The sequence below is a fragment of the Zalophus californianus genome, chromosome 3, assembly GCF_009762305.2.
Source record: "Zalophus californianus isolate mZalCal1 chromosome 3, mZalCal1.pri.v2, whole genome shotgun sequence".
Classification (NCBI taxonomy): Eukaryota; Metazoa; Chordata; class Mammalia; order Carnivora; family Otariidae; genus Zalophus; species Zalophus californianus.
Genome location: NC_045597.1, coordinates 35,384,850 through 35,456,938, shown reverse-complemented (window position 1 = coordinate 35,456,938; position 72,089 = coordinate 35,384,850).

Below are 72,089 nucleotides of genomic sequence, written 5' to 3'. Positions count from 1 at the left end.
GGTTGTCATAACTGCAGGGGGGGGGGGACAGGGAGTGGTATTGATATCTAGTGGATAGAGGCCTGGAATACTGCTAAACATCCTCCTTTCCCCCCACTCTCTGTCCCCCAACTCTGTCTGTCTCTTTCTGTCTCTCTCTCTCTCTCTCTCTCTCCTTCTTCCTCTCATTCTCTCCCCTCCCTCACCTTTATGGTAAAGTTCATCTTAGGAGACGCCTCATGTCATCATGCAAATATACTTACCACATTGCTCCTCCAAATATTTCCTGCATGTCTGAATTGAGAATATAGCAGCATTTCTTTAAGCACCTTGATGACAGAGGTCTTATGAGTTCAGACCATGGTTCCAAACACAAAGTCAAGACAACTCTAAAGACTGACAAAGGCAATGCCACACAAGAATACAGAAGAAGCAACTAATTTGATCCATGTAATTCCAAACTAAAGACTATGCTAAATTTATGGTCACCTTTTCTACTGGCTCTTCCAACAAGTTGTTTGAGATTTTCCCTGACATCTGATAATACCTTTACTTAGAAAGAAACATTTTAAATACTATTTTATTTATTGCCTTAAGAAGACTTTTATATAAGCTTGTATTATTGATTATGCTATTGCATTTTAGACAAACATATCCAAGGGGAAATATTTCAAGACAAAAGGTAGATTAAATAATAGAGGAATAATATAAGAGTAGACACTTCTGGCTATTTCTAAATGATGTGATTAAGATCTCTAAATTCAGATAAACTGAAACTGCTTTTTTAATACAACTGTTTATAAGTATTCATATGATATGAATTAATAACGTTATTTTTAATATGCATCAATTATACACAGTCTTCATTTATCAGAAGGAATTTTCTTAAAAAAAAACAACAAAGAAAAGAAAACCTTTCTGACTTTATTATGCAAAAGCCATCAGACATTGTCAAACTAAGACAATCATCTTGATTATTTTTAGTTGTTGGGAGAATAAGTAAAATCCACCCAGACTTGAAAGTAGCTCTTGGGAGGCAAGCAATTTGGTTTTGTAATGAGGTGTGCTTTCTCAGAAGGTGATTACAATGGAGTCTGAGGGGATGGGGATGAAAGCCTTCATATATTATCTTTTATTTCTTAAAGTCTTTTATATCAGAAAGTTCTAGAAATGTGGTCAAGTAGTCTTTGGGGGCTGAAGTATCCTCCAGTGAGCTGCTTTGATACCAACAGGGCTACATGTGTAGGGCACGAACAGCCCCGCTTTTGCTCCTTCAGGCACTTTGCACCACATGGACTTCAAAGCTGGTGATACCAGTTGAGGTTGAATGGTCCGGTGAAGATCAGAGCTCAGTTTTGCTCTGCTGTTCTTCTGTTATTTCCAGTGCCCAATGAAAAGACAGATTACACCAGGTCCTGCATATAGAAATGTATTTGTATGTTTTTATAATGACCGAAGAATCTTCCAGCCATACTCACACTACAGTTGTTTTTGTTGTTTTTTTTTTTTTTCCCAAAACATACATCCAAAGATCCTTTTAAATAAATGTTCCTTTTCATTTATGGGCATTATTTTTCAGTGAGAGAGTTACTAAACAAGATTTGGGGGAAATTTGTGATAAATCAATAGAAAAAGACAATTCAAATTTCATTTCTTGAAAAATAAAAACATGAAGTTTGGAATTGCACTAGTATTCTGGGAAATAAGATTCTGTTTTGGTGTATAATTTACTAGGCTTTTGTGACCACATTTTACTTTTGTTGCCTTTGCAATTACCTTGCCTACTTTTGCTGGAGAAAAGAAACAGTGCTGCTGTCAATTTGAAAGTTAACTGGGATTCAAAACAGGTTTTCATGGATGAAATTAAACCAAATGAATTATATTGTAAAGTGTGTTTTATAAAATGTTATGATCAGCCGATTGAGGGCAGGGAAAATGAAAAAGTAGACTTCTTTCTATAGGGGAGAAAAGAATTCATAAAGAAGATACATATAAGAGAGATTGTTGTTTGCAGTTATCATAAATAAATATACGATGTTGGAACAGGAATTTGTCTAATTAACAGATACAGAATATTTATAAGACAATGCAAAAGAGATATCAGGAGAAAGAGACTAGTTATGAATGAGAAAGATGGTCAATGCTTATCTTCTCAAAATCAAAGGAATGAAGTAAGTCAAGAGTACAATTGGAGCTTAATCAGGTGTATTCAGGGACTGGGTTGTGACTGCTCAGGGAAGGTGCCCCTCTAGTAGAGCAGGGGTTGTGTCCTCTTTCCAGGTTAATAATACAGTAATGAAAATGTTACCTGCAAACTAAGTCAATAGTAATAACCAAGGCCAGACTGATAGGTTATTTAATACCTTCACTGTAGGTGAAGCTCGATGGAACAGTTTAGCTAGGTTTGTGCAGAAAGGGAGTTAAGTTTTATAGGGATAGGAGATTTGGTCAGTGAATAAAAGGAATAACACTGACACTACAAGTTCCAAACTTTTTGGGCATTACCCAGTTGTGCCATTTGCTGAAGGAGTTGCAAATAAGTCCATGTAATAAATTAAATATTCCTATTTGTATTGTCTCACATGTTCTACCTGATAATTGGTGCAGCTTAGGAGGAACAACCATGCTAAGAAATCTAAGAATGTATTTCCTGGTGTTTCTGTTTGTTTGCTTTTGGGTTTTTTTGTTTGTTTGTTTGCTTTTGTATTAATTTAGGCTATTAACAAACAGGCTATTTTGCTACCATTTTATTCATGCTTCTTCCTGCCAACTAGGTCAGTCAATGACATGGAAATAAATATTATTTTACTTATATATTCTTTAAGAATTGGACTAGGTAATGAATAAGGACAAGAGGTAAATTTTAGAAGTTTAAAAAAGTAACTAAAAATATCACTTACCATTTCCAAATTTTTATCAGTTCTGAATTATATACTTTACTTAGAAAAAAACATTTTAAATACTAACTATTGCCTTAATAAGGTCTTTATATGTTTATTTAGCAATTATGCTATTGCATTTTTTAAAAAAAACATACACAATAGGAAAATATACCTCATGCATAAATAGAAAAAAATATAAATTTTCTCTAATTTGTATTTGTGCACACTCCCTCAGAGGAATCTAGTGTAGTTTTATTGACTAGTTTATAACCTGAATATATTTTAGTTATTCACTTTTAAACTTTGGTCTGTTTATACTGTACACAAATATTACAAATAATATTTGCAGAAGATATGGAAGAACAAATAAGTATTTCTTTGAAGGTTTATTTATTTATTTTAGAGAGGGGGGTAGGGGCATAGGGAGAGGGAGAGTATCTCAAGCACTGAACACAGAGTCTGATGTGGGGCTCAATCTCACGACCCTGACACCATGACCTGAGCTAAAATCAAGAGTCAGATGCTTAACCAACTGAGCCACCCAAGTGCTCCAGAGCAAATAAATATTTTATAATCATAGTCAATCAATATAATTTATGATATTAACAATCTCAAAAAAAAAAACCCACACATGATCATCTCAGTAAATGTAGAAGAGTATTTTACAAATTCCAACAAATGATCCTCAAAACAAAACAAAACAAAAAACCTCCCATCAAACTAGAAACGAAAAGAAAATTCTGCAGAGTGCCCAGCAAGGAGCTAGGAAGGCGTTGGTTTTTCACTTGTAGCTGACCCTGAGGCATGCACAAGCTGGAAGGAAGGCTGAGGCAGGGTGTAAACTGCCAGAATGTGGAAGTCGTGCTTCAACATGCACAGAGTCCCTCAGGCAGAAGGTGGGAGATGTATTGGCTTAAAACATTTAAGGTAGTGTCTGTCCATCATCTACCAAGCAGTAACTTCAATAGCCGCAGATCACAAAGAATACAGATTTTAGAGATTTAGTCAAGAAAGTCACTAAAATATACAGAAATAAAGGCAACAACAGTGTTCGGTTCAGCAGCACATTTACTAAAATTAGAAATAAAGGCAACAACAGACAGTAATAAAAACAAGTCTTGAGGTGCAGAGTCTGACTCCACTATTGCCCAAGTATATTATTAAAAATGTCCAATGTCCAGTTTTCGACAAATATGATGACACAAAGAAACATCAAAGTATGGCTCATACTCAGGAAAACAGAACAGAAATTGTCCCTGAGGAAGCCCAGATGATGGATTTACTAGACAAAGATTTAGCTATTAAAAATATGTTTAAAAATGGAAGGAAACCATATCTGAAGAATTAAAGGAAGGTATGAGAATAATACCTCACCAAATAGAGAATAAAAAGATAGAAATTATAATAAGGGACCAAAGAGAACTCCTGGAATTAAAAAAGTATAATAACTAAAATGAAAAAATCACTAGAAGGGGCTAACAGCATATGTGAGGTGGGAGATAAAAGAATCATTGAACTTGAAAAAGGGCCAATTAGATTTTACCAGTCTGAGGAACAGAAACAAAGAATCAAAAAAAAAAAAAAAAATGAACCAAGACCTGGCAGACATCATCAGAATACCAACATATGCTTAATGGGAGTCCCAGAAGAGGAGAGAAAGGACAGAAAGAGTATTTGTAGAAATAATGGCTTCAAATTTCCCAAACACAATGAAAAACAAGACACACATCCAAGAAGCTCAGCAAACTAGGAATAGGATAAACTCAAAGAAACTGAGACTTTTGCCATAGTTCTCAAGTGAGAACAAAGCTTCTTCTCCAGGAATAGAGCTTTTTGGGTGGTTGCACATTTTTGCAAGCTTCAGGCAGTGTATCCTATGTAGGAGAAAGTGCAGTGGACTCACATAGATAGATGGTCCCTGATTCTAGTGACTGATAAACTCCCCGCAAAACAAAGAAACATCAGCAAAGGAGACTGTAGTGGAACAGTGAAGCTGATAGAAAAACAAGAGAAGTTCTGTGGAAGTTGAAGAAAAGACTGTCCACAAGGGGGTAACGCTCAAAGGCTTTAAGTGCAGGGAAAGCTGTGTAACCCATCCAACTTTGTATTATGGAGAAACATGGCCCTGTTTTACAGATGTGTTTGTACAGAGTTTTACAATGGCTTATACAAAGTGCTAGAAATAACGGAATGTGTCTTCTCTGGCAAGGATTTGCCTAGATGTGATCTCCTGATGGTTTAATTTCCTTGAAATACATGGCCTAACTAGCTTTTAAAAACCTGGAAACTAAGCTAGCTGGTATCAGATAGTCATGGCATCACCTAGAATCAGAGTAAACACTTAAAAATCAGAAACATAAGACCGAACAAAAAGGCTCATCAAATGTAAAATTGCTTTACAATTATTCATAATTTGTACATTAAAAACTTATGTTAAGTATCACAAGATTTACTGTCAGAATTCTTTAACTCTACCTAGAATAAGTTAACTTTACCCTAAAATAGGTTGTTAAATTGAGCACAATTTATTGTCTGTGGAACGTGCTAAAATTTTTTCAGTCCATGACAGTTATGTGTACACTTTCCTCCCTCTATAAACACGTTAAACATAACCCAAAGTGTATTGCCAAATATAAAATTTCTATCTTTCTCTATAGCTCTCCTGGGAGTAATGATATGTCTTCATTTCATTGACTCCTGTAGTGAACAGCAAGACCGTGCATTGTGGATATGTCTGAATGAAAAGTTTGATAATGTAAGACTATTCTGTTTAGATGGGGAAAAAATACCTACTATTTTTTTTAGTTTTGCCATCTATACAAAGAGAACACCAATTCTGAATTTAGAACAACTAAACATTTGCAGATATCAGACAGGAAAACAAACGGTTGGAAGGCAAATGTCTGTGCCATGTTTTGGTAGCTCAAATGTCCTATGCTGGCAACTTGCTGCAGGAGCACTATATACCCACTCCACAGAGGACACTAGAACATATACAAGAAAATCCTACAGGAAAATGCACAAAATAGAAAAATCTAATACATAAGCTGCTCTTTCATTTCACTTGGTTTAATTTTTCTCTCTGGTTAAAAAAAAAAAAAGATTATTTGAGGAGTTTAAGATACACAGGTTAGCTGACCAAACACAGTATTACCTTATTCATAACAATATCCCTACATGTTAATGTTGTTAAAATACATGAAACATCTTACAATTTCCGAGAAATGGAAAGTCACTATAGAATTTAAGAGCTTATTTTCTTAAACATTCTGGTGTCTTTCTATATTTGAAATAGTTTTGGGTAAAAATGATTAGGCTTTTATTTATTTTTTTAAAGATTTTATTTATTTATTTGAGAGAGAGAGAATGAGCATTGGGAGGGGCAGAAGGCTGATCAGGAAGCCTGGCGCAGGGCTCGATCCCAGGACCCTGAGATCATGACCTGAATTGAAGGCAGACGGTTAACCAACTGAGCCACCCAGGTGCCCCAGGCTCAGCTGTAAAATCTAATATCTGATCATTAATCTATTGCATACCTGTAAATGAAAGAACTATTTGCTGACTCCTGTTTTCCCTGAATCAAACCTGTTTTAGAGATGTATTAGCTCATGAAGTCTACTCAATTGCCATTAAAAAACTTGTAGATTAGTGCTAGGAGACTTTAGTCACTTTCCCTGAAAGACAGAACACACTTTTCAAATTGCTCATTTCGGTCCATTCTTCTATGTAGTGAACTAAACATCCTCCTATCTTTGTACTACCAAAAATCCTCTGGTTCTCTCTAGCCTGGAATATCCTATTGCCTCCAAATTCCTTAGTCTCACGCGCCCTCTCCAGCTCCATCTCTGGCTAGTTGACTACCACCACCATTTCTTACCATGCATACTGAGGTCACTGTTCCCTGGTGTGTGGTGGCTTTTCACACTGTCCTTGCTCTTCACCATGCTTTCTGATGTCCAGGATGCCCCTCCCTGTCCCTTACTCCGACTTCATCAAACACTTGGAAATCTCTCAAGTAGAGTTAGCTGCACTCTTCTGAGTTATCTAGGACCTTCTAAATGACTGCAGACACAGCAGACAGGAAGAAAGGTCCAAAACTCGAGGCAACCCTGGAATGCTGTGCTAGACATCAGGAGACAAAGGCTGATACCTAAGACCTCACAGGTCCAGATGTCAGAAAATGTCTTAGTGCTGATGACTGGCTTCAATGCTCCCTGATTCTTTCACTCCCTTTCCCCCAAAGGTAAGAGTTTCCATGCTGTCTCTTGGATATTCGGTGTTTCCCCACACAGAGCCCCAACCCAGACTTCCTTAGCCTTGTAGTCTTTTATGCACTGGACTTATGATTCTTCTGGAATCAACATTTATTTAAAGTTCTAAGTTCCTCAGTCTTGCTTCGGGATAGTTGATTGCTAGCTAGTGAATACAAGGGAGTCCCTACCAATATATTACTGGATATTCCTGGGTTACAAGAGACAAACACCAACACAACCCATGGCACAAAGTATTACCAGATGTGATTTTAGCTTCAGGGTCCTTCACTTGATTGAGCTCCTTCCAACACCCTGGGAAGAATCCCTAGGAGTGTGTCATATGCTTTTAGAAGTTTGCAAAAGTATGATATTTTAATGTGATTCCTGGAAGTCGTAGGATGTTTCACCTAATCAAATATGACCACTCTGATTACTCCTCCGCCACACTTCTCATATAGGATGGTTTTGATGCTGCTGCAAATGTTTTTTGGGATCTAGGTAAGAGGAAATTGTGTTGGAGATACATTAGTTTTAGTTTATGGGGTGTATTTGTGGAGTTCACCGTCAAGCTATTATTGGCTATACCAGCATAGAAAAAACTTTCAAGAATACATACACCTTCCGGCTGTGAGTCTGACCCATTGTTCTGACAGGGTAAAAGGTAGTATTGAGACGAGACATATGAGTGAGTCTTATGAAAAGAAACACTGGAAAAAATGTAGGGACATTTAAGTTAGCTACTGCACAAGGAAAATTAAAATGCCCTGAAAACCTATAGTCTTTCCCAACTTTGACAATAATCCTAAAATTTACATGACGTTACTTATAAGGAATTATGAACCTGAAAGTTTTTCTAAACTCCAAAGAAAAAAAATGTACATTTTGATCAACCATAAAGAAGAAATACTGATATATTTCTATTCTCTGTACAGTAAATAGCTTAAAAATATTGCCAAATGAGTAAGTAGACAAACAAAAAAATTGTAATATTATGTTAGGCAGATAATTATTTTTTTTTATTTTTATGATTGTTGTAGTATTTATTTTTTTAATTTGTAATATTTGCTATTTTGTTTCTTATTCTAAATAGTTTAATTCTTAATTTTACATTCTTTTTCTTAAAGCATGCTCTGCAAATAGTATAAGCTTCAGCAGCCACAAAATGTGGGATTGCCCTTAAATATTAGTATTATTATTATAATTATTATTATTATTTCAATGTTTCACTAGAGAATTCTTATATTTGATAAGGACTTTCTACAAACAATGTTTTACTCAAAACAGTAATTAGTGCAAGGAATTTCAGGTTCAGGAATACATTAATAAATGATTTATTTTCCTAATGAAAACAAACAGGAAAGAGAAAGTCTTATGTTTTTCTAGTGAATTAACCAATCTTCTTTGAGTCTTTCACCATCTGAATGACCTCTTCCACTTATGTAATAACCCTAACTCTGGAACCGCTTTTGGCTTGAAAAAGGCAGCCCTTTACCTAATAAATTTAGGTAGAAGAGATTGCCCCTGGGGATAAAGTCGGGGAGTTTATTAAGCCTATGGGAGATTCTCAAATTAAAAAGATTTCAAACTAAATTTTAAATCAAGATTTTAAATTAAAAGTCTCATTATAGTCAGGGTGTGCTAGGTTACATTACAATAACAATCAAACTTTGATACCTTGACAGCTAAACAAAAACATGTGTTCTTTAAAGAGCTGAAAATGTAATCAGTTTGCTTTATATAAGTCAAAGTGTCACAGATTTCAAAATGGCCATGTCAAATTGTCATATCCAAATGAAAATAAAAGTTATCTGTGACTTATTTTATAAAGCTAATTATAGCTACTCCACCCTCAAGAAGGTGGAGCATAATTTCTCACTCCCTAATTGTAGGTTGTACATAATGACTTCTTCCAAACAGAACAGTATGGAAAGTGGGAGCATGAGGAAAGGGAGTGACTTTATAGGGGAGAAAACTTGACAAATGCAATCTCAACCAAACGATCAAGGTGAACATCACTAGTGCTACATTGTGTTGATAGTATGTCCCCTTAATATGAAGTGATGAAAACAGCACTTCCTTTCAACAACACATAACCAGAGTCTAATCATGAGAAAAATATCAGACAAATCTTCACTGAGGGACATTCTACAAAATACCTGACCAGCACGTCTCAAAACTGTCAAGGTCATCAAACACAAGCATAGTCTAAGAAACTCGCAAAACCAGGACGAGTCTAAGGAGAAGAGGATTAAATTTATTTTGGCATCCATGCTAAGATCCTAGAATAGGAAAATGACATTAAGTTAAAATCTAAAGAAAACTAAGTAAAGTATGGACCTTTGCTAATAATAATGTATTGGTTCATTAATTGTAACAAATGTACCATGCTAATATAAGATGTTAATAACAGAAAAAACAATGTAAGACACATGGGAACTATCTGTTATTACCTGTGCAATTTTACTGTAAATCTAAAATCGTTCTTAGAGTTTATTTATTAAAAAAAAAAACATACAGACAAAATGTAAAGAAAATCATTCTCTAATCATGATTTGCCAATCTTCAAAAACTATTAATATAATGTCTGTCAAGTTATTTCTTTGTTCAGCTGAATTCTTTAGAAGAATTGTAAAAGAGTTACATTAAAAAACGTACTCAGTAGCTCAGAAAATGTTAGGTCTACGTGTGAAAATTAAACTCTGCCTATAATACACACTGTAAGAAAAGTCAGAGCTAACAATCCTATAATAAGTAACAGACAATTATAGATGGATGGATAGATAGATAAATGGATGGATGCTGAATAGACAGAATTTAGATCAACAGAGAGGACAAATGAAAAATACAATGAGGCTTAAAATAATAAACACATCATTCCATTTCTTTAAAACCATAGTTTGTATAAAAAGTCAACAACTATTATCAGATTTTCAAGAGAGAAACTTTAAAGTATATTCTACAATGAGTGATATGCTTAAGGAAAAAGCCTGGAGAGAAATCAACTACTAACCAAACAACTTAACAAACACCAAAATTTCCATAAGGGGAAAAAGGAACAAAGTTTTAATAAATTTGCGAGGATATTATAGTAGATTTTAAAAGTTTCATTATTTCACCACCCTATTTTTGTTACAGTATTTTGCCCAAACTTGTATTATAAACCCCGACTAACCTACAAGAAATCTCAGAATACAAAGATCAAAAAATAAAGCTCTACAGTTTACTTTATTGAAGGTCCCAATTATGCCTCAAATAAAGACATTGTAATTTTCTTACTAGAAGTGAAAAATAAAAGATCTTCTTTGGATTGATAATAAATTAGGTTAATTAAAGCTATATTTGAAGTTATAGCTATAATATGACACAAGCTTTAAAATAAAATTAAAAAGTATATATCTAATGTATTTTTGTTTCTTTTCAATGTATTGAAGCTTTGGCTTCAATCCAAAAATATCACCCTTGTTAAACACTCTAATCTGGGAATGAGTATTTTTAGTTTCACAGGATTTTCCCCATGAGGAGTTAGGTTTAATTTTTAAAACTGTCAAAATATCCTTCAAAATAACATTTTGCAGTAATTTGGGGATTTAAATAAATAATTGACAAAAATATGAAAATGCATTGTGTGTCTATGTGTGTGTGTTCCCTAGATTAACTTCAAAAGAGTTCTGATTATTTTATTCAAGTACCTCATAAATGAAGAGAGGGAATTTCTTCCCAAGATAGATTTTTAAAATAAATCTGTCGATTTTGCCATTTCTATTATTAACCACTTTTTATGTGCTACTCACATAGATGGATTGGTCTTGAAACATTCAGCCAAATTGATATATTGAGGTTCTAAAAATGTATAGAAGTTTCACATTCTGATAATTTCTAGATTCCTGGTCATTTGTAAATTGATTGTGGTAAATTAAGCTGGCCACAGTTTTAGATATATTCTACTTGACTGCATTTGTATTGAACCAAGCAAAGAAATATTGATGAATCTTTAGAAAGTCATGAAAAGACAAAAATGAAAAGACTATAATGATAGATTTATAGGCAGACTCTTACTGATAAATCATAGATGATGAAGATAGTTATTTTGTTAGAATTTAAGAAATGCATTAAGTGAAATAAATAGAATCATTTCAAAAAGAAAATACTATTAAACAATGACAACACTGAAGCTATCTTTATTTTTTTTTTAAGTGGAGTTTACTTAACAGGAAACAACATAATTGTTCAATCAAGAACAGGTAAACTGTACACTGTCTCTCACACAGAGACTTCATTTATTCTAAGCCAAAGGGACATGCTTGATGCAGTAAGAAGCCATCACCAATAAGGAACATCACTGGTGTCCCAGAAACCTCCCAGCTTCAAATATGCCATTTGATTGCATGCATTCTTGAAATGATTAGTAACACTTGGTTCTGGGTAGGATCTCTGATTTGGTTAAATCTGATTTGTCAATCCAATTCAGTGTATTAGCTCAAGTTGAAAAAGAAACAAACAAACCAAAAGAGACAAAAAAAAAAAAAAATGATTGAAGCCAGGAGAGATAAAAAGATTTTAAAAATTACAGAAAATATTGTAAGGGACATCTGGAAAATGGTTTCATACAATGATGCAAAAGGGAGGAGCTAGAATACAGTAATTAAGTACTTGAAGAAATAACAGTTGATCATATTTCAAAATTGACAAAATACATCAAGCTACAGATACAAGAAGTTCTACGAGAAACTCTTTCTGGAGAAATAAAAGAACTAAAATCTAACCACGTTGAAATCAAAAAGGCTATTAATGAGGTGCAATCAAAAATGGAGGCTCTAACTGCTAGGATAAATGAGGCAGAAGAGAGAATTAGTGATATAGAAGACTAAATGATGGAAAATAAACAAGCTGAGAAAAAGAGAGATAAACAACTACTGGATCACAGGAGCAGAATTCGAGAGATAAGTGATATTGTAAGACGAAACAATATTAGAATAATTGGGATCCCAGAAGAAGAAGAGAGAGAGAGACGGGCAGAAGGTATATTGGAGCAAATTAGAGCAGAGAACTTCCCTAATTTGTGGAAGGAAACAGGCATCAAAATCCAGGAGGCACAGAGAACCCCGCTCAAAATCAAAAAAGATAGGTCAACACCCTGACATCTAATAGTAAAACTTACGAGCCTCAGAGACAAAGAGAAAATCCTGAAAGCAGCTTGGGACAAGAGATCTGTAACCTACAATGGTAGAAACATTAGATTGGCAACAGACCTATCCACAGAGACCTGGCAGGCCAGAAAGGACGGGCATGATATCTTCAGAGCACTAAACGAGAAAAATATGCAGCCAGGAATACTATATCCCACTAGGCTGTCATTGAAAATGGAAGGAGAGATAAAAAGCTTCCAGGACAAAAAAAAAATTAAAGGAATTTGCAAATACGAAACCAGCCCTAGAAGAAACAGTGAAAGGGGTCCTCTAAGCAAAGAGAGAGCCTAAAGGTAACATAGACCAGAAAGGAACAGAGACAATATACAGTAAGAGTCACCTTACAGGTAATATAATGGCACTAAACTCATATCTTTCAATAGTTACCTGAATGTAAATGGGCTAAATGCCCCAATCAAAAGACACAGGCTATCAGATTGGATAAAAAAACAAGACCCATTGATATCCCATCTGCAAGAGACTCATTTTAGACCCAAAGACACCTCCAGAGTGAAAGTGAGGGGGTGGAAAAAATTTACCATGCTAATGGACGCCAAAAGAAAACTGGGGTGGCAATCCCTATATCAGACAAATTAGATTTGAAACCAGAAACCATAATAAGAGATGGAGAAGGACACTATATCATACTTAAAGGGTCTATTCAACAAGAAGATCTAACAGTTGTAAATATCTAAGCCCCTAACACGGGAGCAGCCAATTATATAAGCCAATTAATAACAAAAGCAAAGAAACACATCGACAACAATACAATAATAGTAGGGGACTTCAACACCCCCCCCTCACTGAAAAGGACAGATCATCTAAGCAAAAGATCAACAAGGAAATAAAGACTTTAAATGACACTCTGGACCAAATGGACTTCACAGATATATTCAGAACATTCTGTCCCAAAGCAACAGAATACACATTCTTCTCTAGGGCCCATGGAACATTCTCCAGAATAGATCACAACCAAGGTCACAAATCAGGTCTCAACCGGTACCAAAAGATTGGGATCATCCACTGCATATTTTCGGGCCACAATGCTTTGAAACTAGAACTCAATCACAAGAGGAAAGCCAGAAAGAACTCAAATACATGGACGCTAAAGAGCATCCTACTAAAAAATGAATGGGTCAACCAGGAAATTAAAGAAGAATTAAAAAAAAATCATGGAAACAAACAAAAATGAAACACAACTGTTCAAAATCTTTGGGATACAGCAAAGGCAGTCCTGAGAGGAGAGCATATAGCAATACAAGCCTTTCTCAAGAAACAAGAAAGGTCTCAAATACACAGCCTAACCCTACACCTAAAGGAGCTGGAGAAAGAACAGCAAATAAAGCCTAAACCCAGCAGGAGAAGAGAAATAATAAAGATCAGAGCAGAAATCAATGAAATAGAAAACAAAGCACAGTAGAACAGGTCAACGAAACTAGGACCTGGTTCTTTGAAAGAATTAATAAGATTGATAAACCCCTGGCCAGACTTATCAAAAAAAAAAAAAAAAGAAAAGAAAGGATCCAAATAAATAAAATCATGAATGAAAGAGGAGAGATCACAACCAACACCAAAGAAATACAAACAATTATAAGAACATATTATGAGCAACTATATGCCAGCAAATTAGATAATCTGGAAGGAATGGATGCATTCCTAGAGATGTATCAACTACCAAAACTGAACCTGGAAGAAACAGAAAACCTGAACAGACCTATAACCACTAAGGAAATTGAAGCAGTCATCAAAAATCTCCCAGCAAACAAGAGCCCAGGTCCAGATGGCTTCCCAAGGGAATTCCACCAAACATTTAAAGAAGAATTAATACCTATTCTCCTGAAACTGTTCCAAAAAATAGAAATGGAAGGAAAACTTCCAAACTCATTTTATGAGGCCAGCATTATCTTGATCCCAAAATCAGACAAAGACCCCATCAAAAAAGAGAATTACAGACCAATATCCCTGATGAACATGGATACAAAACTTCTCACCACAATACTAGCCAATAGGATCCAACAGTACATTAAAAGGATTATTCACCACGACCAAGTGGGATTTTTTTCCTGGGCTGCAAGGTTGGTTCACCATCCGCAAATCAATCAAAGTGATACAAAACATTAATAAAAGAAAGAACAAGAACCATATGATCCTCTCAGTAGATGCAGAAAAAATATTTGAAAAAGTACAGCATCCTTTCTTGATCAAAACTCTTCAGAGTATAGGGATAGAGGGTACATACCTCAATATCATAAAAGTCATCTATGAAAAACCCACAGCGAATATCATTCTCAATGGGGAAAAGCTGAGAGCTTTCCCTCTAAGGTCAGGAACATAGCAGGGATGTCCACGATCACCACTGCTACTCAACATAGTACTAGAAGTCCTAGCCACAGCAATCGGACAACAAAAAGAAATCAAAGGCATCCGAATTGGCAAAGAAGTCAAACTCTCACTCTTTGCAGATGATATGATATTTTATGTGGAAAACCCAAAAGACTTCACCCCCAAATCCTAGAAACTCATACCGGAATTCAGTAAAGTGGCAGGATATAAAATCAATGCACAGAAATCAGTGGCATTCGTATACACCAACAACAAGACAGAAGAAAGAGAAATTAAGGAGTCGATCCCATTTACAATTGCACCCAAAACCATAAGATACCTAGGAATAAATCTAACCAAAGAGGCAAAGAATCTGTACTCAGAAAACTATAAAATACTCATGAAAGAAATTGAGGAAGACAGAAAGAAATGGAAAAACGTTCCATGCTCTTGGATTAGAAGAACAAATATTGTGAAGATGTCAATGCTACCTAGAGCAATCTACACATTCAATGCAATCCCCATCAAAATACCATCCACTTTTTTCAAAGAAATGGAACAAATCATCCTAAAATTTGTATGGAACCAGAAAAGACCCCAGATAGCCACAGGAATGTTGAAAAAGAAAAGCAAAGCTGGCGGCATCACAATTCCAGACTTCCAGCTCTATTACAAAGCTGTCATCATCAAGACAGTATGGTACTGGCACAAAAACAGACACATAGATCAATGGAACAGAATAGAGAGCCCAGAAATGGACCCTCAACTCTATGGGCAACTAATCTTCGACAAAGCAGGAAAGAATGTCTAATGGAAGAAAGACAATCTCTTCAACAAATGGTGTTGGGAAAATTGGACAGCCACATGCAGAAGAATGAAACTAGACCACTTCCTTACACCACACACAAAAATAGACTCAAAATGGTTGAAAGACCTCAATGTGAGACAGGAGTTCACCAAAATCCTAAAGGAGAACACAGGCAGCAACCTCTTAGACCTCAGCCGCAGCAACTTCTTCCTAGAAACATCGCCAAAGGCAAGGGAAGCAAGGGCAAAAATGAGCTATTTGGGCCTCATCAAGATAAAAAGCTTTTGCACAGCAAAGGAAACAGTCAACAAAACCAAAAGACAACTGACAGAATGGGTGAAGATATTTGCAAATGACATATCAGATAAAGGGCTAGTATCCAAAATCTATAAAGAACTTATGAAACTCAACACCCAAAGAACCAATAATACAACCAAGAAATGGGCAGAAGACACGAACAGACATTTTTCCAAAGAAGACATCCAAATGGCCAACAGACATATGAAAAAGTGCTCAACATCCCTCAGCATCAGGGAAATCCAAATCAAAACTTCAATGAGATACCACCTCACACCAGTCGGCATGGCTAAAATTAACAAGTCAGGAAACAACAGATGTTGGCAGGGATGTGGAGAAAGGGGAACCCTCCTACACCGTTGATGGGAATGCAAGCTGGTGTAGCCACTCTGGAAAACAGTATGGAGGTTTCTCAAAAAGTTGAAAATATACTGTAATTTTCTACTGACATATATAAATAAAATAATATAACATAACGCAAATTAAAAATGTTTATAGTAAGCAAGAAGAGAAAGGTAGATGGTAGATTTAAGCCCAAATATGTTAGAAATTATATTATATTTAAATGATCTAACTACTATAGTAAAAAGATAAATGTTGCCATATTATTTTTTTTTAAATGTAGCTCTTTGGGCTGAAGGTGAACACTTCAATATCAGGACACAGAAATGTTGAAGTTAAAATATTGAAAAAAATAAATAACAGGCTATTAACTAAAACAACAAAAAAAGCTTTTATAGTTATTCTAGTATCAGACAAAGCTTTAAGGAGCAAAATATAGATATAAAAAGATAGGCGCAATCCACCAAAAAGAGACAACTCTAAATTTGTATTCATCTAATATCATAATCACAAAATATATGAATACACACAAACACAGTATGCATGTTAGTAAATTAAGCTGATTCTAAAATGCACATAGGAAATGCAAAGAAATAATAAATAATATCCAATACAATGTTGACGAAGAAAACATTTTGATGACAAAATTTATAAAGTTTATTACTAAATTACAGAATTAATACAGAATGGATTTGGGACAAACATAGACAAGTAAGCCAATGAATTAAGAACAGATATACATATATGTGAGTGGATTAAGAAAAGAGTGACACTACAAAGCAAAGAGGAAAGGCTAATTTTCAATAAAAAGATGCTAACTCAATTGAATGTCCTTAAGGGAAAAAAAAAGGAATCTTGATCTATAACTTAAACATATGCAAAAATAGATTCTGGATTGGTTATGAATATATGTGTGTGAAAGTTAAAATATTAAAGCTTCTAGGGGCACCTGGGTGGCTCAATCGTTAAGCATCTGCCTTCAGCTCAGGTCATGATCCCAGATCCTGGGATCGAGTCCCCCATAGGGCTCCCTGCTCAGCAGGAAGCCTGCTTCTCCCTCTCCCACTCCGCCTGCTTGTGTTCCCTCTCTCGCTGTGTGTGTCTCTCTCTGTCAAATAAATAGATAAAATCTTTAAAAAAACAATAAAATATTAAACCTTCTAGAAAGTAACATAAGATTATATTTGTGTGACCTTGGTGAAGACAGAGTTTTGTAAAACTGAGGATGAAAAGTACAAACCTTAAAAGAAAAGATCAAGGATGTGGAGCAACTGGACTATTCATCTACCAATGATGTGGAAATACAAATGAGCACGTCCACTATGGAATACTGTTGGGTAATGGCTCATAAAGCAATAAATGCACATATCCTATGACTTATAATACCACTCATGGTATATACACAAAAGAAATGTGTTCAAATATGTGCCTAAAACCAGGTACATGATGGGTTGTCTGGGTGGCACAGTCAGTTAAGCAACCAACTCTTGGTTTCGGCTCAGGTCATGATCTCAGGGTTGTAAGACAGAGCCCCTCAAGTAGGGCCCCATGCTTAGCGTGGAATCTGCTTGAAACTCTCTCTTCCTCTCCCTCTGCCCCGTGCCCTCCCCCCCCTCAAATAAATAAATAAAATCCTTAAAAAAATAAAAAATAAAACCAGGCACATGATAATTCATAGGGCCAATACTCAAAAATAGCTCTAAGTTAGAAGCATTTGACAAAAAATAATACTCAAATGATATAGAATATATTACTATATAGTTTTAAGCATGCAATATATGTTTCATACATATATATAATTTGCTATATATAATTTTCTCTATATAGAAGATATAAAAACATGGTTGGGTGTGATAATTCAGAATAGTATAGAAAAGGAAGAAATGGAATATGAGGACATTCAAAGGATGACAGAACATTTTATTTTTTTTAATTTGTTTAGAACATTTTAATGTATCTAATAAATTAGCAAACAGTGGAAATTACAAGACTTAATAAAGCTAGGGAATGGAAATGTGTTCTTTCTATATTATTCTCCATGATTACAGGAGACACCAGTTAGGAAGTTAGCTTAGGAAACATCAGAGAGTCACAGACCCAGGGCCATCCCAGTGCCAGGAGCCCTCAACATTTACCTTCTGTGTGTCTGCCCCTGAGCAGCTGCAGAAAATCACCTCCGTTCCAGAAAATCACTCCCTGTATATATTGGTTTAATTTGTAATCATGAAAGCAGGTATTATTGATTTTAGTGATGTTTCCCACCTATTCAAAGAGCACCTAACACAGAGTTGACACTGGAATATTGTTTCACAAAGAATGATTAGAAAGACAGTGGGTTTCCTATCCATACTGTCGCCCCAAATGTATTTTCTTCCTCATCTTAGCCAATTTCCTCGTTTTCCATAACTAAATCTCCAAGCCTACCCCCCTTTATTTCCATCGTTCCCTTCTTTCCTTCTGTTTTTTTTTTTTTTTAAGATTTTATTTATTTATTTATTCATGAAAGACACGGGGTGGGGGGCAGAGGGAGAAGCAGGCTCCCAAGGAGCAGGGAGCCCGACACGGGACTCGATCCCAGGACCCTGGGATCATGACCTGAGCCAAAGGCTTCTGTTTTAATACAAGTATTTCTTTCAAAGTTCTTTCAAAGTTCTCACTTGATGTATGGATCCTATTTCCTCATGCTTTCTTGTGGACTCAACCTAATTTTGTTACATTCAAAATCAGAAATCAGTGCTTCCCCCATCTTTAACAAACCATTTCCATTATTTTAGAAAAATGACCCAGTATCTCAAACATTTGAAAACAAGGTCCTACAACCTCCTCAAAGTCCACCAGCCAGAGCTTCATTCTGTGGTTATTCTTCATGGGCACACTTCCAAGAACCATGACCACATGCCCTTTCTTACCTGCATTCACACTTTAACCACTCAAATCTGATTTCCTGCTTAACACTTGAAACTGCTCTTGGCCTATTCAGCAATGTCCTAACTGTTAACCACATTCAAATACTCATTTGTCTGTATTCTTCTCATTCAGAATCACTATGCCATTTGATACAGTTCATTATTCTCTTTTATATTCCATGAGTTCACCCTCTGCTGTGTAACAGATCACAATTCTCCTCTACCCGGCCTCCAAATATTGATGTTCCTCTTTTTGGTTCTTTACTTCTCTCTCTCCCCAAACCTTATCATAAAGCTCTATGCCAATGTCTTCCAAATCATTACCTATTCCAGTTTTCTTCTTTGGGTTACAAAAGCCCATATCCAGTTGGTTTAGTTTGACCTCTTCACTTGGAAAGAAAATTTTCAAATATAAAACTTTCAAAATTAAACCATTTATTTCACAATAGCTCCAAACGCTCCTCCCCATAGGAATTCCCAAATTCACTCCTAGACCTCCCAGCAAGTCAGTCTTCACTTCTCAGGAAATGGATACCACCTTCCACCTAATTGCTTAAGTTGGAAACCTGGGAATCATTCTGACTCTTCCCTTTTGTTTATTCTTCTTCTATCTCTTAGCATTTTCTGTCAATTCTATCTCATTAATTTATCTGCCATCACCCTACTTTATCTTTCATCACCAGTTCCTTTAAGTTAACGTCATCCATCATCTTTCCAGGCTGACTCTTTCAGTCCCTGCCTGGCCTCCCCACTTTCACCTCTGTCCTCTTTCATTCCCTTCTCCAAAAACAAGAGTGATCTTTAAAGTCCTAAATAAGATAATGTCATTTACCTGCTGAAATGATGTTCCAGTGTTCTTAGGACAAACGGTAATTTTTTTTAAATGGGTCTCAAAGGGCTATATAATCTTCCTGCAGATGATCTTTCCAGTCTCATCTTAAGTATTTATTTACCACTGCCAATATTTCAGTGCACCATTTTCCTTTCAGTTCTTCCAATACAAAAAGGTCTTTCCCAATTCAGGCCTGTTGCACATGCTAATTCTGCTTTCAGGAATATTGGTATCTTCACTCCTCACTACCTTCTTCTCATTTTTCCATGCTTATCTTAAGTGTCATCTCTTCAATGAAGCTTTTGCTAATTACCCTATGGAAAGATAACTTTAATTTGTACACAGGGCATTCAAGTATATGAAGGGAGAAGAGTAAAATGAGGGGGTACAAAGCATCCAGTATAAAAAGGAAGTATTATTTGATATACACTTATCCCCATTTATGCTTCTGGGGTTTTATCTGTTTTGTACATTACAAGGTAAAGCAAGATCCACATTTTCATTATTCACAACTAATCACCAACATTTAATATAATGGCTAAAATATACTAGGTACACAATAAATATTTGTTTCATGAATAAAATATGAAAGAATGAAAAGCTATCAAATAAAGATTAATAAATTAAACAAAAATCTCAGAAAATAAATACCTTATATTTCTGCAATGCAAATTAGATAAAAATTTAACATTTTTTTCTATAACATGCAAAATATACATTCATATGAACACCTAGGTACCATATCTTATCTTTATTCAGGGAGTTGTCTTAAGGATTTTGCCTTTATAGTAGTCAAAAAAAATTAAATTGACAGAGTTATTATCCCATCCGTAACTTGTAGGAAAGATGCAGGTATGCATCTAAAGATCCTAACAGAACATCAGCCCTAAGTACTTGCATTTTTGCAAATACATGCACATGTGAGCACACGCACACACACACACACACACACACACACACACACACATACATACAAATGATAATATGATACATACAGATGACCTGAAAGAGGAAGTAAATAGTAAAGTAGCAGCATTCACAATCTGTTGTTGACATGCAATTACCTGGGTTAAGCAAAACAAGACAGACTTTTGTATAACACTGGCAAGAGCAAACAAAGATGGGTAATTGGTACTGGATGGCAGATGATTCACTGTAGACTCATGCAAGATATTGTGCATTTAACTGAACAATGTAAATTATGTGTACATACTAATGGGTTCTAAATTAGCTGTAATTCCCAAAGAGAACATCCAGGTATTACTCTGAACAACTCAGTGAAGATGTCAACTCAATGTTTAGTTGTGGGCAAAAAGGCAAGTAAGATGTTAGGTTGGGTTAAGATCATAGAAACTCATCAGGAGAAACATTCTGTCAGTAAATAAACCAGTGATCACAGGCTACCTTGGGAAATGCATCTTCTTGAAGTAATGCCATGTCAAACCATTTGAAATTTCCACTTAAAATATTGTTAATGTGTTGGATTTATGTCAGTATTTTTTTTTTGTTTTTAGGAAAATAAATAATTGGTTAAGAGACAGTATGTTGTTTTACAAAACCGTGATACAATATACACAGTTCCCTAGTGATCTGTTAGTGTCAGAAAAAAACTTACTATATATGAGATTGGGTAGATAATAAAGTAAGGAATAATATTCCTAATATTCAGGGGGAGGAAAGAAAATCAAATGATGAGGACAGTTGTTAAGCAAGATGGAAGTTTGATGAGGTTGGTATGAGGCAAGCAAATCCAGTTTACTGTGTTATTTATCTCAAGATAGCTTTTTTCAATTTTTTATAATTGTTTACTCATCCTGTCAATAAAATGTAAGCAAAAAATAGTTGGTGAGGCTGTGTCTACATAAAGCTAAAACAACTGATGGAAAGCTAAAAAGCTCCCATAACTCCTATACTTGCTTTAATTAGAGAAATTACAAAATCATATAGTAATTATTTGCTTCTGGTTCATCTCTTCCACTCTACACTGAGTTATTCAAAAGCAAGACAGTATTTAATAATGTATGCCTAAGCCTCCAGCTTTTGGCATTTGGTGATCAATAAATGTTAACTGGATGAATGAATTAATGAATGTGTTTACTTGCAAATGAATGAATTGTTTCATCTGCATACCACCAAGGAAAAACTGTCACTGCTTTCTGAGGTCTGAAATTGTATTTCTCAGTGGGTAAATGAAATAGCTTATAATCAAATAGCTCTGTTATACAAATATTAAATACAAAGTATTCTGATGACCAAAGAAATTACTGAGCTCTATACTTGTTTTCCTTTTTGAGCAGTATGTAATTTACTTGAGAGATTCAAACTATATCTACGTATTGCCCATCTACTCACAGAATTACAGATGCTATGGATTGAATGAAGAGAGTACACATGACCCTGCCATCATGGATCTTAAAAGCAAGCTGGAAAGATTGAATACATCACTCAAAATGGGATAACTCTTTCCAAAAGATAAATACAGGTCAATATGCAAATATATAGCAAGATTTATCCTAGTGAAGGGTGTCAGAAAAGGTTTCTCTTAAACTCAATACGATGAGGATCTCAAAGAAGAGTATGGGAGAGGAGAGAAGTCGGAGGCAGCCGAATGTCCTAATCACTTATGTGAGAGACTGGCACTTTTGCATAACTGGAAGTCTTGTAATGGAAAATCTTTGAGGACAAATAAGTGAGTAGTACTACTAAAGCCAAAAATAGGCCAACTTTCTGAACATACACAGACTCTTGGGCCATTTTGCGACTTCTGAATGTGACCTTGAGGATAACGGGACATTGAATATTCTGGTAAGGGGAGTAACACGTTTCAGTTCATGTTTATGAAAAGATTACCCTGGCTACCTAATGTAAGATGGGTTGGATGGGTATGCCAAGAGTGATGCAAATCAAGAGTTATTGAATTCATACAAAATAAAGCAAGAGACAGGTATAATATAAAGTTCATAATAATCCCAGTAGAATGTAAGATGTATCAATTCTCAATGTCAAGTCCATAGTAATTATCATGAAGCATATTGGAGCATATAATTAATAAAACAGTCTTCTGGCATGATGACAGGATAAAGTAGCATCTACAAATTTTGCCACTTTACATACGTAATATAGAGTTCTGCTATTTACCTCTTGATTATTGTTTTAGCTCCTCTGTGAAGTTAACCATTCTACTGACTCATCTGTTGCTTTAAACCACCAGTCAATTCAGGGGCACCTGTGTGGCTCAGTCGGTTAAGCAGCTGCCTTTGACTCAGGTCATGATCCGGGGGTCCTGGGATCGAGCCCCACGTCGGGCTCCCCGCTCAGCAGAGAGCCTGTTTCCCCTCTACCTGACTCTCTGCCTACTTGTGCTCTCTCTTTATCTCTGTCAAGTAAATAAATAAAATCTTTAAAAAATAAAAAATAATAAAAAAAACACCAGTCAGTTCAATCAGCATACTGAAATTAGTGAACTTTTACTAACTGAAAATTTTACTTAACTGAATTAGTGAATTTTTTTCACTAATTTGTCTAAATTGGTAAACATTTGTTTAATTAAACTGGTAAAAATCAATTAGCTGTGTTGGCCTCCTGTTTGTTTGTTTGTTTTAATGGTTTGTTTTGTTTCATTTTGACAAAGATTTAAAATGGCTCTGCTGTTACTCAACAGGAAGTGAAATGAGCATGTGAAATGTGTCCCTGTTGTTGGACACATGAACCAGAAAAATTGGGACACCAAGCAAGCCCAGTTTTCCCTTCATGTTGCATCTGATTCTGCCATTCTTCCACACACTGATATTTTGTACCATTTCAATACCCTCAATTATGGTAATGGCTACTAGGAATGTAAACTTATAGTAAGACATATCATTTGCTTTCCATTATGGATCTGATAAAAAATTTGCTTCATAGATAGAGGGAAGTTTATTACTTTCTGAAAAGTAAGCATTGCCCTGTTCCCTTATGAATAAAAATATGCTGTAGTAGTAGGCTGCCAAGAGTTACACTATATTTCCTTAGGATTAGAGGCAACGTTTCATTTTTGATAATGTACTTGGAAAGATAAAATGCATCAGAAAACTCTATTCACTAAATTTATCATTCACACGGTTGGCCTATCATAGTTAGTCATATATTTCATAGACTGATTAAGTGCAAAGTGAATGAATCATATAACTAAATATTTTCAAGGCAGTGCATGAACGATAGAGTTAATCAATAATGTACCCAAACTCACTTTACTAGCTATTAGCACAGTATTCTTTATTTTGGCAAATGGTAGAAAATCTATATTTGAAGGTCATTCAGAATCAGAGGCCCAAGGCCAATCCTAGGCATAATTGTGGAGAATCAAGTATTTCTTTACAAGTCTCTAGCCTTTCTACATTTTTTTTCAAATCATTTTAGCCCTTTTAACCTGACACTTAAATTTCTAGGGCATAATTTTGAGAAACCAAGGGGAGTTGACTTTATTTCAGGAAAATGCATGCCTTCCTCTTCCTTTTACACAATTAATGACGTATATGCTTTCTAAAATGCATTTGTTATTTAAAATTTTACTGAAGAGTCATCATGAAGGGCACCTATGAAAAAACTGAAGAGTAATTAAAAAACAATGAAAGGCTAAAGAAGTTGTGAGTCAACCAATGTATTGTCTTGCTCACAACCCTTATAGCACTATTAAGACTTAGTAGTCTTCTCAACTGACAGAATGGGAGAAGATATTTGCAAATGACATACCAGATAAAGGGCTAGTACCCAAAATCTATAAAGAACTTATCAAACTCAACACCCAAAGAACAAATAATCCAATCAAGAAATGGGCAGAAGACATGAACAGACATTTTTCCAAAGAAGACATCCAAATGGCCAACAGACACATGAAAAAGTGCTCAACATTGCTCGGCATCAGGGAAATCCAAATCAAAACCTCAATAAGATAGCACCTCACACCAGTTAGAATGGCTAAAATTAACAAGTCAGGAAACGACAGATGTTGGTGGGGATGCGGAGAAAGGGAAACCCTCCTACACTGTTGGTGGGAATGCAAGCTGGTGCAGCCCCTCTGGAAAACAGTATGGAGATTCCTCAAAAAGTTGAAAATAGAGCTACCCTACGACCCAGCAATTGCTTTAGTGGGTATTTACCCCAAAGGTACAAATGTATTGATCCAAAGGGGTACGTGCACTCCAATGTTTATAGCAGCAATGTCCACAATAGCCAAACTATGGAAAGAGTCAAGATGTCCATCAACAGATGAATGGATAAAGAAGATGTGGTATATATATATATATATATATATATATATATATATATATATATATATATATACATACACACACACACACACACACACACACACACAATGGAATATTATGCAGCCATCAAAAAATGAAATCTTGCTATTTGCAACGACGTGGATGGAACTAGAGGGTATTATGCGAAGCAAAATAAGTCAATCAGAGAAAGACAAGTATCATATGATCTCACTGATATGAGGAATTCTTAATCTCCGGTAACAAACTGAGGGTTGCTGGAGTGGTGGGGGGTGGGAGGGATGGGGTGGCTGGGTGATGGACATTGCGGAGGGTATGTGCTATGGTGAGCGCTGTGAATTGTGTAAGACTGATGAATCACAGACCTGTACCTCTGAAACAAATAATACATTATATGTTAAAAAAAAAAGAAGAAGAAGATAGCAGGAAGGGAAAAATGAGGGGGGGGGAATCGGAGGGGGAGATGAACCATGAGAGACTATGGACTCTGAGAAACAAACTAAGGGTTTTAGAGGGGAGGGGGAGGGGGGATGCATTAGCCCGGTGATGCGTATTAAGGAGGGCAAGTATTGAAGGGAGCCCTGGGTGTTATATGCAAACAAGGAATCACAGATCACTTCATCAAAGTCTAATGGTGTAATGTATGGTGACTAACATAACATAATAAAATAAAATTTAAAATAAAAAGACTTAGTAGTCTTCATCATTAATACCATTTTGTCTGGATTGCTTTGTCTGTCATTTAAATCAAAAGTCTTCTGAGATATAAAACTGTCTTATTCTGCCTATTAAAAAATGCCAACTGTGCTGCTAGTTCTTGTAAATAAATAATCATGAATGTCTGTAGGCTCATCTAGCACTGCCATCCTTTTAAAGAGGAAAAAAAATTCAGACATTTATTTCAAACTATATACATCTATTTACTCATTGACATTTGGCCAATTTCCACATTTCTAGAGCAAGAAGTAACTTATATCTTAAACCTAACTAGATAGAACGGAAACAAATTGTAATAAAGCAAAAACAAATTTAAAAAAATGACCCTTGCTCTTGCTGTGTTGAGAAAACAGCCATATTCAAGAAACTGACTGCAGAGAGAATTGCCTTCTAAGATCCCTTGCAGATGTGATCCAAGAAAGAAAATGTATCCCATAGCTGCAAATTCACCCAGAAACCATCACAGCTCAGCAATGTTAGTGAGTTTGCATTTACTTCAACCTCCAACACTCTAAATTTACTAAGTTTTATTGCTTTGACTGTTGAATGACTGCATTGCAAGAACCTAGAACAACCATCTCTGACTAGACTCAGACCAAAAGCATGACCTCGACAAACTATCAATCTTAATTATGACATTTTTTATTATCTTTGAGGCTGTAAATAAGATCATAGACAAAATTGTGACATAGGTAAACTCCGACTTGATGTCTTACCAAAGATCCTTGTATCACTTCTTGATTTCTTAAAACCCTCTGTGGTGGAGGCCATACTTGTGTGCTCTTCCTTGTAGAGTTAAAAGAGATCATATGACATAATTGATATTATTCAATAATAATCATCTGCATATCCTGATGTTACACCTTTGTTTAATATGACAAAATACTCAAATACACGATTATTAATGGTTATAGCATTGACACCATAATATTGGTTATTCCTATACTTAAATAATTTAAATAGACAGAATCAAAAGAATGAATATATTTGAACTTATTTCCAAAACTTGTGCACTTAGGAATGTTTTATATGAGAAACAATTTTTTTAAAGATTTTATTTATTTATTTGAGAGAGAGAGCACACAAGCATGGAGAGGGGCAGAGGGGGAGGGAGAAGCAGGCTCCCCACTGAGCAGGGAGCCTGACACACGGAGCTTGATCCCAGAACTCTAGGATCATGACTTGAGCCGAAGCAGATGCTTAACCAACCAAGCCACCCAGGCACCCGAGAAACAAATTTTAATTGCTATTTAAACAATATTATATTCCTATAAATGTAAATTATTACGATATCTTAGCCTAAATGAAAACACAAATCATAAGAATTGTTGGTATGCTTGCAGATCAATAAACAACTATCTTGATGGAAATTCAACACATTTCATACTTACTTTAACAACATGCATAGAGAATGTTGAATTCATCTACTAGAAGTCTCTGGTTACTGTGTATTATGAGGCCAGAGAACTAAAAGTTCAGTCATTATTATGTGGTATGATGCCACTTTAAATGTGATTAAATTGTAAATTCCCCTAGTATGAAAATATTCCTCAGACTATATTATCAATTTGGCATTTCTGGAATTGAGGAACTTATAAAAATACTAGTGCCTACATATTTTCATTCAGAAATTTTGATTTAATTATTCTGAAATGGAAACATACATAAATTTGTTTTTGTTTTTTTTTTTTCAGAGGGATCCATGTGATTATATCTAGCAGCCACAGTTGAAAATTACTGTTTTAGATAAAGAAAGCTGGGGAGGGGGGCATGCGCACAAATATATGTGTACAAGTAGAGGTTAGAGCAAGTAAGCACATGTGACTGATACAGGGACTGAGGATTCAGGGACCTTATACAAATTCCTGGCTAGAGCTCTAATTGATTTATCTAAGACGAGTTATAATGGAACTGGAAAACTTCCAAAGAAAGGAAACAAAACTGATAATAGAGGAGTTCTGAGGACTGTATGTGGGTAATAGATAGTGTTTGATTTCCAGGACTGGTTGCAATATTTTTGTCTTGACAGTTAGTGGTGGCCATAGTTACTGGAGAATACAAGATAATATTCCCTGCTAAAAATCACTCTCATGTATTCCACAAATCTAAAACTTGTTTTGGTTTATAAGGAAATGCTTGCTCATGAAAGTGTTCAAACATCAGCATTATTTTAACCAAAATGACAGAAATAAAGCAAAAATTATAGTAATTGAGATGACCAGAAAGTCTAGTCCAATTCTTAGTAAATGGAACAAGAATTGTGGGCAGTCAGAAATCATTTTCAATATGGACAATGGTCATTCGAAGAGCATGGAAAAAGAAAAGCTCAAAAAAGAAAAGTAAGATGCTGTTGAAAACTCTTTCCCTTTTGGAGTTTTGCTGAGGGTTCCTGGCAGCAATCTTCGCTTTAAATTAAGAGATTGGAAGGTATCAAACTCAGCGTCAAATAATTTATTCAATCCATTCTATTTAGGTAAGTCCAGTGTCTATGATGATATACCTTGGTGTTTACTCTTTCAGGGGCACAGGGGAAGGGGTCTGGGCCACGTTCATCTCCCTCTTTAAAATCAGTATGCAGGAGTACAATATCAAAGTAGTAGGGTACTGGGGCGCCTGGGTGGCTCAGATGGTTAAGCGTCTGCCTTCAGCTCAGGGCATGATCCCAGGGTCCTGGGATCGAGTCCCACATCGGGCTCCCTGCTCCTTGGGAGCCTGCTTCTCCCTCTGCCTCTCTCTCTCTCTCTCTCTCTGTTTTTCCTGAATAAATAAATAAAATCTTTAAAAAAAGAAGTAGTAGGGTACTAGGTACACAAGGTACACTATCAAGGGTAAATGGTACTGAGAAAAGCTTGTATAATTTTCCTCTAGGGTTACTTTTTACTAATAGAAATATCAAAAGTTAATACTATATTCCTCCAGAGCTTACTGTATTAATAAAAATAAATGTCTCTGCAAGTCCAAGCTTGTGTGGAATCACTGTGCGTATACATGTGTCATTTATGTGTAGAGGATGGATGAGGTAGTCAATAGGAGTCATTGGAAAAGAGCCAAAAGAATCAAATAATTCAATTTCAACAATGCTCTATTTAAGATCATTTAAAATATAAGTAGCTATGGAAAATGCATTTATGATCATCAACATTTATTCAATACAACTTGCACTTGAAAAATATGCTTAATGAACCCAACATATGTAAATTAGAAACATGAGTTTCTACTCCCTAGTTTTTCTGTTAAAAAAGCTATTCAGCCATGTATAGGAAAGTGCAAGGCCTAATAGTATCTCATTCTTAATTCTGTGTAATGTTATGACTGAGGTGTACATTGTGTGTGCACAATGACCCACATGATCCAGTCTTTCCCTTTATATTTCTCTGAACTAGCTCAGATGAGTAACAGCTGCTAAATAATACATCCTAGATGACCTGTCTCCTATGCAAGATTCCCAGAATAAAAATATACAGCATCTTAAGTCAATGACTATTTTTGTTCTACTTTACTAATGTCCTATAAAGGGCAAGAAAAATATTTCAGGTCCAGAGTGTGAATGGATGACACCATCAAAGCAAAGTGGAGAATGATATGCAAGGGGAATTTCTGTTGTAAGAGCATCCAATTCATGTTCAGCATAACTTGCCTGATTTATGCAAATGATGCTGCTTGTATTTCACTTTATCTTTTGTTTGTTAGGTTTAAAATATTCTTTTTGTTTGGAAATAAATCACAATTTATTGTATGCTGTTGGAGACATGTCTTTTACTTTATTATGGGCAATTTTATGATCATTTATGAGAATACATTGGAGAATATTTTAGAAATAATAATATTTATGACATTAATGGTCTTAGTTCTGATTCACCATTAAGATATCAGAAGGAACAGTTGCTACTTATTGATACTCTAAATCAGGCACTGGCAAATTTTTCTGTAAAAGATCCAATTTTTAGCTTTGAGAGCTGAACAATCTCTGGAGGAACTACTCAGTTGTGCCCCAGTAGCATGAGAGCAGCCAGAGGTTTGCATAAAGGAGTGTGTGTTCCAAAAAACAACTCTTGCCCACAAAAAAAGGTGGTGAGCTGGATTTGACCCAAGGGCAGTAATTTACCATCTCCGTGTTAGGGCCACTGTTCTCTAAGTGGTGACTCAGTGACCCAAGCCTAGTTTGGTGGTTCCCCTTCTCAAAGGACACCATCGTGTTTGCTATCACTGAGGAAGAGATGGCTGGAGGATCATGCACTGACCCTTATATGCTTTGGCCAGGAAGGGTCACGTGTGCCTTCTGCCTACAACCCATTGACCAGAACCGATCACGTGGTCATACATAACTCCTAATGGGCTGGGAACTCTGAGAACAGATGGAATGTTAACTGAGCATGCTGTCTCTGCCACACCCAAGAATTTTAGACAATGACTGGCAGAGAGAAAAGTATAGTTGTTAACCAAGTATAAGTTTTTAATAAAAGTCACAGCTGGCCAAATCATTTTTAAGGAATTTGTTTCATCTTATGCTTCCAATAATACAGACCGTAGTAAGTCTTGCAGTGCTAAAGAATAGTTGAAAATTGAAGAGAACTCACAAATAGGAAAGAGACTTTTTTTTTTTTTTTTTTTTAAGGAGACTCCATGCCAAGCATGAAGCCCAATGCAGGGCCTGAGCTCAGGACCCTGAGATCAAGACTTGAGCTGAGATCAAGAGTCAGCCTCTTAACCGACTGAGCCACCCAGGTGCCCCAGAAAGAGACATTGTTTTATTCACAACTAGAAAAAGGATTATTCAGAATGTATACTGAAGTAAAGTAGCATTCATAGAAACATAATTTTGACGAAAACTTTACATCTAAACGTTGAACAAAGATTAAATGCAGACCAAAGAACTATGATTATAAAATGTCCATGAACAAAGTACAGGTCATCCTGAGCTCCCCGGTACAAGCTGCTGAGAGAAAAGGAAAAGTGTGAGGCATACTGAGGAAGAAATCAACACAACTAAAGGAGAGCTCGACCAAAGGCAACACCAAGGACAGAGGAGGCCTCTACATAGCTAACGTGGTTTGTATTTATTCTCTAAAGAGAATTTTAAAAGAATATCTAAACTGAGATATATATGACATATAGTATATATATATCATATTATATATAGTGTGTGCTACATATATATTCCTATTTATATTCTTTTTTAGTAAGATATATAGATGATAAATACTATCTATATGTGTATATATATATATAGTGCCATTGACCACAATGGAATAATGGAGCTTCCAAATATTAAACATTAAGATATAGCACCATTAGAAGTTTATTTTATATAATCCATATATCTCTTAAGCCATTTTCATTTTTAAAAAGCCAACAATAGAGCCGTAAGTATCTTCCTTTCAATATTTTGAAATATACTGTCACAGAGTCCTGGGCCCACGTCTGGTGACTTCCAGCCTTCATTTCTTTGGTTTCAATACACTCAAAAATGATATGGTTACTTATTCCCAAAGATCATTTTGCTTCCACTCCCAATTTTCTTTACTCATCATAATAGTGTCCAGAGTTGCAATTCCCCATATTGATTTCTCTACATTTTTCATGATGAAATATTTAGTAAGGCAAGTCAAGAATTTATCAGATGTTCTGTTTTTAGCATAATAAAGCTTCTAACAGATGAAGTCCTCCATCATTACTAATACTGATACTGTTCCTATTTTATGATATACATTAGGAAAGCATTTTGAATATTGTTTGTCTTGCCTAGAAACTGTAGAATTTTTATTTCTGCTTCTCTCATCATTTATTCTCCCCCAAAAGGTTTCAACTACAATTCTACTTTCTTCTTTGTGAAATTTATTCATCTTTCTGACATATAATCAGTAGCAGGAAAAAACATCAGCTTTGGAATCAGTCAGGCCCAGGTCCACATTGTGGGTGGCTTCTGAAAAGGTGCATGGACTTTTTGAGCCAGCATTCGTTACCTAAAATTGAATAAGTTTAATATAAAATCTTTACAGATTTATTTGTGCATTCACCTCCATTAACTTGGAGTTTTGCAACCTCTCTTTTTTGAGTTGAAGAGTCTATTACTAAATATATTTCTTAAAGAAACATTTTAGCGCTTTTAAATTCCCTAGTTTCATAAAGTTCTAGGTATATGTTGTTATCAATATCTTTGGAGAAGCTGAGATGTTCAAAGTAAAAACAGAAGAGCCCAAGCTTCAGATTACCAGTTCTTATCAATTCATTCTCTTCTGTTTCTGGAATAAAAATGAAAGTAAGTTGCTAAATTCTGTTTGGGAAAGAATATAGGTGCATGGTCCTAGTTTACAATCTAAGTGAGCAACTTTACTTGCATTTTTAATTGTTTTAGAAAATTTTTTCTAAAGATTTTTCTGAGTGCATGTCTCCATTATGCAGCAACAATGAAAACTGTAAAATAAGAAACACAGAATTTACCAGCCACTCAAATATTGTACTGAATTTTTCGTATGTTACCCCTGGAAAATTACTCATGAGACTTCTGCTGAAGACTACTAAAACCAACAGTAATTCAAAGCCAAATAGTCAGCAAATAACTTCTAAATTCCATTCACAGGAAAGTATTATGCTCTATCTGTTGTTGCATAACTCTCAATAATGCTAAAGGTAGTTATTTGTATATCACAAGTAAAGTGGGCCTTTTAGTGTTGGCTAACGCAGAGTGGAATAGTCATTAACCATTCATTTTTTTGTGATGAAGGGATTGCATTTACACAACTTGCAGGATTTTTATTCACTCATTTGTCAAGTTTACTTCTCTAAGGTTGTCACAATTCTTCTTAGTTATCCTCATTTGAAAAGTTGCTTGTGGCATAAATTCATTAAATGTAGTATGTCCAAATGAACTGTGTGTAGTAGAGACAGATGGAAATTCTATCAAACAAGATTAATGCAAAAATATGGCTCTGTGCAAGGCAGGACATTGTGGATACTTGGCTATGATGTCCTTGGTTTTATTCCGTAGGAATTACTTTCCAGTGTCTAAAGTATTAACTTCTTAGCCTTGGGAAGGCTGTAACAGGACTTTATAAAAGTATAAAATATTCTTACCATATGGGTCTTACACTGTGAGGGGGCTCAATGACTTTAAGAAATTCCTTTTTTTTCCCTTTATTGGATTATGCTGATTAAGACCTATAACATACTCCTTTGATGACTTCCATATGGGGTCCTCTCTACCTTCCTGAGTCTATATTGTTGTTTTGATTTTTTATTCTTGCCTGTAGTATACTAGTCAAGTCCACTGCAGATATTACTGTTTCTAGAACTTTTTGGTGAATAATAGTTTCCCAGGTATTTACAAATGTAATCAGTTCTCTCTAAAGTAATATTAGTCAGTCCTGGAATTTGAATATAACAGGAGACCTCATTGTGTATAAGATAGAAAAAAAAAAAGGCACTTTGTTAAGCGAAAACAAATTCTATAAAAAGAGAGTCTAAATGGAGCTATAACAAAGAAGGAAATACTGGTTAGGTCAGCAAGATTTTGAACAAGCTTGGAGATTTTTTAAAAAAATCTCTTTCATATTACCTACGTGTCATAGATTTATTAGTGAAAATTATTTTGAAGAGTGAAGGGGGGAGTATTGCAGATGGCAGTAATAAGCAAACCTCAAATTACAATATAGATCAAGTATAGTAAATGTTTATTTCTCACTCACTTAAAAGTCCAAAATCGGGTTTTTATATTTGCAGCTGCCTCTTTTACAGTGTTCTGCACACTCACTCTTCCCTCTTTATAGCCCTGCCATCTTCAACTACCCAAAGGGGAGAAGGGAATTGCCAGGAGGATTACAAATGGGCAAGTCTCCAAAAGGCTGGGCTGGACCAGAAAGCGGTTCCTCACACTGCTGATATCTATGGCTACCGTTTGTGGTTAGGTCAAACCCAGCTACCAAGATGGCTTGGAAATGTCATCTGGCTGTGTGCCCAAGAAAAAAAGGAAGGGCTAGGATGATGCGCCAGCAGACTCTGACCCACCAACAATCAAACACCAAGAAAAATACACAGGTGTGCTTTGGGAAGGCACACATCATCCCATTCTAATCAAGCAAATGAAGAAAAACATGCTTCTCAATCTGTTCATCTTTTCTGACTTAAAATGATAGCGACACATGTACAAATTCATGAGATTCTCTGGCATGTTAATTTTAGGGTTACTTATTAACTGTAAAAAATAGAGACTAATTTTTTCTCCATACAGATAGACTTAAAAATACATTCATTATATGTAATATTAGGTAGCTACTGAAAGAATGAAGTGAAGGTGTACAGTTTTAAATTGATGACCATGATCAACTAACTTGCAGTGCTTTAAAAAAAAATGTAACTGTGGAAAAAATTTTGTTGTATATAAAACTGAATTTATTTGTTAATAGGTGAATATATGTGGAGAGCACCCAAGTTTGGACAGATATATGATAATCTGATGCTGAAGTTAGGGAAAGTGGAGGGTGCAGACTTTTACTTTACAACCCTCTGTGTTGTGGGAGCTTATCTTTTCTTCTCTTAAAAAAATATCCTATATTACTTGTGTAATGACAAAAAAAAAGAACTATTTGATTATAAAAAGAATATCCAATACAAGGGAGGAGAAACTGAGTTTATTCTCTCAATAATAAAGAGAGAGAATAAATTCATATGTGAATTGCCTGATTGGCCTTTCATCTGCAAGACAGAGCTATTAAGTGTGGTTTCCGGTATGTTTCTTAGGTGGTATGTTGATGTAGGGAGATTTTCTTCTCTCTTAAATCTGGGCCCCGTGTCTCAAAAGCTTAGACAGTAGCAGAGCTAATTCTTTTCTTGGAACAGTGCTATTTTTCAGTATGGTCTTATGAAAAACGCCTTAAAATCATGTTAAAGTTAATTATGCCTACTCAGTATGAGTAAGTTGAGACCCTAAGATCCCCTCAACGAAACTAATCTGTGTGCTCCTACTGCTTCCTAGGCACCTGCCCTGGCACCTTCTGCTGGGCGAATCCAAGTGCAAGCACTTTTAGCCAAAATGGCAGATGATGACTTCTCAGAGGCAGACCAGAGAGTCTCTGGGACAGACAGCATTTAACAACATAGATTTGTAAGTTAATAAGAACCAGGCTTGACTGAATTCTTGGACACCTCAGTCTTCTTGCTGTAAAAATGGTATAATAGTTTTCTTCTCTTCAAAATTGGGACAATGGTATCTTCTCCTTCAGAGAGGTATCTGAGGAATGAACGAGACAGTGCTTCAAAACCATTTAGCAAAGTGCCAAACAATCTGTGCTGTATTTGTTTATACCATTATTTTTGTTTCTGTGGCTGCCATTATGTGACTATTTCTGAGAAGCAGCCTGCATCGGCTCTTAGGAGATAAGTAGCCTGAACTGAGGGAGAAATGGGCTCCAGAGCTTTGCCTGCTGCATAGAGACCACCGTGCCTGCAGCTTCCCCAGCTACTGTCAGAGAAAATCCGGAATCTTCAGCTTAATTCCAGAGCTCCATAATTCCATAACCATTTACTGGGCTGGTACTCGGTGCTAGGCGCTTTGTATCTGTAGGCCATTTGAATGCCTAGGAAACGTCCTATGGGCTAGCAAAGCAGCAGCTTTGTGCAACAAGAAGCAATCAAAGACCTTTCTCAGAGCGAGGAGCGGTCCACCTTTGACCTCACATTTGCAGCTGCCTTCTGCAATTGCCCACATTCCCGTTCTCAGTGCTCAGGGGCATGGGTGGGAGCACTATTGTATAGAATTGGTTCTCTCACACTTGCCCCCTTGTGGCGCATGCGCATGCTCATGCACACAGCCGCACACACTCTCCCTTTCCCTGCATCTCTCTCTCTCTCTCTCTCTGTCTCTGTTTCTCTCTCTCCAGCCTTCCCAGGCCAGCCAGCATGACTCATTCACTATATGTCTATTGTGTTATGGGCAAAATGAATGATGAGATGCCTTTTAGGTGGTCCGAGCCGTATATATGATCTCTTCCCATCATTGTAACTGTATTGAAGGTGAACTCAGAAATGAACAGTAAGAGCCCCACGGCCTGGTGGGGTTTTTTATTTTAACATTTCTATTAATTTGTGAATTTATACATTTGGTTGCTCTCGTTCATGGAGGAGAAGCAGAAAAACAAGACAACTGTAGAATCATTTTGATTGCATGTGATGAAAACATTGAAAAGCGACAGATATTCAATAATCAGGTCAGTTGAGATGTTAGTGTGATTGGCATATCAAAATCTAATCTTAATTAAAGCCTTGGAATGATTAAGCAGTATCGAGAAGAAAGTAAAACAAGGGAATAGCCGTCTTCCTAAGAATCAAATAATTTTTCAAATACATTTTGTCTAGCTACCTGTACATATAAATGCAAAAAGAAGGTAAGGTTATGGCATCTGAGAGTAAGGTCTTACATTTCATAAATATGGGAAAACCTGGCATGAGTCCAGAAATGGGGAAGTATTTATTGTGTAGTTTTGTCTTCCTCTTTTATAATTAATTCACAATTAGACATGTAATTATAATTCAGAAACGGGCAAAATACATTCAATGGTTTTAACCATTGATAGATTTGTAAACAAAAGCAGCTGGACTGGAATTTCTTCAAGGAAATATTTACATGCCAACAGTTTATCAAACTGAACGTCTGCTGATAAATCTACACATGGGCATTATGTTAATGATAGTGCAACAATGATTCATCCAGGGCCGCCTACTAGCTTCACAAGGCACCAGATGTAAAAGCATAGAATCCAGGAGCAAAAGGGGAAAAGGCCTCTGTGCTTTTAATCCTTCAGCACCTTTCAGAGGGAACTGCCATCAATCTGGCTATCACCCCTCCTTCCTTAAGCTACTTCACATTACATCATTTCTTAAAGAGGAATGAAAAGAAACCAGGGCAAAAGGAGATTTAGTCCAAACCATGGGACTTCAGTGGTCCAGAATACCAAAAACACAAAACCAAAACCAAAAATACTTTGTTCTAAATGCCCCATAAACCATGACTTTGTTTGAACAAGCTGGCCACGCCTACGACTATGAAGTCTCCTTGTGTGGCAATCTCAACATTTCGACACTCTTCCAATTTTTTTTCACCAAGTGGCCGAGAGGATTGATGCCAAGTGCTCTTCCTCCCTGCCATGGGGAAGAGTGAGGATGGGAATGAAAAGTTGCCAGGAGAGGAAAGATGCTTTTGGGAAAATAAGAGACAAGAATGATCTTACTAACCATAAACATAGAAATGGGGCAGCATGATAGAATGGAAACAATAAAAATCCAGTTTATAAAGACACATGGCTTAAATCTTTCCTTTTCCAGGTTCCTAATACGTGCGGCTTCTTGGACGATTTACTCAGTTCCCCTGAGCCTCCACATGGTCAACTTTGAAAGACTCATATTCGTACCCACTACCAGATTTTCTGAGTCATAGTACCCATCACTGGGCTAGCTATGTTTTGTTTCACCTTCATAACCATCTCAAGCGATACCATTATCTCCAATTAACTGATAAGAAAAGCTAGGCCCCATAAAAATCCCTAACATGCTCAATTCACAAATCTTAGTAAATGACAGAGGGGTGACTTGAAACTAGCGCATGCACTTCACACTATTCTGTGCCAGAAAAGTTCATTCTAGAAGAGAAACTCAAAAACCTGGTTACTAGATTTGAAAACCAGTGTTGACTTTGGAATCTGCATGCAACACTCACTCGAATAACTGAGTAAGAAGCCTACTGAATCTCATACTTTCATAACTTACGGAGGAGACTGGTTCCAGAGGTTGGAGAAAATCTGAACTCAAAGATGATGGTGACATATCCCGGGATCAAAAAATAGAGGATAACAATGAATGAAAGACAAGAAAAGCATTTTAAAATAGGAACTTCTGGAATTAATGAAGAAAAACAACTTGTTTAGTTTATCTATAAAGAAGCCTTCCAGCAGCAAATAATAACAGCAAGAAAAGACTAAAGCTGGCTCAAAACATAAAGATACTTGTTGTACAAGTAACAAACAATACAGGTATGGCTCAAGAGTTCAGGATGTCCTTAAGGTCAATACTTTGTTTCTCCCTCTCTGTTCTGGCAGGTAGGTTTCTGGTGTGTTAGATTTTTTACCTAATGACTTTTGCCTTATGGTTGCAATATGGCCGCTATACCTCCAAGAAAGGAAACAAGGGATGTGAGGCACAGTATTGTCTTCTCATGAATATTCACCTTGTTATTTTGAATAAGGAGCCATAGGAAGCAGATTTTTCCTGTCTCACTGACCAGAAAACTCTGTCATGTGCCTACCTTGGATTAAAGTTTGGCTAAAGGAATGGAATTCCCAGGTTAGATTATTTCCTGGATAGAATAATGGAACTGGTCACGAATCTTCTCTTCCACAGGACTAAGGGATTTCTACTCACCGCCTCTTTTGATTCACTTTCCATAAGCAGAAAATGAGTAGCTAATGGCCACTTGATAGTCAATGAGCAGCGTCTGCCACACATAGTAAATATGCATCCAAAGCAATTATCCACAAAAGATTCCTTTAACAAAATTTTATATATATATATTTATCAATGATGTTTAAGAGGTATATTTTAAGCCCTAAAAAAAATACTAGGCATACTTAATTTCAAAGCTAAAACATTAACCAAAGGGTGGTAATTCTGTATCAGCTTCAAATAAATCAATGACAGTAGTAATTAGAGATGGTGTGAATCCTTCATTTTCTTTGTGAATTGTTCATAGTTGTAATTCAATAGAGAAAAAATAAGAAACAACAATAATAATAACTTTTTATTAGTCATGCTAAAGTAGCAAACCAGTGGCATGGATAATTGAAAATAGTGGATTATATGCATAATGATTAACTACTTAGGTTATTTGCCTTACCAGAGATCATTTTACATTCCCAAAGCATATTATCACATATTTATTTGAGGAAGTAATCACTAAGCATCTTGGGTGGAAAGTTCTATAAATCTAGGTCAGGAAATTTTCCACAGTTAAAATATAATGACAATATAAAATTCACTATAAAGATAAAGGTGAATTTTTATTACCAAAAAGTGTCTTTGCTGAACAATGTTAATGAATGCAATTTTGGAATGAGAGTAGAGAATTTTCAAGAAGCTTGAAAAAATTGGGAATATATAACATCCCCCCTCCATTTTCGGACTTAAATTTAGAAAGGCATTTTCTTAGTCTAGCTTCCTAAGGGTTCAGGCTACTTTTTCCAAATTATGTTTTGTTATAAAGTTTGAGGGGCTCGGTACGGTTTTGAATAGGCTCATGAACACATAGATTTCAAGTCAAAAGCACAGGCATGCAAATGTTGTGCGCACCGTTGCCGTCACTGCCATTTTATTTTGTGTGCCTTCTCTTAAGCCTGCAACAATGCCTAATAGTTGTGGTGGTGGCATTTGATATCTAATTGAGTTTCTGTAGTAGAGTCTATCTTGTCTTCTGCTTTTTTTTTTTTTTAATGGTAGATGCAGCTCTTATTTCCTAGTCCAGCTGGTATTGCCTGTATTAGAGGGCACATTCTGTGGGACTGAAACTGTCCCCTCAGCTCGCTCTCCCAACCACTTAATTCAAGTGCATTCACAAATAAGTAGGAGAATCGTAATACAAATTGCTTCCATATCTCATTCCGTTTGCTAGAATTCAGTGATAAGCATTGCTTTTTGTGCATTATCCTCCTTCTAAAAAAATCCTATTTATAAACTGATACTTGGACAAATGTACATGAGAAATAACCTAAAACGCAGAAGGGGCCACAGTGATGTGACACATTTTAAATATAAGAAAATGGGCTGGATTTTTTTCCCTTCTATTCTCTGTCATTCGAATTTCTGTTGCTCTGAGACAGAGAGTTGGCCAAGGAGCTGCACAAGAATACACACATAGCACCGATTTGCTCTATCAGGAAATTGGCCATAATAATTTATTTATTTTTTTAAAGATTTTATTTATTTATTTGAGAGAGAGAGAATGAGAGATAGGGAGCACGAGAGAGAAGAGGGTCAGAGGGAGAAGCAGACTTCCTGCCGAGCAGGGAGCCCGATGTGGGACTCAATCCTGGGACTCCGGGATCATGACCTGAGTCAAAAGCAGTCGCTTAACCAACTGAGCCACCCAGGCGCCCCGGCCATAATAATTTATCACTTAAACCCAGACACTTGGGAGATTGAAAGGGGGCATTATTAATAAATACTCTAGGGAAACAGGCAAACACTGGGACTTCGCTGGGCACAACAGGACATATAATCACTCTAGATTTAAGTAACTGAAACGCTTGGTTCTTCTGTGCTCCTTAGCTGGACTCCTTTTTATACAGGTTTAGAAAGCAAAATAGAATTAGAATTAGAAAACATAGAATTAGAAAAATAAAGTCTCATAAATTAACTTCTCAGTAAAAATCCATAGAGATCACACCATGCAATCATATAAAATGAAAGGGAAATTAAAAGGAGATGGGGATTTTTACAACATGGTACAGAAAAAAGAAAGTGAGGGAAAAACACAAGCCTTTAAATAGGATAACTTCACACAACAGCACAAATGCAAGAAGAAAGGCCTCTTAAAGTGTCCCTTGGCACCAATGTTCTTATTTGCCAGAGGGCAGTTTGCCTTGGCCAAATGCTTTCTGATTTCAGTAAATCTACCTCCCCGAACAATTTATGCAAGAATTTAAAGAAAAAGACTGGGAAGAAAATTACTTTGAACTGATCAAGAAATAAATCAGTTCAAACATACAGTTTTCTTTCATCCATGATTTATGGAGAAGAGCAAAATAGTGTTCTATTTGGTAAATTCTACCTAATACAATACCTAATCTAGGAAATAAATTGTTTATGGTTGTAAGGAAATAACTAGATGGCCTTAACAACAGACTAATTTCAAAAGTATGTTATGATTGCTCATTTCAAAGGGCACAAGAGAGCTAAAGTCCGTTGTAAAATGTTTCATAAGAATAAAGTAAGATTGACCTCCCAGTGCATAACTCACTGCTCATGCCTGATATCCTTCGGTGTTCTCCTATTCCAGATGTTTGTAAAATTTCTCTCTCTGAATACTGTAAAGGAGAGACTTAAATACCATGATCCCTGGCCAGTGTCTTTGTCCCTCCCCCAAACCATTAGGACCCCCAGCTTGCAAGTTCATAGTCATTGGATTTGTAGGTCCAGTACTACACTGGATTCAGTAAAGACAATAAAATCAAGATATAGTATTCTGTTCTCAACGCTCTTACTCTCCAAGCTAAGATAACAAAAATAGTCTAAGTGAGATACTGGAAGCCTGGTGAAGAGCTTAACTATAGAAACTGCCCTTTGGTTCTGAGAAAGGTTTCATGAAATGCTGACTGAAGACTGGAAGGCAGCCCAAGGAAATAAACAGGAAAAGATTATCTTCAGTAACTCTGTACCACTTCAGAGGGAAGGAGCAGGAAAACCTAGAATCTCTTTTGACTCCAGCAAAGGGTGCATATTGATGACTTAAAAAGAAAAAAAAAAAAAAGGTAGGTGTAATGGTTAATTTTATGTGTCAGCTTGACTGGGCTCTGAGTACCCAGATTAAATATTATTTTGGGGTTTGTCTGTGAGGGTGTTTCCAGATGAGATTAGCATTTGAACCTGTGGGCTGAGTACGGAAGCTTGCCCTCCCCAGCATGGTCAGGCATCATCCAATCCACTGAGGGCCTGCACAGGACAAAAAAGCAGAATTCCTCTTTCTGCCCGACTGCCTGAACTGACCCAGCAGTCTTATCTAACTGCCTCTGGATTCTGCTATCAGGGACCTATGCTCTCAGTACTCCTGGTTCTCAGGCCTTCAGACTTGAACTGGAACTCACACCACTGGTTTCCCTGGGTCTGAAGCACAGCAACACTCCATTGTGAAATGGAAAATGATATGTATGTGATCGAGCTTCAGCAAGTTCTGAAAGTAGAGGTAAGTTACATGAAGAAGTGGCCCAAATGCTCATATTCTCCATGCCTGCCACACTACCTTCCCTCTCCCAGCCTGCAACATATGGCCTCCTGAGGAGTTCCCTATAATCAGGTAACAGAAAGAAAGGACGCTGATCTGGTTTACAGATGGTTCTGCATGATATGCAGGCACCGCCCAGAAGTGGACAGCTCTAGCCCCTTTCTGGGACATCCCTAACGGAGAGTGGTGAAGGAAAATGTTTTCAGTGGGCAGAATGTAAGGCAGTGCACCTGGTTGTTCACTTCACTTGAAAAAAGAAAAGGCCAGATGTGTGAATATATACTGATTCATTGGCCATGACCAATGATTTGTCTGAATGGTCAGGTACTTGGAAGGAACACCACTGCAAAACTGGTGACAAAGAAATGTGGGAAGAGTTTTGTGGATAGACCTTTTGCAGAGGGCAAAACACATGAAGATATTTGTGTCCCATGTGAACGTTCACCCAAGGGTGACCTCAGCAGAGGAGGATTGTAATAATCAAGGGGACAGATGTCCCATTCTTTGGATACCAGACATCCTTTCCTCTGGCTATCCATGTCATTGCATGATGGGCTCATGAATAAAGTGGCCGTCGTGGCAAGGGTGGAGGTTATGTATGGATTCGGCAATGTGGACTTCCACTCATCAAGGTCCACATAGGTCGAGCCACCAGTGAGAGTCCAATCAGCCAGCAACAGAGACCAGTATGAATTCCCTGACATGACTCCATTCTCAGGGCTTTCCATCAGCTGTTTGGTGGCAGACTGATCACAGTGGACTTCTATCATGGAAAGGTAGCATTTTGTTCTTACCGAAACAGACACTTACTTTGGATATGGATTTGCCTTCCCTGCATGCAATGCTTCTGCCAAAATTACCACCAATGGACTTATAGAATGCCTTATCCACTTCTATGATATTTCATAGAGAATTGCACTGATGAAGGAAGTCATGTCAGAGCAAACAAATGTGGCAGTGGGCCTAAACTCATGGAATTCACTAGTCTTACAATATTTTCCATCATCCTGAAGCAGCTGGTTTGATAGACACTGTCATGATGTCTAAAGACTCAGTTACAGTGCTGGCTAGGTAGCAATATCTTGCAGGTGTGCAGCCAGGGTTTCCAGAAGGCTATATAGGGTCTGAATCAGCATCTACCATATGATGTTGTTTCTCCCAAAGCCAAGATTCACAGGTCTGGGAATCAAGGGGTGAAAATGGGAGTGGCACCCCTCATTATAACTACTTAAAACTCACTAGCAAAACTTTCGCTTCCTGTTCACTTGACTTTTTACTCTGCTGCTTAGTTCCAAAGGAAAGAATGTTTCCACCAGGAGACACAACAGTGATTCCACTGAACTAGAAGATTCCATCGGACCAGCCATGTTGGGCTCCTCATGCTTCTGAATCAAGAGGCAAAGAAAAGAGTTGCTGTGCTGGTGAAAGTGATTGATCCTAGCTTCAAAAGGAAAATCAGGCCACTATTCCATCAGGGAAGTAAAGAAGAGTATGTTGAGGATACAGGAGATCCCTTAGTGTATCTCTTAGTAGTTCCGATTATTTATGTAAGAAAGCACCCTAAAATTAAGTACCTTAAAAACTTACTTTTTTTTCACATTTTTATCAACTGATAAATATATAACCTTGTTTTATGTGCATTTCTGTTTAAAGATACCTCACTTAGTATGTATTGTTGATTTATTAACATTGGACTCACAGACAACAGTACTATAACTTATTGAATGAAGCTTATCTAACGCATGTATTTTCTCTGTAAAGCACATCAGAGCCTTCTTGCTCTTAGGAATACTGGACAGAACTTCAGTACTAAACTTGGGAGACATTTTAGACAGCAAAATACCAACAACAAGCATACAACTGAAAAAAACAAAACAAAACATGTCACTAAGTAGACTATGAAAAGGACACTTGTTTACACCGTGAGAGATGAAACCACAAGGGAGTGTTGCCTTGTTGAGAATACAAACATTGGGTGACTTAGATTTTTTATCACTATGCATTTACACAAATGATGAGGAAGCACAGGGAGTATTGATTTGGAGGTTATAAATAAGTTTTATTGACTAGGCAAATTCACAAGAACAGAATTCATGAATAATAAGGATAGGCAATATGTATGTATGTATGTATGCATATGTATACATATTATCTTCTTTAAAAGACTCATGTTCTTTGCTCTGATATTTTTTGAAATTTCAAGAGTATATGCTTTAGTATGAATTTTTTCAATTAATTGTGCTAGGTTCCCTTTTGATACAATTGATCTAAGTAACCCTAGCTTTTTTTATTTTGTAAAATTTTCTTGCAAATTTTCTCCTTGGCATCTTCTCTATTATCATTCTTTCTTTCTTTCTTTTTTAAAAATTTTATTCATTTATTTGATGGGGAGAGAGAGAGAGAGAGAGACAGTGAGAGAGGGAACACAGGCAGGGGGAGTGGGAGAGGGAGAAGCAGGCTTCCCGCTGAGCAGGGAGCCGGATGCGGGGCTCGATCCCAAGACCCCACGATCATGACCTGAGCCAAAGGCAGACGCTTAAGGACTGAGCCACCCAGGTGCGCCTCTCTGTTATCATTCTTAAACTATTAGTGGCTTATAAGCCTTCCTGTATTGATCTTCTAATATCTTCTCATTGCTTTCAGATTTTCCATTTCTTAGTTCTCCTATCCTAATTTCCTTTAGAATTCTCAACTTCCTCTTCTACAATTTCCTTGAAAATTTTATCAGTAGAACTTCTATATTTTTATTTCTAAGAGCTTTTTTATTTTCTAAATTTTTATATTTTTTTAATTTTCTAAATTTTTATATGTTATAGCATCTTATTTCTATTTTATGGATAACTATTGTACTTTATCTCTGTGAGGATATAAATTATGATTTCTCTGAATCTTTCCTTTCCCTGTGTTTCCTGCAAAGTGATTTTTGTTTTGTATGTTCTGTTACATTGTTTTATTCTATTTTTCATGATGGAAGTTTTCTTTTAAGTTATGGATAGGATGACTGATGATGGGCTATTATTTTAGATATAAAAATGAATCATCAAAGAGTGTGCATGGTAGGGGTTTGTAGACTGCTCAAACTCAGCTTCACTGAGGGGCTTTCAAATATCTGTCTTTATAGACTTTTTCCTCTTAGACTAGCAAGTTTCCCACAGAGGAGCATTTCAGTCTCTTTCTTGAGGTCTTAAGCTTAATTGCCAGGATTGTGGGAACTTAGTAGGGGAAAAGAACCAGGTCACATTCTTTGATGTACAGAGATCATTACTTCTTCAAACATAAATCCAATCTTCTACAAGGGTAAAGGAGGAAGTTATTCAATTGATATGAGGGCAGGTAAAGTATGTAAATGTCTAACTTTCCCTCTAATAGAATATTATCTGTTTCTCCTATGTTTGGCCCTGGAGCTAAAAAACACCTAATCAAAGAATAATCTCAGTCATCATCAGACCCAAGACAAATGTAGACCCTAGGGCTATGGAACTGATTGATCCCAGGATATCCTACCAGTCCCTTACCTATGGGACTCCAGCTGCCCTAAGGCCATGATCTCTTTCCCTGAAGACTCGGCCCCTGTCTCTGCAAACCTGAAGGCAGCGGATAGAATTTTCCTAAAAAACTTTCCCTCTCCTGTCTTGGAACTAGCAAAAACTCATGAATAATGCCTCAGAAGGTATTCAGAGTACTTGGATAAGAGTTTTGCTTCCTCTTGGGTGTGATGACACATTGAACCATCGCCACCACTACCTTTAAGAACAAAACAAAACAGATTTCCCTTGTGATACAACATTCCATCTGAGCAATAAGAACAATAAAAAAGCTCCTCCGAGTTCTGGAATTCTGCACTATTAATTGTTTTGATTGTGAAAAGCTGCTTGCAAGGACTTAGGTTCTAGCTTCCTCTGCTCAACTAAATCAGCTACCATTTGCTCATCTATTTTCCATACCCCAAGTTTACTTAATATTCCTTTCAACTATTATCCCTAGTACATTTCTTTATCCTTGTGGGTTTAGACATTTTATTAATTTAGTATAATTTTAGTATAATTTTGAGGAGGTTTAGAAGGAGCAGCGCTGACTTCTACTTTTAGACAAGATGGATTGATAGAGACTTGATTTCCTTTCGTACCCGAAACACCAAAGGAAAAAAGAAAAGATAAAATATATGAAATTGTTTTTAAGACACTGGGCATAGAGAAATGAAGGATAGTGATCCCTGAGAGATGGTAAAAAACAACAACAACAAGGTGAGCTTTATGTTTGAGAGAGCTTCTAAGCTGTGGCATACGGAAAAAAGAGACATACAGGTTTAGTCAGCAAAATCTGAATTGAGGAATCCTGGGAAACCAAAGTTGCAGGCGTACAGAGAGAGAAGTCTGCAGATGCAGAGAAGAGTCCTTTCCAATTTCACCCGAGTATAGATCACATACACTTGTGAGAAAACTACGTAAGGTTGGGAAAAGAACCATCTGAAAGCATGAGAGGAAACCGTGCTTTACACTCACACAGGACTAAGAAAAATGCCTGTTCTCACCAACTAGATTGGAAAATCTCATAACTCACAGGACATTGGATGGAGCGTGCAAAAGGGTGTTACATGAGTGGTAACAATTGATCCTAGATTGAGCACTGCTACCTAATAAATCTTAAAAGCAAAACCTAAAAGGATCAGACTGTTTCCAAGTAACTTAACTGCACCCCAGGAAAAAGTTAAAGATTTTTACAATAATATAAAAATATTGAGGATGTGCCAAGCTAAAATTCATAATATCAGACAACCAATAAAATGTTACCAGGCATGCAAAGAGTCAGGAAAATATGACCTAAATGAGGAAAAAAATCAACCCATCAAAACTGACTCTGAATTGACACAGGTGTTAGAATTAGCAGACACTGTCATTGAAGCTATGTATTCCATATGTTTGAAAAGTTAGGTTCAGACATGCTGTATATATTTTTTAAATAAGTGAGAGTGTGAGAGAGCCAAATAGAACTTCTAGAAATGAAATTATAACGTGTGAGATGCAAATTACATTAGGTGGAATTAATAGCAGATTAGACATCACAGAAAATCAGTAAATTGGAAGACAAAGCACAATGAACATAAAGATATCAATATCCAAAATGAAACAGAGAGAAGAGATAATTTTTCAAAAACAGAATAGAGGGTGCCTGGGTGGCTCAGTTGGTTAAGCGACTGCCTTCGGCTCAGGTCATGATCCTGGAGTCCCGGGATCGAGTCCCACATCGGGCTCCCTGCTCGGCAGGGAGTCTGCTTCTCCCTCTGACCCTACTCCCTCTCGTGCTCTCTCTCTCTCATTCTCTCTCTCTCAATAAATAAAATCTTAAAAAAAAATCAAAATAAAAAAATAAAAACAGAATAGAGAATCAATAAGCTGTTTGACAATTTCAAGAGACTTGAAACATGTATAATTAGAGTTCCTGCAGAATACACAGAGGAATAGAAAAAAATTGAAGTAATGACCCCAAAGGTTTCAAATTTGATGAAAACGATAAACCCACAAGCCCAAGCATGCGCACACACACACAAAGAAAACTTCACCATGGAATATTACCATCAAATTGCTCAAAATCAGTGATAAAGAGAAAAATCTTTAAAGCTAGGGTGATGGGGGAAACACATTATAAACAGAAGAACAAAGATAAAGATGTCAGCAGATTTTCTGTGAGAAACAGTACAAGCAAAAGGACAGCAGTTAGCATATTTAAAGAATTATTTTTTTTAAAGAAAAAAAAAAGGTCAATCTAGGATTCTATATCCAGGGAAAATTTCTTTCCTAAAATGAAGGCAAACTGAAGCTGAAAGGATTGGTCACCAGGAGTCCCACATGACAGGAAAAGGTAAAGAAAGCCCTTCTTTCAGAAGTAAAATGATATCAAATGTAAATATGTAGCTACATAAAAAAATGAAGGGCACAGGATATGGTAACAACTTAGTTTATTTTATATCAATTATACCTCAAATAAGTTATTTTTAAAATTACAATGAGATATTAACTACATCTATTACAATGGCTAAAATTAAAAAAAAAAATTCAGATAATCTCAAGGCCTGGAGAGGATGTAGAGCAACTGGAACTCTCATTCATGGCCGACTGGAGTGCCCACTGGGGCAGCCACGTTGGAAAAAAATTTGTCAGTTTCTTTTGAAACTAATCATGTACTTACAATATGTCCCAGCAACCATACTTTTAAGTATTACCTAAAGGAAATGTAAACTTCTATCAACCCCAAATCCTATATACAAATGTCTTAACAGCTTTATTCATAATGATCAAAAACTAGAAACAACCCAATGTCCTTCGACTAGTAAGTGGATAAACTGGAATATGACTCCAAAAAAAGGAAAAAATTACTGATATACTAAATAACATGGATGAATCACAAATGCATTATGCAAAATGAATGAGGTCAGACTGAGAAGGTTATGTACTGTATGGTTCCACTGACTTTGGAAAGGGCAATGTTATAAAAATAGAAAACAGATGAGCAGTTGGAGGGAGAAACTGACTCCAAAGCTCAGCACAAGATCATTTTGGGAAGTGATGGACCTGTTCTGTATCTTGATTGTGGTGATAGTTACACACCTGTATGCATTCTCAAAACTCAAAGACGTATACTCCAATTATACTATGTTTCAATTATGCTATATGTACATTTTAAGTGTGAATTAAATGCAATTAAAAATATATGCCAGCCAGAAATAAATATTGTGTAGTTCTGTCAGGCAACTTTTCCTAATATATAGGAGCACATGAAAAGTGATTAGATCACATCATCTAAGGCATACTATCAACTTCTGGTTTCTGTGTACAGAATATATGGAATGAAATAGAAATAAGGCAACAAGACAGGCTAGGATCTGTTGTAGCAAGCAGATGTGAAATGTTAAAATTCTGAATATGATCAATGATCCTTTTAATAGAAAAGCAAAGAAAAAAATCTAAGTAACAGTTTTAAAAAGAAAATAGTAGGGAATAAAATGATGAATATAATAAAATATTTAGCTCAGTTCAAATTTTGCAAACCCTCCCCCCCACACACACACAAGATAGAAGAAAGGCGTAGGTAAAAAATTGATGAGTTATTTCAACACCAACTGATGAGTTTAAGATAAAATAGCATACTGTTCTTGGATGAGATATATTACAAAATTGTCTATGATTTTCCCCAAGGACCTACAACCGTATCATATTTTCATATCCTGGGAAATCACTCGGCAAAGGAGCCTGGGATACAAAGCCCTCTTCATATAGTGATACAAGGAAGTGGACCTTTAAACTCTGTGGCCAGGAGTTCTAAAGGGAGGCATTTGATGAAAATTTGACCGGATTTAGAAGAATGAACAAAGATGTGAGAAAGGCTTTTTTCTTCTTTTTTCATTTTGTATCAATGTATGAAGAATTAATGGAGGATTATGGTTGCTGATCAGCACACAAGATTCATGTTAAGATAGTCATTAAATAGCCATCAAAACATGAAATTTTAATTTCCCTCAATTATATATATTTCATTAGGACAAGGAGCCTCATATTAACCACACAGGGGTTAAAGGGCATGATATTTAAGTTATTGAATAAATGCTCTGAAAAGCAAGAGGCTTTAAAATCATTTTTCACTTTCTTCTTATTTCTAACAAGGAATTTCCATGAAAATAAGCTGAAAGGCAGATAGCTTTACCAAATGATTATTATTTACTTTTGCTGGTTTATTTGTGTTTTTCTGTTACCCTTGATTTCTCAGACAATTGTTTTGGAATATGATAATTCTATCTTTAAATTCCCTCTCCTGTAGTATTTTATGATTTTTGTATAGGAGCTCATTTTCCCCTTTATGATGTAAAAAACATTTACACTGACTGTTCAGGATCAGTGTTGGACATATTATCAATAGTGTGTCTAGCATATCTTTTTTCTCGTTGGAACACAGAATTTAGAACACTTAACCATCACCAAGTTCCAAATATATGAATGAAGACAGTATACCCTGTAGCATGGAAGGAACCGAGCGAGTCCCGAGTGGGAAGACGAATGTATGTATCACTCATAAGGTAGGTGCAGAGTGAAATGAGGGATAACATGTGGTTTGCCCAGAGAGTTGCAGTTATGGCACTTTCATTGTTATAAACAAGTCCCCATGCAACAGAGTAAATAAATGGATATCATAATTAATTAATTCTAGAAAAAAAACACATATGCAAATTATACATATGCAATATGCAATCAGATCAAAATATACATGTATACATATGTACAAAACATACATACGCTTTGAGTTATACCCTTAGCTTAAAGGTGGAAAAACTGAGTCCAGTACAATGCATTTATTTGCCCAAAGACAGACAGCTTATCTGTGGAATGAATCAAACCCAATTCTACAGGTACTGTATCATATCCTAAATCAGCTAATTTATACTGGCATGTCTTACACAGTGGGGAGGTGGTTCTGAATTCCAACTTGACCATTTGTGAGCTCTGGGGACCTTTACCTCCCTGTGTCTCAGTGTTTTCATCTATAAAATGGGGATGATAATTATTCCTCCCTCATAGACTTATTTGGAGGATGAGATGAGTTTAATACTTGCAAGCACTTAGAAGGGATCCTGGCATAAAATAAGTGTTCATTGTATCTCGACTATCTGTTGTATGGCCATTAAACTCAGCAAATAATTTTCAGACAGGCACATGGTCTAATTTATTGTTTGAGGACAAGTCACAGGTATAACTTCATCCAAGACACATCACTATGTGGACTTGTATGAAAGTGAACGTACTTGCCATACCCGTAAAAGACAGTTGCAAGCAGGTTGCTTTTATACCATAAGAAATGTGAATTTCAGACTCAAGAGACTTTTTATACTGACGGAGGAAATGATATTGATTGTGTAAAGAAAGGTGCTGCCTATTCGATTCACAAATTCTCTTTGTTAAATTGGTTTTCATCATTTTGGTCGTTCTTTAAAGCACTTACAAACTACTTTTCTCTTTAGCTTCTTTTTGTTGTTGTTTCCCGGACAGTAAATGAGCCAAACTAAAGTTTCCAATGGCAACATTTGCCCCTTTATCACACAACCAGGATCTTAGGGCTAGCAATGAAAGCTTTATAAGCTGACTAATAGAGGGGAGAAGAGAAATCGAAAGGGTTAGAATGGAGCATTCTGCCTTCACTTCACACCATGACGCTACAGGAAGAATGGAACCACAAGAATCCCCCCTTAAACTAGGGGTCAAACAGTTATGCCAATCACATTCATTGTGTTCTGGAAAGCTAGGTTTTGTCCGTGTTCACAAGTGTAGATTTCCTTTATGCTAATGAGCTCATACGATCTGACTGATTGTCTTTTCCTGACAATTACATTGTGATCAGTAGCATCTGTGTTACGGAGAGCTGAAACCCATCCAGTACAAGCCAAACATCAGGAAACTTCTATTATTATTTTTACTGAATTTAATCTTCTTCATGCTACTGAGGACATTACTACTGTTGTGCCAGTTCGTGTTATGGTTGTTGTTTTGGACAGCTCAACTATAAAACTATTGGAAGATGTTTCAGGTGGGAAGGAATAATGTGATAATCAGACTGTCACCACGTTATTTGTCCTGCTGGACAGTGCAGTCTCGTACAGTCATTTTAAGTGATATGGATCATTTAAAAAGTGTTCAGAATTCAGTAGAACTAATTAGTTAGAACACACAGCCCAGAAATATGAGTAAACATGTTATGTAGTCGAGTAGGTAAGCAAGTCACGGTATTGCTAGGCAAATTGATTCTCAAAGCCGAAAGTGATCTTGTTGCAAAGGCCTGCAAGGTTTAATACATAAATATAGGGACTTCATGTGACCTAATAGTTCTACAAAGTAAATCGGGTGGTAGTAAACTTTGTGCTTTCTTTTCTTGAAGAACAAGTGAGATGTGCAATAGAAATTAGGTTTTTGCTGATATTAAATGACCAGTAGCAGTTGGAGTTAATTTTCCCTGTTTTATTACTAACTCTCCAACAGGGGGGGAAAAAAAAGGATCCTGACAATTCCTAAAAGTTAGTGACTTCTACTGATTTTTATCACAGTGGAACTGAGGATTAAAACTTTCAATAAGTGGCGTATGAATTTCTTATAAGGTTTTATGATCTTCCTCTATCTCGACGATAGAAAAATGAAAAGTAAACAAAAAATTTTAAAATAGTGAATTACCAATTTCTCATGACTCTCTGGGGGGAGGAAGGAGGACGATTCATTCTCTTGCCTGTCCTCAATTCTTCTCCATTTTAAAATTGAGTTCCATTTGTCCAGGAGTTTCATGTAGCAAACAATTTCTGCCTTTGAGAAAAAAGACATTGTCGCTGGTGTACGGAAATGCAGCCTCAATAGGGTCGGTGCTCACAAGAGAAGCTCAAATGACTGTGGTTCGTCTCGACTGGGGTCAGCACAACATCTGCTTTCCCATGTAATCATGCATCTAATTTCCTTGGCTTTGAGGATCATAGTAAATAGAATTTGGAAAAAAAAAAGTGGGTGGAATAATTTGACATTAGTTTTATTTGGACTGAAGCCAAATAAAGAGGAATTGTGAAATATTTGGAGCTTTTAAAGTAATTGATAAGATGCGATGACTCCAAAAGATATATAATCTATACAGAAGAGAAAAGTAAATTGTGTATCAACACAAATCCACAGTTGGGGCCAAACTCCTTTCAGTCCAAATCTTCCAAAAATAAAAAAGTAAAATAAACTAGTGCCAGATCGCCAGTAATGAAAAAGTCAGAATATCTAAATATAGATATTCAAAAATTGACAGATGATTTGACAACTGAGCATGTGGAAAGGGAAATAGCAAAAATTTCCTATTCAAATATGCGGATGTTTAAGCAAGGAAATGAGTTTTGCAAACCAGCAGCAATGAACCTGGAAACTACTCTTTATAATATTGTTATGTGTGAGTCACATCGCTTAGATACAGACGGTATGGAAAATCAGAACAAGGGTTTGTCAAGCTGGCCTTCTATGAATCCTGGAACCCACAGCATATTCTCAGAGGCTTGTTGGCTTTTAACACAAATTTCTAAAATAGTTTGTGTTCATTCTAGAATAAAAGTTAAGACTAATAATAGTTACTGAGAATTGAGTGTGACAGGCATTGTCTAAGTGTCAAACACATATTAACTCTTCTGTTAGTCACATAAAGTCTATGAGGTAGCTATTATTTTTATCCTCATTTTATGGCTAAGGAGACTAAGGTACCAAAAGTACATACATCAGGCCCCAAGTTATTTGCAAATGAAGCTGGAACACTATAAAAATTGCATATATTCTGAGTTTTCTGGTTCAACAAGCACCTAATAATTAATAACGCAATAAAATTTTAATGTCCAAGCTGGCATTTTGGTTTGCACTAACTTTGATGCCACACCCTTCTACCTGGGTTGGCTAACTCTAATAAGCACAGGGGAAGACTGAAGACATGATGCTTTAGTAAACTATGCTCTTTGCCAAATAAATGTCACATCACTTTAGAACATTCTGTAAAAGATTTCAAAGTAGTTTGAAAAGGAGATAGTAGTGAGAAATCGGTGTCATCACCAAACAAACAGCAGTCTGGGCATGTCAAACATAAAACAGCCTGACTACACAGTCATTACCATAATCGTTTGGTTAGCAATGATTTAGTTTCAACACAATGCCATCAACCATGATATAAGATGAATTTAGAGTTTACTGGGTTTGGGGTTTGCCTCATTTAATGTATAAATGTGTTTGGTTCTTGGGGTTATAAGTAAAAGATATTTATATATCCATTTACATTTGTATAGATTGAGCTAACAATATTAAAAATAATTTAAAATGATAATGGGGTCTGATCAAATTGCTTGTGCTTTAAAACATTATTCAGGTTTGTGAAACATTGACCTAAACTGCCCCATTTGATATTAATATTTTCCTAACAACCATATATTCAACAGCATTCCCTGGTTCTTTTATATATTACACACACACACACACACACACACACACACACACACACACACACACACGTATTAAGTAGCCAGGTATAATGGAAAAATTTTAGGAGAATGATTATGGAGTGGGACAAACTGAATATTGTTACTCAATCCTCCACTTTCTGTGTGACTTCAGGAACGTTACCTAAACTTCATGTCTTTACATCTTCATTTTTATTACAGGTCTAATGATACCTTACAAGGCTGTTTATGGTGAAGCGTCAATTAGATAAAGTATGTGACAATAAAACATGTCTTAAAACAGTAACCCCATCAAAGATTCTTAATCTTTTCCTCCATTAACTTCCTTCTTTTTATCTGGATATTCACCTTTTTGGAAGCAGAAACAACAGCTTTCCCTTCTGATTCATTCAAAAAACCTAGCACAGAGGCATTCCTGTCAATAAGGGTACCTCCCATTCCAAGGATTTAAAAATCTACCCTGTATACATTTTGAAAGTTCCTCATCAAATCAAGGATGGCAATCAAATCCTGGAAGTCTCTGGGTGTATTTGTCAGAGTTCTCCAGAGAAGCAGACCAAATTTTATATATATATATATAGCTCACATGATTATGCAAGCTGATAAGTCCCCAGATCTGCCTTTGAAATCTGGAGACTCAGGATAGCAGATGGTGTAGTTCCAGTCTGAGCCTTAAGGCCTAAGAACCAGGAGAGCACATGGTAGCATTCCGGTCCAAATTCTAGCAAGCTCGAGACCTGGAAAGAGCCAATGTTTCAGTCCCAGTCTGAAGGCATAAAAACACCAATATCTCAGCTCAAGTTAGTCAGGCAGGAGGTGTTTCCTTTTACTTGCAGAAGGGTTGGCCTTTCTGTTTTATTCAGGCCTTCAACGAACTGGATGAAGCCCACTCAGCTTCAGAGGACAATTTGTTTACTAAGACTATCAATTCAAACATTGATCTCATCTAAAACACCCTCACAGACCCAACTAGAATCACGTGTGGCCAAATATCTGGGTACCACTTGGTCCAGTAGAGCCGACACCTAAGAGTGACCCATTAGAGTGGGCCATCAGTCCTGAGCATTGAAGCACGTTGCCAGTCTTGATACTCAAGTCATGTGCTGCATCCAGAGAGACATGTGTCTCTCTAGTCATCTGAAAATTTAAATTCACTTCAAGCTATAAACTTCCCATTTCCCAGTAGAGTCCCAGGAGGCCTGGGAGCCCCACCAACCGCTCAGGTGTCAGGATGGATCCTTTGACCGTCTTATAGCCAGCTGTCCCTATTATATCCAATATACTTTTATCTTTACTCTTGGCCAAACATGTTAAGACTCTCTTATCTTTCCATCTGTCCCTTCCTTTACCTTAATTCTCCCACTTCTATTTACCTCACCAACTTCCTACTGAATTCACTATAACCACTCATCCATATCTACCTGGTTTCCTCCTACTTCATTGACCATATATGTGTCAGGTTCCACTTCCTTTGTCCAAATGAGAAATCAGGGTCAGTATGGTCCTGGCTTTCTTCTTACCACACAATTTCTTCACAGTTTCCCTGATTCATCTCATTCACTATCATGGCTTTCTATGTGGTCAGTACCCGGAAGTTTCTCAAAGTTGTATATCCAGCCCAGGCCTTTCCTCTGTGAATCACAATGTATACAGAACCCTTAAAGGATTATCTCCAGTTCACTATCTTGTGATAACCGGACACCTCACATCCCAAACTGAACTACTTCTCTTTTGTGCCTGACCAACAAATACACCATTCCCCTTGTTTTCTAGCTGCAGAAGAGATCTGCCCAGCTTTATTATTTTAAAATTAAAAGGAAAAAAATCCATATATTGCACTAATTTCATGGAATTTCCCCTGTGGCAAATGGGCGCAGGGAGAGAAGCAAGATCTGTCCCCAAAGGACAGGCGATTACTCAGTGATGGCGTGGCTGCCCCCAGTACTGTGGCTCCAACATTATTCCTTCTGTCTCTTTCGTCTGTGCTTTATCAGCTCAGAAACAAGGCAGGAAACGTGGCACTAAAGAGCAATTCTGGATGATATGCCTTGGGGCCATATTCACCATGATTTCATTAATAATCAGTGGATTGTTGAAATGTAGTTGACAATATTACCCGTTAGTTTAAATGTGGATACTTAAGGTCAGAGATGGATAAACCCTAACATTCAATGCTATATCTCTATCCGTATAAATGCCGATGACTTATAACACCAAAGCCAAAATTACAGATTATAAAAAATTATAATTTATGGGATTGGGACCTATTTAATAACATTGTAAAATCCAGACATGTTTAGAAAGGTCACTTCTTTTCCTGTTTGTTTTGCTTCTTTATTAGAATGTGCTAACTTCTACCCAAGGAGTTACCATCTGACAATTTGTTTCCTCAATGTATGGTTCATTGAGACCTGCCTCAGATTTATTTGGGATATGTGGCAGATGGTTCAGATTAGTTTACTCACTGCAGACTGGAAGTTAGAGCAACTTTCTCAAGGCTCCCTTTCCTCTGGCTTCTAGGTAGGATCTATCTTCTGCAAGCAGATATACCCATGAGAGTGTGTAAGGAGTCAAGGTCATGAAGTAAAGGACTGGCTTCTGCTGCTCTCCCTATATGCTACATGTAGGACTGTGGTTATGGTCAGATTTTCCCAGAGCAGCTGGAGGAGATCCTTGTGCCCCTCTGAGAGTGTTTTGGTGCAATAGGTGGGTGTGTGCCTTCCATTCTGCTCGCATGTACTGGGGCACAGCCTGCCTATTTCTCTTACATCCTGATCAAGGTAGGCAAAGCAGTTTCCATTATGACCCAGTTCTGTGGTCATTTTGGAAGTCAAGATGGAAGTCAAACCTGGAATGTGGAATGCCAACTCTCCCAGCAATTTTGTAAACATCTGATTGCCTCCTTTGCAACTCTGTCTTCTGAAAGTAAGTACAGTGGTTTTGTTATCTGCAACCTAATGGACACAGAATGTTTTTTGTTACCACCAGAATCTTCATTTTAAACCATCTTCCTAGGACATCAGGTGCACGATGAAATTTGAGCACCTCTGCCGGGTGAAACATTTCAGGGGGGTAAATCTATAAAAGGATGACGACTATGAATTAAGAAGCCAGGCGATGAGCTTCTGTCTCAGTTAACTTATACTGAACAGCCTCTTATTACCTGCCTTGCCCAGAGCCCTACTTCTGGTAAGTTCTTTATAAACAGATCATCATGTTGCATGCCCTGTGATCTCATAATTTGGCTACATCACAGACTCAAAAGCAGTCTTTTATATAGACCAGTGCATGATAGGCACAAGAGGTCTGCCCAGGAGATACACTTTGTGTTGAACAGTCATGGTCTAATACAGAAACATTCTCTCCCCTAGGAAATCTGAAAGTGAGACAAGAAGGAGACTGATGACATGAATAGAAGGAGAGAGCCTGCAGAAAGAATGCTGTGGTGTCTCTGAAGCCTTAGAAGTCATGACTTAAAAGATAAATGAGCCAGTAACAACAGTAGCCGCAGTAATACATGCAGAGACAGAAAGAGGTGAAATACTACAAAGCAGAAAATAAAGATAAAGAGTAAAGAACACCAGGTATATGATGAGAAAGCCCAGGAATGCCTATTGCTACCAAGGTGCTTTGTTCTGCCCCATGTTCCAGTTTTTGACACTTAGCTGTGCAACATGGGAGGACATTTCTAGTTTGGGATTTTTTTATTAACTGCAGTGGATGCTGCGGTATGCCCCCCATGTCCCCCGCTTTAAGACTTATTCCTCCAGCTGCTGGGCTTATCAACTGTTAACACCTCTCATCAGAGTCCTTCTCCAACATTGGTCTCAGCTGAAGAGAGCCACCTCATCCGAGGTCGTGTCCCCTTCCTGGAACCGACCCATATCTGATGACTACTCCATGCAAGAGGAGAAAGCCCAGCCCGCCTTGTCTTTGTGTTCTACGTCTCTGCAGACTCATCCCAGCTCCCATGGGACTGGATGAAACCCTTCTTATGACAGCTCTGACCCTCGACTTCCTCCTTGGCCCATTCCTGTTGCCTTCACTCTCTCCCAGTTGTTGATTCAAGGAGCACATCCCAATAAATGTCTGCATGCACATTTCTACCTCAGAGTCTATTTTTCAGAGAACACCACTGCTGGATTTCTTCCCATGTGGTGTCCAACTAAAATAATCTAAGCCAGCATATCTCCGAGCTTTCAAAAAACAAAAACAAAAATAACACACCTCCAAAAAACTATATTTAAACAAAAATTAATTTTAAGGCTCAACTATGTAAGTATTTTAAGTACTTAAATCGCTGCAACCTGACTGATTTCCTTAAAGTGTACTGGGATTTTTTGCTGCTATGTTTTCAGTTTCTATAATGATGTCCCTAGAAAAATGTTTCTTTCTCTTACAAATATGTTTATTGTTGTATCTAAGTTTCCCTAATTAAATCAGCCATAAAATTGACTAAAATTAAGCAGGTCAGTCCTAAGTTCCTAACCTAAAGTAAATTTCAGATTCTAAAGGAAGCTAAGACTTTTTAAGATTAAATACTTCTCTGTTTTCCTGAGTGTAACAAGGAATGTGCTCAGAAAAGACTATCATACTTTACCTTCTTCACATATAAAAAAATGATATCATTTCAGAGTCTGCGAAGAAAGTTCCAACAGTTGTTTGGCTCTTTTTCTGAGCATAAATATAGAGGAAAGCAAGCATGAAATCAGTACTGAACATAAAAACTGAACAACAGTGAACACACTTTTAATAGATGTTTCCTAATATCGATCTAAGTTTGTTCAAAAGCCAAGAAAATAATGTATCTAGTGCAGACTCATCTACAAATATGACTATTCGTTGGGCAAAATATGAATTGGAACAGCTGAAAAAATCAATCAGATTTGAATTAAGGATCCTGCAAAGTAAAATGTGAATTTAGATTGCATACTGTGCCAACAAATCTGGAATATTCTTTATCTGGATTGAATGCTCTTGAAAGTCATAGGAAATGCTATGACTCTCTTTAGGAACGCCCTGTTATAAGGAATTCAAGTAGAACATCTGCTGATATGTATGCAAGATTTAACTGTAGGGACCAGGGATAGAAATATTCAAATCCTTACTAGTACCTCTACCTGATTAACTTTTAAATATGTGCATGAACTTTCAAATAGAGCTAACTCTTAAAAAAGCTTAGCTCACTTAATCATAAACATAACCTGATTTCTGCACATGGTTGCATTAAAAATATCAGTATTTCACTAGCCAAAAGCAATTAAAACAACTTAAGTATTTATACTGTGCCCAATAGACTGATATGAAGGTACCCCCAAGTCCGCCTTTCCAGGGTTTCCACTTCTCGATATTGCCCCTCAGCTGCCTCTGCCTTTTCTCTTCCCTCATTCTAAGCCATCCACTCCATGCCCCGCGTAACTCTGCTGCCCTTTGCTGTCTTATCTCTTTCCATCTTGTGCTCTCTGGCTTAGTTCATTAGGCATTTACTCTCCTCTCCCACTTTCCACTCTGTCTTCCTCTTCCCCTTTTTCTCTGTATCTCCTCTTGCTCATCATTTCTTCACCTTTATCTTTGTCTTCATCTTTTGTTTCTTTTTTCACCTTTACCCAGTACCTGGATTCCATAGGTGAGAAAATGGGGAAGCCGGGAAGCAATATGTGTTTGTCCACAAAAGTGTCAGTCAGCGACTCTAGACTTCACAGATTTCCTATTAGCATCATTTCTTTGATGCCGGTCACATCCAACCACAAATGAATTGAGAATCTGTCTGCACTCAAATTCAGACACACTTAGTAAACACAAACACTTAAACTTTCCTCAGTTCTGTCTTCGACCGTAAAATGGGAATGAGGTGACTGAGATTATACAATTCACAAAAGCCACGTGCTAAAATGAGAGCGTATGTGTCAATAAGCCATGAACAGTATACACTGAAAATATTACTTACTTGATGAAACTTTCATCAAAAATTATACTGGAGATGATCTGCCACTCTGTTTTGTTTTGTTTTTCTGGTAAAAATAGTACAGTAGAGCTATAGTAAATGACACCCCCCTCCCGTTCTCAGCCCAGTCTCAGGAGAATCTTCTCTGATCCTAAGAATAACCATAAGACTCAAATCAATCACAGCAGCACTTCCACTTAGCCAATTTTAGGCATGGACAATTTAACAAGTTTAAACCATAAAAGTCAAGAACTATTTTGCCTGGGGCACCTGGGTGGCTCAGTCGTTAAGCATCTGCCTTCGGCTCAGGTCATGATCCCAGGGTCCTGGGATCGAGCCCCGCATCGGGCTCCCTGCTCAGCAGGGAGCCTGCTTCTCCCTCTCCCACTCCCCCTGCTTGTGTTCCCTCTCTCGCTGTGTCTCTCTGTCAAATAAATAAATAAAATCTTAAAAAAAAAAAACTGTTTCGCTTCTTAAGTAACACTAACTTACTAAAAAGTAATTACTTTTTAAATAAAAATTATTTCTTAAATAAACAGGTGAGGGATGAGGAGGGTATTATATTTCATACATTCAGAAAAATCAGCCAATGCAAGCATTGTATCATCAAATGTGTTTCTCAATGTAGCTCTTAGGGCAACATCCATCGGTGAAAAAAGAATAGAAAGGATCATATGGGAGATTTCCATGGGCTAGACCTAGAAGTAGCATATACCATCTCTGTCCCCACACCACTGGCTAGAATGCGCTCACGTACTCTTTTTAGAAACTGTTGACCTGGAAACACTTATCCATAACTCCATTACACAATGGAAGAAGAGAATGCTCTTTGAGTTAAAAAAAAAAAATTGCTATTTTAGCCACAACGTTGGTGAAGAAAACTTCTATTTTTCTACCTAAATGGAACCTAGATACATGGAGGTCTAAACTGTCAGAAGGAATTGCATTTTGCATGGATCTGAAAAAGGAGGAAAACAGAAGAAAGACTCGCTGGAGAGGTGGGAAAAAATTCATAATCATACTATTGCGGCCCTGAATCAAACTACAAAAGAGGCTAAAATAACCCTAGATTTGAAAAATACTTTCCCTTTTTTGGTCTAACAATGTTTGATCTGGGATTTCTATCAAGAGTTAGTTGAGAGTCATGACTATTACAAACCAATGGTTAAAACCATTGACTGTTCAAATCCTAATCCTGTCTTTGACATTTACTGGCTGCATGAGCATTACGTAAGTTGTTAATCATTCTGAGCCCCTCTTCCTCATCTTGAGAATGTGAATGCAAAAGCACCTTAGGATTCACAGTGAGGCTTAAATGAGGTTATATGCATCGAATTCTCAGGAGGGTGCTTAACATATAGTTAATGAGTAAGTGTGCCATAAATATTAGCTACATTTATTATTATAATAATTACTATTTCTATTCATTCTAAAGTACATGACTCAGCTTTTCCTATTTCTTCTATAGTCTGTAGAGGAATACAAAACACACTCGGGTTAGGAATTCAGAAGGCAAAGGAAACTAATAAAGCCAATATTGTATTGCACCCTTTCATTCTTGCCAGTACCATATGCTCGCCAGCTATCTTTTTACCTCTTTCTGTTTCATGTCTCCTATATCGATAGTAGCTGTGTGCTTATCCTTTACACTCACTACCTTCCACTGACCCATCCTGACCAAGGGGCTCAGCCCCATATTCCCGTACCTCTAAAGAATCTTTCTATGGATGCTTCACTAAAATGCACTGTTGCTCTCATTGGGTCTCACAATCATTGTCATTTATAAAGAGTTATAGTAGATGATGGAAAATGTCTTGTAGGACTAATTTAGTCCATAATCTCATAATATTTTAGCAAACGTTTATTAATCAGTCATTAAAAATCATTCACAAGAGCTGGGATCTATGACATAACAAAGGAAGACAGAATTTTTGCCTTCAGGGACTCACAATCAAAGAAAATAAGTCAAAGAATTAAAAAAGAAAAACATTAAATCCTTTGTAGATGTAAATCATGGAGTCAAGGGCCTTATGAGAAAGCCAGGAAGGGCTGTGGCCTTTCTTGGTTAAGTGAATAGGAAGGATCTTCAAGAATTGCTTCCTGAGAAGTTGGAACCTGACCTGATTCATAAGTAGGATTACAAGGAGGCAACAAGACAAAGACAGAGCAGAGAGGGAGGTGGGTCGGCCACACTGGACAGTGTAAGTGACATCTTCGTAGAAAAAATGATATATTTGGGGAAGAAAATGTCAAGGCACTTAAAGGTTCTGATATAAACAGGACTAGACAAGCAGGGTGGATGTGAGAGACACACAAGAGAGCAAGATTAAAATCGGGAGTGCTAAAAACTCTTCAGATGGTTAAGCACGGGAGCCACCTGTGGCAGAAAAGCCAAGGAAATCTGATCACGAAGAAGGATACGAAGGGCCTGAACAACGGGCAGCTAACCTCGTGACGGACCTCAAAATGTAGCTATTTAAATCTCTCTCTCCTGATGTTATACCTCCACATGTAACTGCTTAAATATGTCTCTCCTGAGAAATCTTAGCTTCTGGCCAAGATGGAATGATAAGGACCGGATTTGCCCCTCGGCCCAAAGGGACTAGATAACGGACTAAATAGATGGAACAAAGTTCTGAAGACACTGGACATCTGGCACTAAGACAGTGATCTCTGAGAGACAGAAAACAAGTAAGGGGATCCTGAAGGTGGCTAAGGCTTGCTGTATGGAGGGAGACGGCAGCCTGAGGCACAAGGAGGATGAAGAGGCACCGCCTGCAGGCCTTTGTGATTTCGGAGATGGAGCTCAAAGCGGAGGGACAGCAAGGTGACCTGAGTTCACAGAGCAGAGTTTTGGTAAAGGAAGAGCTGTACAGAGAGAGAACTTAGAACACATAGAAGTTCTTTTGAGTTTTCAGTGGAGTCCCGATCAACACCTATGTGACAGGAACTTATGTAAGGCTGGCAAAGAAAAACCCACAAGAATAAGAGGGAACACTACCTGAGGCTCACTGGTTTGGGAACATGCCTATTACCAACAGGAAGACTCTGAAACCTCTAATTCATGGGCTATTGGACAAGGACTCAAAGAGTCTTGCTTCCCTAGCGGGAAATATTGAGCACAGAGCAAACACTATTCCAGCCCCACATAGGGAAACTTAAATCGAGATCTGAAAGAAGCAACTATTTCTAAGTGACTTAATAGCATCTGTGCAGAAAAGAGTTAACATACCAGGCCTGACTGCTATCATTTGAAAGGCCTGCATACAAGGTTGGCACTGGCTGGTATCTGGGAATTTTAGTTTGGGGAGGTTTCCGACCATTAACTGATAAGAGTGACTTGCTGTGTCTAAACTGATGGAACAAACAATATGGTTTATGCCATACAGCTTCTGTCTTTCTGGGACTCTGGAATTTGCATACTTGACAAACTGGGGGTACTTTCCCAGTTGGCATTATTTCATATAAGTTGTCGCAACTCATTGCTGGGGGCTTTAAGTGCATCCTGTGTGATTCCACTCTGGAAGGACCCTTGGAAGCTTGAGCCTGATTTCCCTCAGATTTTGTCCCACGGGCCTTTACTCTTTGCTGATTTTTTTTTTTTTTTATCCTTTCTCCATAGTAAATCAGTCTTGAGCATGACTCCGTGCTGAGACCATGTGTTTTCCTAGACAATCATTGAAACACGGCCTGGTCTTAAGGACCCCCAGCATAGCATCTAAAGGAAAAACTCAAGAATATCTATAAGAATTTAAAAAATCCAGAATCTAATAGGGTAAAATTCAAACTAACCACCATAGAATAATAACCTACCAGGCATGCAATACAGCAGAAAAGCTTAAGGTATAAAGAGGAGGAAAAAAAATCATTTAAAAATCACCCAGAACTAACAGACGTTAGCATCAGAGGACAGTAGAATTAAGACAATTACTCTAAGTGTATTCCATACACTAAAATATAATATATTAAAACAGGGGGTATATTTATAAAAGACTAAAATGAATATTCTGGAAAATGACACAAATGTCTGAGATAAAATATCACTGGATAGAATTAAGAGAGGATTAAAAATTACAGAAGGAAAAACATGAGCAGTAGGACAACTTTAAGCAGTCAAATATATGTACACTGGAGTGCTTGGAAGAAAGAGAAAGGGGGAAAGAGAAAAACATTACAAGAAACAGTGACTCCAAAGTTTTCAAACCCAATGAAAACTATACATCATAGACCCAGGAATCTCAGCAAACTTCAAGAAATATGAAAAAAACTACACAAAGGTATATTATCAAATTGCACAAAACATGTAATAAACGGAAAAATCTTAAAAGCATCCAGAAGGAAAAGACACATTACAGAGGAATAAAGACAAGAAATTCTACTGATATCCTCTCAGAAACAATGTAAATGAGAAGATAATGGAGCAACAAAATCAAAGTACATTAAAAAAAAAAAACCCTGTCAATCCAGAATTTTATGTTTATGTAAATTTTCCTCAAAAATTGAAAGCAATAAAGGCTTTTGAGACATATAAAAGTTGAAAGAATTTATCAGCAGATTCACACTAAAAGAAATGCTAAAGGATGTTCTTCAGGCGCAAGAGAAATGATACAGGATAAAAAACAGTTGTCAAAGGAATGAAGATAATAGGAAATGGCAATGATGTGAGTAAATATAAGACATTTTCTCATATACCTTACTTTACAATACAATTGACTGTTGGTGGGAATACAAGCTAGTGCAGATACTCTGGAAAACAGTATGGAGGTTCCTCAAAAAGTTGAAAATAGAACTACCCTATGATCCAGCAATTGCACTACTATGTATTTATCCCAATGATACAAATGTAGTGATCCGAAGGGGCACCTGCACCCCAATGTTTATGCAGCAATGTCCACGATAGCCAAACTCTGGAAAGAGTCCAGATGTCCATCAACAGATGAATGGATAAAGAAGATATGGTATACACACACACACACACACACACACACACACACACACACACACACACACAATGGAGTATTACACAGCCATCAAAAAATGAAATCTTGCCATTTGCAACAACGTGGATAGAACTAGAAGGTATTATGTTAAGCAAAATAAGTCAATCAGAAAAAGACAATTATCATATGATCTCACTCATATGTGGAATTTAAGAAACAAAACAGAGGATCATAGGGGAAGGGAAGGAAAAATAAGATGAAAACAGAGAGGAGACAAACCAGAAGAGACTCTTAATCATAGGAAACAAACTGAGGATTGCTGGGAGGGTGGGGAGATGAGGTATCGGGTGATGGACAATTAAGAAGGGCATGTGATGTAATGGGCCCTGGGTATTATCTAAGACTGATGAATCACTAAACTACCTCTGAAACTCATAATACACTATATGTTAATTAATTGACTTTAAATAAAAATAAAATAAAATACAATCGACTGTTCTAACAAAAAGAATAACAGTGCAGTGTTGTGGTTTATAACATAAATAGTAATAAAATATATGGCAACAATAGCACAAAGCCCAATAAGTAAGAAATGGAAAAAGGCTTTTATAATATTCTGTTATTTGACATAAAATGCTATAATAATAACACTTCAAGTTAGACTTAATAAGTTAAGGTGTATAGTATAAGCCGTAAGCAACCACTAAAATAACAAAGCGAAGAATTATAACATATTAGGAAAAGAGATAAAATCCTAAGCGTACTGAATGAACAAAAAAAGGCATAAAAATTAACAATAACAAATGGACACATGGAAAACAAGTAGCAATTTAGATTTAAACCCAATCACATCAATAATCACACTAAATGTAAATAAACAAAATAATCCAATCAAAAGACAGAATGATCATACAAGATTTAAAAAAAAAAGCAAGGCCCAATTACAAGTTGTTTATTAGAAGCCTACCTGAAGTACAAAGACACAGGTAAGTCAGTGAAAGAACAGAAAAAGACATACCATAGTAGGACGAATCAAAAGGAAGTTGGGCTTTCTATGTGGATATTAGACAAGTAGATTTCAGAGAAAATAATATTAAAAGGGAGAAAGAAAGCATAACATAATGATAAAGATGTTAATTCATCCAGAGAATTTAGCATTCCAAATGTTTCTGCACAGAATAACAGCTTCAAAATGCATGACGCAAAAACTAATAGCACTGAAAGGAGAAATAGAAAAATCCACAATATAGTAAAATATTTAAGTATTTCTTCTTCAATACTAGGAGAATAATTAGGCCAAAAATCAGAAAGGATAAAAGAGATTTGAACATCATCAATCAACTTGACTTAATTGACATTTATAAAATATTCACTCAACAACAGAGAAACATATTATTTTCTTTTTTTTTTTAAGATTTTATTTATTTGACAGAGAGAGACACAGTGAGAGAAGGAACACAAGCAGGGGGAGTGGGAGAGGGAGAAGCAGGTTTCCCACTGAGCAGGGAGCCCGATGTGGGGCTTGATCCCAGGACCCTGGGATCATGACCTGAGCTGAAGGCAGGCGCTTAACGACTGAGCCACCCAGGTGCCCGAAAAACATATTATTTTCAAGCACACACAGAACATCTGCAACATAGACGATATTCTAAGCCATAAAATAAGTCTCATAAATTTAAAAACATTCCAGTCTTACGAAATATATTCTCCGGCAACACTACAATTAAATTTAGAAATCAACAATAGACCTCTGGAAAAGCCTCAAAATATTTGGAAACTAAATGACACAATTATAGATAACCCACTGGTCAAGAAGAAGTCAAAAGATAAATTAGAAAGAATTTTGAACTGAATCAAAATGAAAACACAAGATATGCCACTAAAACAGTCTGTAAATTTACAGTCTCAAATCAGTGGCCTCAGCTTTCACCCTAAAAAACCTAGAAAAAGGTGAGCCAAAAAGTGAGCATAAGAAATAAAAATAAATAAATACCAATGTATCCTTATTGACTTCATTACCACATCTTTCCTTTAGTAAATCTTTTAATCTGATTTTAAAAGTAACACAAGTCAAACCTAAAACTGCCCCCAAACCAGCAATGTATTGAAAAACAAACAAACAAACAAACAAACAAACAATAAAACAACCACCTATAATATGACATCTACTTAAATCCAACAATTCCATTATTGGTAATTTATGCTATGGAAATGAATTTAATGGATTAAACTGTTATACAAAGAAATTTATTACTATGTTATTTATAAAATAGCAAAACTTGGAAACTATCTGACTATCCGTATGATGGGAGAATGATTAAATGATCTTTGTGTATCAACTCAATGGGATGTGATGCAGCCATTACAAATCATGATTGAGAAGTTTGATAGTTGTAATTCTTATTAATAACCATAATTACAATTAGTTCAACACAGCACTATACAAAAAAACGATTACAAAGCCTTCAAATATCCTAACCTTTCCATCTAACCTCCACAACTTTGCCCACACACACCCTTTAGCTTGGCATAAATGAAACTGCACAAACACAACTGAGTGTGCATTTACAGATACTGGTAAGCATTGAAATTGAAAAGCCTCAGGGTGAGATTGAGGATTTTCTTCTTAATTTGTAAATTCTATTGTTGTTTGGATAATAAATAATTTAACTTTAAATGATGAGCAGTACTACACTTTTCCCAATTAATCAGGGGTTGAAGAGACTTGACTGATCACTGTTGAGCAGTCATCACGACAGGGCCAACACTATGGCAGAAAAATCTGGGAATTGAGTTATTTACCCAGATAATTCCACATCCTGACCACCCTTTTCAACCTTCCAAATAATCACTTTATAAAAATCATATAGATAATTGAAACAGATTTTTCCCCTTTGATAATTGTCTCAACTCTCAACTCATTTTGCCGTTTAAAATCTGTGCCAGTAATGTTCCCTAAACTTTAATTGTACATGAATCACCTGGGATCTTGTTAAAGGGTAGACTTTGATTTGGTAGCTTTAGGATGGGGCGTGAGAGTCTTCAGTTCTCACAGGCTCCCAGGTGACCCCAATGCTTCTGGTCCAAAGACTATACCTAAGTAATAAGACACATGGCACTGGAGTAATTTATTTATCTGGTGAATCTAAATCATTCAGATATTTATATACATGTGTCAACATATGCACAGATATTTTAATTGTTATGTCAGTTTTGGCTGTCAACATCAAGCCAGTTTTGGAAAGCTACTTACTGTTTCTAAATCTAATGAAGGAAAGAAAGGGTGGGGGGTGGGCGAGAAAGAAAAAAGAATACAAAAAGCAGGAAGGAAGGATAGAAAGAAGGAAAAAGGGAGAGAGGGAAAGAGAAAGAAAATGTTGAATTAGTTGATGCTTGGCAGAAGCTTGACTTGAGCAACGATAAAAGCAAAATCTGCTTGTAAATGTTCAAAAATCATCAATAAACTCCAGTCACTCTTGCTGATGGAAAAAAAGTAATAAATGTTCATTTTTCAATTTGGGAAACTCTGAAAAGTCATAGGGAGAAAGTAAATCCTTGTAATACAATCAATAAGACATAACATTTGGATATATATTTTTCTTAAGGGTTTTTACACGTATATATTAAAACTGTCTATCATCGTTATTTTTGTAGAATTGCAATCAACATACAATATTCGTATCTTAACCTTTTACTTTTATAGGAGCATATATGTTCCCTGAGGTCCAAAAGTGTGTCTTTGATGTTTTGTATTATTCTAACAGTAAAAATTTACATTGTTCAGCATTTACTGTATTTTAGAAATTACACTAAGTAATTCACATATATCATTAATTCCTTATAGCAAGACTAGGCGAAACTACTAATTTTTTTAATGTTTCTACAAACATTAATTGATTAATGTTTGTAGTTATAAATTGTTATTTCAGGAGTTTGAAAATGAAGTTTTAAGTAAGAGGTTTGCATTTCTGGTAACATCAGTCCAATACACTGAACAAAACACAAAAAATTCTGGATTAAATATTTTAAAACATGGAGGTGTTGTTCTGAGGCCAGAATAAGAGAAGACCTCCAGAAACGTAGACAAGAGCAGAAGGACTTATTTATCTTTAAGCCATCTATAAATCCATGGTGACAGAACTGTAGTTCCAATGGTCATGATTATGGCGGGGGGGGGGGGGGCAGGAAATAAAGCCAGACTGGAGACCTTCAGATGAAGCTAGGACTCAAAATGGCTATACTCTTCCTTAAAAAATGTTGAAGTAGAAAAAAAGTCCACCTTACAAAGGCAGATGTCAGAAAAAAATTGCATGAGCTGTGACTCTGGGTAAAAGAGGAAAAGTCTCATTTGAGACTTCAGGAGAGTGGATGCACCCTGATGGATTTGGAAATGTTTTACAGTGATTACTCAAATTTGGAAATGTTTTACAGTGATTACTCAAATCTGAGAACTAAAAGACTACAAGTGAAAATTTAAATTTAATTTAAAGTGTCCCAGGCACCTAGCAGAAGGAAATAAAATTCCTCCATGGAATATTACATTCTCAAACCAGATTTTAAAAGACTTCCACAGATAAAGTTCCTATGAACATGAGTTCAAATAAATTTCAATCATCTCAAAAATTCAAAATTTCAAAAATTCAAACTTTTTCAAAATTGTTAAGAAACAAGGCTTTAGAAAGTATCAGAAATATAATGAATGCAAAATCAGACCTCAATAATATAAGGTATTGGATTATCAGGAACAATAAAAATATGAGACATAGATATAACACAACATGCAAAGAAATAAAAGCAACAAACACATAAATAGAGACTATTAAGAATGGCTAAGAATATTTGAAAGAACTAAATAGAATTTCCAAAACTGAAAATATAATTAACAATTCTATATGAGTTTTAAATAGCAAACTATATACACCTGAACATATAATTAGTAGTTTGAAAGATAAATCTGAAGAAATTACATGGAAGGAAGCTGAGTTAAACGGCATACCTGAATGGCGGTCAAGAAACCTTAGAAGTTTAAGTAGAAAAGTCTAACTTAGAATTAAATTACAATTCCAGAAATTTATAAGAAAAAAAAAAAGACAGGGGCGTTCCTGAAGTGATAATGGCTTGGAATTTTCTAAATTAAAGAAAAAGACCTCCTCAATTATTTGGGAGGCACGCTAGCTCCCAAACATAATAAATAAAAATAAGAAAGCAACCGGAGAGAAAGACAATATGTTTGCCAAATAAATAAATAAATAAATAAATAAATAAATAAATAAATAAATAAGGCGGTTTAATTACCTTTCCTTAGCAACAATGGATGTCAGAAGTCAGGGAACATGCAAACTGCTAAGAAAAAGTTACTGAGAACCTAGAATTACACACTAAGCAAAAACGATTCTCTTTCTTTCCGCAAGAGGGTCAAATAAAGATATTTTAAGGCTAACGCCAAGTACCTGCTGGTTCCCAACCTTGCGAGTTCCTGGTGAAACCCGACAGTGGTCACGCCCCTGGAGTGGACAAGGGGAGACAGCGCAGGCGCGGGCCTCCCCAGATTGGCAGGCAGCACTTTTAACAAGCAAGTAAACTTACTTAGGAGCGTGTCTCGCCCAGCAGCAAGAGGAGCAGATCTCTGAAGCGGCCTCCAGAATCGTTTAAAGTTTATACAGAGGCCGAGGCTTTCGTCAAGCATACCACCCTGGTGGTTGCAACAACACATTGCTCTCTGGAGGCTGCATCCGGGAAAACGCTCCTAGTGCGATAACAGTGGGCGGAACAGGCTTTCCAAGGGCTGAGGAGGGGCCAGGAGCCTCCGCCTGCCTGGATCCTGCTCACCGGTCAACTGGAGGTCACGTTGTCTGGGTGACCTCCACCTCGGCCACTCCAGCCCTGGAACTACCTGTCACAATCTTACAGCCCCGCCTTCCGTGCTGTGCCCTGAGCAGTCCGCCAGGGGCTTTATTAGCACGGAGGCGGCTCATTTGGCGCCGTCTGCCCGCCTTGGAGGCAGAGGCAACCGGGATAATATGAATACATGCCAGAGAAAATACAGATTAAGACAAAGATTCCCGAGGGCGCCTGGGTGGCTCAGATGGTTAAGCGTCTGCCTTCCGCTCAGGTCATGATCCTGGAGTCCTGGGATCGAGTCCCGTGTCGGGCTCCCTGCTCCTTGGGAGCCTGCCTCTCTCTCTTTCTCTCTCTCATGAATAAAAAAAAAAAAAAAAAAAAGATTCCCGAAATATGTAACATTTTTTTTTCCCCCACCAAGAACCCTATGATCCAAATCACTGATTTAGTAAGTTTCCTAGGCTGGGTGTCGGAGCACTCAGGGCATTTCCTTGTGTCTTCATGCAGTTTAGTAAAGATGAAACATTAGACTCATCAGGCATGAAGACACCACATTCCGTTTGGATAATAGCACAGGTGACTTCCTGGGAGGCAGTAGTAATGGCCAAGGCTATTGGATTTTGGAGCACAGCTTTTTTTTCATCACAGACATTTCAGTGTTTAGTAAGGGAAGTCTTTGTTGGCTATCATTTATGTTTTGCTGGGTGAGTTTAGTGTGCTATAACTTCCTCCAGATCAGCGGAGGGAACAAAGTTTGTGGCCAAATGATTGTACCAGTGGAAAACAGAAGTGCCATCTTGGTCTTGAGGAGAGGGAGGTTGGCAGCTTTGGGAATCTGACCTGGTTGGGCACAGCAGAAATGTTGGCCAGCAGAGGCAGTGCTGTCAGGCATGGGGAGGTGGGCTGGAGGTGGGACATGCCAAGCCAGGACCCCAGTCTTCTCCCCTCCTTCCGTGGTGTGTGTTTCATTTCAGGTATAGTGAATTTCAACAGGTCTGGCTTGCAGCAAGACAAGAGGATCCCCGTAGAGAATGAGTAGTCCCCCCTCACCCAGGGGTTTGAAGTAACTCACCATCCTGGTGGGACATCCCGCTTGCAAATTCCAGTAGGTAAGTCTTCCCAGGCCTGATGGGACTTGGTGTTCTCAGCAGCACAGTACCTTGATCCGTGGTGAGAGCTGGGGCAATGGCTGTTCCCTGTGACTTCCATACCTTTACATGTTGGGTGTCTCAGCAGGGTTCCCCAGTCTGGTATATGGGGCCACAAGCCCTACTGGTTGATCATTCAAATTGAGAACAAAAGACCCCAATAACTAGACAGCAATAACTGACAAACAAGATGGGTTCCCTCATGTCAAGGGAGAGAAACTAAAATTTTAATCAGCTCAAATGACCTTGAGGAACAAAACCAATCAGCATAGCCTGAAGTGACAAATCTGCACAAAACTCAGCAAAATTCACAAAAAGACCCCTGCAACACATCCGATCATGCTCCCCAGTGGCTGCCACATCCTGAAACTGCTACCAGAAACCTTGAGCTGCATCCTGCTTGCCACTCTGCTCTTCAAGCTTGCATTTTGGGACTTGAGTCTGACCCAGC